Source organism: Pecten maximus, chromosome 6, assembly GCF_902652985.1.
Source record: "Pecten maximus chromosome 6, xPecMax1.1, whole genome shotgun sequence".
Taxonomy (NCBI): domain Eukaryota; kingdom Metazoa; phylum Mollusca; class Bivalvia; order Pectinida; family Pectinidae; genus Pecten; species Pecten maximus.
Window position 1 is genome coordinate 19,045,957 of NC_047020.1, and position 57,320 is coordinate 19,103,276.

General features: G+C 36.2%; 1 protein-coding gene and 3 pseudogenes across 1 annotated transcript; all 4 read right to left on the reverse strand.

The window, feature by feature from the left end:
• Window positions 1–272: 272 nt before the first annotated feature.
• On the reverse strand, window positions 273–8,491 carry LOC117329149 (annotated as a pseudogene).
• A 2,983-nt stretch (window positions 8,492–11,474) lies between these two features.
• LOC117329150 lies at window positions 11,475–16,643 on the reverse strand (annotated as a pseudogene).
• A 12,537-nt stretch (window positions 16,644–29,180) lies between these two features.
• Window positions 29,181–45,057, reverse strand: LOC117329152 (annotated as a pseudogene).
• A 4,114-nt stretch (window positions 45,058–49,171) lies between these two features.
• LOC117329153 (heat shock 70 kDa protein 12A-like) lies at window positions 49,172–57,320 on the reverse strand (the record flags this gene model as incomplete). Its single annotated transcript, XM_033886902.1, is given in 5 exon segments — window positions 49,172–49,807; window positions 50,291–51,344; window positions 52,110–52,257; window positions 55,935–56,153; window positions 56,926–57,320. Coding segments are annotated over 5 exon segments (1,773 nt in total). The 3' UTR covers window positions 49,172–49,791.

Consider the following 57,320-nt stretch of genomic DNA (forward strand, 5'->3'; position numbering starts at 1 on the left):
CTAGATTTAACTTTGATTCGAAAGCGAAATAAAATATAAAAAAATCTCAGTTCAGCAAGCATCCATACGTATCTGACAACACAGATAAATATTATATGGATTTGTCATGTAAACGGTCAAAAGATCTACATGTATATTAAATTATGTATTATGTCAAATTGGTATCGTTGTCCGGTCATAGAACGAGCACACGGACATATGATTCTTGTGGCATTTTCTGCTATGCCATGAACTCTCCTTTCCAAAAATGGTAATGAGAAAATAAAAATTAATACAGGATTTTTCGACATCGCAGTGGTGTACATCTTTAATCGTTTTCCAAGTTTGAAGAAAATCCGTTTACATTTCTTACAGTTTTTGCACGGCAAAAAAGGCGTGGAAGACGGCCGGACGAACCTAAATTAATATCCCCCGCTTCGATGAAACAGGTTTTAATAAAGTACCTTAAATACAAATATTTCTTATTGTGACTCTCTGCTATGATTTTTATTATATATAGAACATATTACTACCTGAGAATTAGAATCCATCAGTATGTTACAATAACATATATATTGTAATACAATGTTGTAGTAATTATCAAGTACTCCATGCTGCAACAATCCAAAATAAATTATGATGAAAAATATTTCAAATATCATTTTTCAAGTTTGAATAGTACCATCATATTTATGATTAATGTTAACATCTACAGTGAAGATAATGGTTAATGTTTAAAAATGTATTGGTATCCCCAAATCACTGCAGATATATCAAAGTTACACACATGTTTTGCAATTATATCTAGTCAATATAATTATAGATTGTACGGCATAACAATCTTCTGATCTTAAGGTATCAGTTATATTGACACGTCAAGTTAGAGCAGATCGAACTGGGCCTGGTACTTGGCACCAGTCTTGATGTTCTTCGCCCTAACAAAAAGTTCTGTCTCCCCAAACACCAGTGTCTCCTCGATCTCGGCTGGTCCTTTACTTGACTGATCAAGTGGGAACCGTTAAGACACCTAGCAGCTGGCAACCAGGATCGTCAACATACTTCGGATTTTTTTGGTCCGAAATGTAAACAGCGCATTGGAGAGAATCCTCATCTGATTTCAGTGCTCGGAAAACCTGTGATTCTGAATGTCCTGGGGTTAATTGTTGGCCCTTCTCGACATATATCAAAAAGACATCCTTACAGCGAGCAATTCCATCGATCACGACCCGTTTTTCTGGTAGGTAGTAATCGTTGTAGGCCGGCCAGCTTTGAACACCGTACGTGTGTCTAGCGACCCTACAGCGAATTGTTCGTGGCTTGTAACCATATAGTACAGCCCCCTTTAACACAGCCAGGCCGGGTTCATCAGGAACAATGATCTTTTTCAGGGTGAACCTGTTTTGAATGTAGTCTTGTACAAGTTTACACTCGGAAAACCCACCAACCATCACTATAGTGTCAACATGTTGGAATTTACTATCGTAGAATATTTTCTCCATATGTTTTATAATTCCATCTATGGTAGGTTGAAAAAGTTTAATAAAGGCTTCTTTAGAAATCTGTAATTTGTGTCGAGCAAACCCTATTTGCTCTGCGTAGGGGCTTTGTTTGATGGCATTGTCCATTCCTTTAAGAGTTTTATCTGCTTTCACCAAACTTTCCAGCGCGACAGGAACAGAAAGGTATTCCTTTTTCCCCACTTCAGTTTTTGATCCGGCGGAACTACTTTCGCTGATAACTTCAGTTACGGCGGCGAAGCTGCGTTTTTTGCCTTCAAATTGGCGGAAAATATCTATGAAATCTTCCATAGATTCATCCCGCAATTTTTCGAGTTTTCTTTTTCCAACAATGTCGCACAGGAAGTTTTCAAATGCATCGTCTACGGATTTCCCTCCATATGCACCGCCTGTTGCCTGATGTAACTCCTTGAGCTCACTTTGCCCTCCAAGGACACTCCTCTGATGTACCGTAATGTCGGCAGTGCCTCCTACAAATAATTGCGATATACACATCAGGATATCGACAATAACATATTTTTGATGTACGAATATTTACCATGGATATATGATTATAGAGTTGTTTTGAAATTTTACACCTTCGAGTTACATCTTTAACAAACATCTGCATGTTGAAAAAAGGGAATTGCATGCAACCACTCTGTGTTAATATACAGTTGTACAAAGTCCTAAACAACCTGGCTCCAGATTATATGGACAATTTTACATTGGCATTCAATATCTAATGAGCTACCCGGTGATTAACACAGTTCGGTATCTGCCAGTTAGTAACATGATATATAAACAACACTTTCCTTAACCAACTTTAAGCTTTTTAATTCCAAACGTTTGACATTTGGACTTCGAAAAAAATAGCATGGAAGCAAAATATATATAGATGTACTATGCTGAGACCCTTGTTTTCTTCTACATCCATATTTGCTGTGCAAGTATAATATTCATATGTTAGCTATAACTTTATTTAATTAGACCCTAATTACCTCCCTCACTGACAGATACGATCATTCTCAGAGATATATATTGTCAATGACCTTGGGACCCAAATGAACCAGAAGCCTTGATCTTTCCCCAGGTAACTCCTTGTTTAATTCTTATCAACGCGTAACAAAATATTCAACAGTAAAAATATACAAATTTGACATTGACCTTTTGACCTAAAGCCTTGGACATTAATTTTGATGACAGCTTGTATTTTTTGAGCTGAATATCTTAACTTATTTTCAATAAAATCGGTCAATAAAAAAAAAAAAATTGTGGATGGACAGACAAACTGACGGACAGAGAGACGTGATAGATAAAGCGTACCCATATCTCTGATATGGGGATCCAATTAAAGAAAAATATTGCCATTCATGGGAAAAAAATGGTTAACTAAATTTATCTTATTGGCCCCATCCCTCAGGCTCCAGTAGACCATGATTTTCTTTAGTTCAGTGATGATTCAACCACATCTAGACACAATCCTATCACGGAATCAAATCCAAAGAAGGATTTTAAAGAATTTGTAAAGTTTTCGCTATTAGGACCTTCTCCTAAGACCCTTGGGGGTCCAGCCTCACAGCTTATACAAAATGGGTTCCCCTTCACCAAAGCATGCTTCAGATCAAAATTGGACTAAATCCTTTCATTCCTATAAAAGGATTTAAAAGTTTTGCAATGTTTCACTTTCCAGTCTTGTCCCTTAGTGATCTGGGGATGTCACCATGCGTAAACTTTTGAATTGCCACCACCAAGGGATGCTTCCAGTCAAATATCAATGTTGTCTAGAAGTTGTAGAATAGATGTCGTTTATACCAGAATAGCAAAATTGCCAACTTTTGGGACCGCCCCTCAGTTCCCATATTATTCACAATCTATTGGGTATATATTATAAGCTTTTTTTAACTGTACAACATCGGGTAGCAGACTACAGTAGGACAGCCTGGCCATGGGCGATTTTTTTGTTAAGTAAATAACTCCTGTATTATGATATGCATAAAAAATGAAAAAAATAAATAAATGTACACTACAATTGGTATATTCAGTGTGAAGTGGTACATACAGGCTTCACATTTGTTAAAACAAAATTAATAAATTGATTCCGGATTTTAAATTTCCGGATTTTTTCGAAGGTGTGTTTACACAGGAAATTTAGTTTTGCCTACAGCGAAAAATGGAAGCCCACAGAAAAGGTAAGATAGCAGGAAAACTTAATTTACAACATATGTCTGAACTTTTCTGTCTTTAAGATAGAGATATCTAATTTTAAATAAGTTTCATAAAAAAAAATGTGTAGAGAATTGTGTCATTTTGGGTGAAATATCATAATATTTTGCAATTTTTGAGCACTTTGTAAGTTATCATGGTATTCACAGCTCTAAAAATCACAGAAAAATTAAGTTTACTTATCCTTCAGAGCTGTATTAAAATTGCAAATGTTAGAGGTTATATGTAGGGTTAACTCGCAATGTTCACATATCTAAAACATGTGCCATATTTTTCAGAATTTGGCATTTTTACTGTACACTGCTACCCCGAAAGAACTTGATAAAATGTAAATAACACTTCCTATGTGAATTCAGTAAGAGATATATTATATGCCGAATGTTCAATAATAAATACATGTATATAATTGCACCATACAACTATTTTGACATTCCGTCGTTATGGTAAAAAAACTTCAGTTGATTGTCGGGCGACGCATTGGTGATACAGTGGTACACTTGTCTTTCACCTAGGCTGCCAGAGTCAATTACCAAATAGAACATAAACAGGTAGCGAGCCACCCAACCCACCAAGGTGGTTTTCTCCGGGTAGAGCCCTTCCGTATTTACAGTCGGGCTTACCACATGTTTTGTAATTGTTGATACAGTTTATAAAGGAATTAATTGTTGACGTCCAGAAGCGACAGTCAGGAAAATCAAAAGAAGCAAGAGCAAATGTTAGAGGATATAACGGAGGTCAGTAACCCAATAATGACAAACAATTGTATCCAATTTCATATTCTGTGGACACACAATAGGAAACGTCGGATTGATACAGTCAAACGTGATAATTGTCAATGGGATTAGACATTGTAGATATTCCATTGTTTGAGTTTTAATAACTACATCATCCTACCTCCTAGATCTACCACCATATATGTCACGTCCCATTCTCCGCCTCCCATGGGAATATACTGGCAGTGAATTGATGCAGCCTCCGGTTCCAGGGCAATCATCAGCTGGTCTCCTTCTATTCCACCCTGCATTCCACAATTTATCATGAGTGTTGGTACGGAAGGTTTGTCGAGTTTTATTGTGTATTTATTCTTGCTTTTTCTTTCTTTATGTTTGTTTGTTGAAGAATATTTTTTTCATGTCTTATTCTTTCAGATTTCATATACCTCGAACAAACACTCGAGGTCTTATTTCTTATTACAAGAAACTCGCGTTTACACATGTATACATAGAATGTATCTGTATAAATGGATTTTTGAAAAGAAGTTCACAATAACAGTTATAACAAAATCCAAATCTAAGTGGACATATTGAGGCCAATCGTTCTTTCAAAATCATAATAAAAAAGAGATACATACTTGCCTGGCTGCCTCCCTCATAAACTGTTTGGCCTTATCGTCCCAAATAGCTGGGACGGTCAACACATACTGGATGTCCTCTTCCTGCAACTCGCCACCGATCTGGTTGTTTATTGTACTAAACAAATGCTCCTTAAGAAACTTGATGGAGTGGGAAAATACGTCAATAGCGGGAACATCTTTTCCGGTGTTGTCCTTCACCAAAGTATTCTTTCGTAGGTTCTGCAAATATATATCACCAGTGATTAGTAACACCCTTAAAACATTTAAACAATTACATATGTCAAAGCAATGTATTATTCTTTTCAAATAAGATATTTACGTGTACTTTTCATTTTTGCAGAGGCAGAAAACAAATACGTATTCCAAAATCGGTAGCACGTTTTGCATGAAACTAACGATCATAAGAAATCCGAACGAGTTTGTCTTAAAAGCAGTAGATTTTGTTAGAAAAACAAAAAATGACCAGCTCTTTGATCATAAAGTCTTTTACATATTTCCGTCTTTATCTAATCATTTTTTTTTATTAAATCAATGCATATTACAACACCTTATCGTACTCTAGTTTTCGTCTAGTAGAAAGTGGTTCTGTTTAAAATGACACCTCTATAAATGTTACTACCATAGAAGGGACATAACTCTGATTAAAGATGGTCCTTACTCATGAGTATGTTTTGATAAATTTCCAATTTCCATCTCCGGGAGCTTTATTCTATTTTTGTTATGTTTCCAACTGTATTAAAAAAGAACCTGACAAACAGGACATGCTGGAAATGTTGACCTTGTTTATGTGGTCATGCATCGTATGTTCTGACATTTGTCAGTCTTATTGATGTTATTACACTTGAGAATCCGTAATCAGATCCTTTTTATAACCAATTTATTAAATACATCTTCTTCACATATTCTGATATTACAGCTACAGATTATATTAGAATTTTACTATATATAATACTTTGTATACATAGTTAGAATTACCGGGTTATTATGAAGAATCATCTTAAATCTGTGAAAATAGTAATATTCTTTGTAAGAGGGTCCGTCGTCATCTTCCTCCGCTCCTGCTAGATGCGAGTAGTCATCCTCGGCTTGGTATCCGAACGATTTGAAGGTTTTATCCGGGTTCAGCAGCAGCGCAGTCGGAGCCTTACTGGATAAAAGAGACCTTGACCCGGCGTTCCACACATTCGTTTTGATAGCTACCTCCCCGTTTTCATTCTTTTTGTCTAAATCTGCTGTGGCGGCAAAGGCGTACCCGGAATACGTAGTTCCAAAATCTATTGCAGCCACGAACAGGTACTTTGATACCCCACCTGTCGCCATCTTAAGCAGTCAAAAACTATTGTAATTCCATCCAAGAATAGTTACCTGCAAATTACCAGACTTATAATAAAAGTTATGAAAAGAAAATGATGGAAAGAATGCTGTATATGGTCAAATAAAGAATATGAATGATTATTAATACATAAGATACATCGGAGTTCAATTAAATGCGGTTTATTTCTTTTGAATATTGATCCAAACGTTGTTATTATGTGATATTAACCTATAGTGCGGTGTGGATATAAACAGCTGTTTTATACCTGCATGTATTATTGATTACTGATGTTCCTGATTCAAATGCAGTTTTATTATCACCAAAAATGACTCAAACTGATATAATTTTGTTATCCCTGCTGAAACACATTTAATTTAGTTCGTTAATTATTTCACCAGCAGTTTTACATTATAACCACCAGCATTAAATTTGCTGTTTATCTTTTTAAAGATATTTCTTGTTTATTAATAAGATACTCTATTAAGAAAATTAGCATCACATTTGGGTCTTACAATCTAAAATCTGAAAATGAAAAGCCTCGTGCTGGCCAGCCAAACTCTAACACGAGGGTTGAGATATCCTTGTTCGCGGAACAGGCCCATGTTTGATTATTTTTCTCACATACGCAAGCAAATGTTAGTTTTTATGTTTCACTTTCAGATTTTAGATTGTAAGACCCAAATACAATGTTAATTATCTTTATACAGTATATAATAAAAAAAAACAAAAACAAAAACAAAAACGAAGACAGTAGAAACTCCATTCTTGGGTTATTCCTCTAGTTGACTGCTTTGTTCCGTCATTTAATGTACATGTATGAGATGGCGGCAAGCCTCGTGCTGACTGGCCAAACTCTTACGCTCGTGATGAGATATCCCTGTCCACGGAACAGACCGTGTTAGATTATATCAATCCCAAGCCTCGTGCTGACCAGCCAAACTCCAACACTTACATTGTAAGTTAAGATATCTCTGTCTGAGGAACAGTTCCATGTAATATTCTCTTAATCTTTGCAGGTTTCCTGGTTGACCTACATTATTGTTGATTTTGAATCGATAACTGACAACTACATATTACAGGACTAAAGCTTGTATTGATTAGATAAGTCGTTATCAACCTTGGTTTACGTGACTGATACACTATAGGCATTCGTTTCATCGTCAACATTTATATTTAAGTACATGAACATATTGACAATGTACCTCTCTAAGGTATCATGCTGAAATGCAAAGTAGATTAGCTTGTTTTAGAATATTACATTGTACAGCACTACCAGGTTTTAAACGTTAACTATACCGCATTGTCATCGGTTTAGTAAACATGTAGGTGGGTTACCTCGCTCTTACCGGGTTTGTTATCGTACGATCGTGTTGTGTATACATTTACACCAGTGTGGATATATATTAAATGTCATGTGTACCAGAGGTAGTCGTGTACATACTGTACGCATACATATGTAATTTTAATGTGCAATGTATAATTCTTCATTTTTTCTCATAGATTTTCAAAACCTAATATTTAGCAGCAAAGTATACTTATTATTGTTTGTGCCTTCTGCTTATTGGATAAAGGAGGTCATTATATGAAGCCAAGTTGCCGTAAGTAGCCTGTCTCGATCTTTGAGGCCGCTGGCCACTAGTAATATTAAGGAAGAAATCCAACTGGCGTTTGCTGGCAGACACTGTATATAAAAGTGTCTCATCAGTTTTGTCATTATGCTGAGTATTATATAGATACCATGGAATGATTATATAAAGCTGGTGTGATCATGAGACCTAACTGAACAACATACTTAATTATGAACCCTTTAGCATAACCCCAGTTCGCTAAAATAGAGTGTACATCAACATTATGACCGGCTGTCTATTCACGAGACTGAATTTTGGATTTGAGATTTAGCAAACAAGCATAACCCATGACCATATCCTAATTCTTCCTTGTAGGTTTTTCATACAGTGCCTCATGCCAGCTAAAAGTAGGTATACGCCGCCTCTTTATATACTATGAGCTGTTCCTTAGAACTAAACGTGATAAATAGTACACAACCGTAATCTTTTTTTGCAAAACGTCTAATTTACACACCTTTACCTTTCATATCATATCAGCATCCGGTATCCAAACCGAAAGTTAAGGTTGCGCATGTCAGATACTATGTCCCCAAAATGACGGAACGGAATGTGGAACGGTTGTTTAACTTCATAACTATACGGAGTTACGGACTCGATTGTGATAGTGGAAACTCACTCTATTGTTTGGTTCTTACTCCATATTAGGTCTGTTGGCATAACATATTAAATGTTTAATATTTGTTGTGGTAATGCAGTCATAAATGGACTACAAACAATAGAACATGAAGTATGTTTATATCATATTAAACAATCTTTTTCTAAGCCTATATATACAAGACTGTATATATACAAATGTATTTCGTAAAGATAAAACATTGTGTGGATTCTTGATTTGCTGTATGAATACAAAAAACACACATGCATAAAAAATATAATATAGTCATACAAACTGTCGATTATATTGAATGGTTTCCCGTTTAATATAACATATGTTTCACGAGGATGACAGAATATCGATATTTTCCCGAGTGCGAGGCACGAGTGAAAAATATCGAAATATTCTGTCATACAAGTCAACTTGACGGCGCTATTTTGAATGAACTGATCAGCGAAATTTAAGCGTTTTGAGTATTTTGTCAAAAACTAGTCAGAATATTTCAGAAATACGGCAAAATAACCAATTTATCTATCTCCCCTTCGACTGGAAAAAGCAGCAAGTTTTATTTAAACATATTTCATTGCCTTTTCATAGCAAGGGGATTGGGCAAAAGTTATTCAACTTATTCAGCGAGTTTCAACGAGGTGAATACAAAGGTTAGCTCTGATTGGTCAAAAACGAAAAACTTATTTCACTGCAAAACTTATATTTTCACTGCTCATAGCTTATATAAGTTTTATTAATATGATAAATTTCTATATTTCACTGGCAAAAATGCAATAAAAATATTGCATTTTTGCCAGACAAAAACAATATAAAATAAGTTATAAAAGTAATAAAACTTATATTTTCACTAAAGCGATGAGCAGTGAAAATAAAAGATTTTGCAGTTAAAATATAACTTGTTCGATTTTGACCAATCAGACCGAACCTTAAATTGTATTCACCTCCTTGAAACTTGCTGATTTTTCCAATGGAAGCGAAGATAGATAAAGTTGTTATTTTGCTGTATTTTGGAAATATTCAGACTAGTTTTTCATTAAATACTTAAAGTTAGCTATTCATGCAGAGATTCTCCGGAAAACGCTTAAATTGCGTTGATCAGTCCTTTCAAAATGTCGCCGTCAAGTTGACGTGGAGTAACGTCACAAAGAGATGACGTCTTGAATTATGTTACTGATTCCCGCACTTTTTGACACCATTAATGTTTCGATGTTTTAAATTTTGTTTTTAAGTATATAAAATGCAATAAAAAGAAAATGGAATGGTTTCCCGTTTAATAAGATATAAATTTCACTCTTATGACAGAATATTTCGGTATTTTTTACTCGTGCTTCGTACTCGTGAAAATATCGATATTCTGTCATACTTACGAAATATTAACGGGGAACCAATCAATATCCTCCATATATATATATATATTTTGCATTAGAATTACAACTATCAGCGTTCGCTGCTTGTCAAAATTATGAATACACACATTTGTTAAATTTCCAAACTGTATAAATAATGAATCATGGATCAATAGTATTATTGGAACCAAACATCAAAACCCAATAAGAAAGATTTTCATCAGTAGAGACAGGATGTCACTTGTTGATCATAATATATCATGTGGGGTTATCTCGTGAATCGTGGAATACTAGTACTCTCGAAATCAAGGAAATTAAAGCCGAATAAACAATCATGATTTCATATTATTTTTAGCATACTCGTAATAGGGAGATCTGTAGACCGGATATATATTATTTACCCGAATATGTTAAGATCATAAATAATTATTATCAGGACATGGTTTACGTATCGAAGAGAACATTTACAGTTTTGTTAAATTCTGCTACATGTGTAGATCACTCAACGAGTAGTGGTGCAAGTGGCTGTAGCACTACAATACGTTTTATATAAATGTTACACATGTATATTATAATGTGTCGACAAAAATTGGTTGGTACCTTTTCCTCGGTAACCAACCATCAAGGATTTCCATATTGTTGTCAATGTTTTAGTATACCGTACATATTACTTTTCTTTGATTTCAATTTTCTACTGTTGATGTTCTTACCTTAACTATCAGAGAAATAAAAAAAAAAAAAAACGAAATGGCCATTTTGTTTGTTTTTCGTAGAAGCATGCAGATTAAGTTCTCCAAATATTTATGATGTAATTAGATGTATGAATTCTATACAACAGTGAAAGTCCCTATGGTGTTATCAGATATTTAAAAACAAATCGATACGTATAAGTCATCTCAACAAGCAATGGAGATGTTAGACAAAATGCTTTTACCTTGGAGTAAAACAAGTGTATCTTATATTGTTAACAAAGTATTTTGAATTTAGACTAGGCCATGACCTGCCAGCGACAAATACGATATAATCCAAAGCACGTGGTGGAACATATTAAAAAAATGACCATATATAATTATTCCTGTGGTCTATGTATCAGAATCCATAGTTATGGATATAGTCAAGTTTATGACTGAAGTATTTGTTCCACAATGGGTTGAATCGAAACTATATTTTTCTTTGATTTGCCAGTTTTACTGCCTAACCAGTAGTCAGAATGTCAGAAAATATTCGTGTTATATCATTGCAAAGAGAGTAGTAAATATATAGTTACGGTCGAATGGCTGACCTTGAACAAAAGAAGGATATATGCGAGGCCATGAGCTTTTCAAACGAACAAACAATTTATTTCTTTAGAACACAACTGTGTATGTAACCATTGGAGTATCGATGATAATAATAAGATACTTAAAAGTGAACTTCACGTATGCTCACATATCCCCTCAGTTCTTTCTTTCAGAACAAAATAAAACAAATGACAACATAATAGAAAAAAAAAGATAAAAGTAAAAGAGAAAAGCTAACACAGCAGGATCAATCTGGCAACACTTGTGTTATTATTTATCACACTTGTTTTGCTCCCTCAATACAATGTATAATGATTTTCCTTGTTGCACATGTGACTGGTTGAAATGTATTCTTAAATGATACTGTCATGTTCTTCAGGACAAATCTAGAGTATAATCATTCACTTTAATGTTTTATTTTGATGAGTGAGAATCGATTCAGGTTTGATCGTACTTTTTGTCCTCAATGTCCTGAATTTTGAAAGTTCCATTTCCATGTGATGATTGATGATTTGGAAATCTACATATGTAGTCAGGTGGTACAGTGGTAGAACATTTCCTTTTTACCTTGGTCAACGTGGGTTTAATCCGGGTACTTCGGTTTTATCCCACAGTAAGACCTCTTGCGCGCTTCTATCCGGGCCAACAGGAGTGATTAAAATAAGTTGATAAAACTTGTTAATATTTGTAAAATAGGGAAAAATACTAATCTTAATTCTACACATCGTATTACAAATGCGTCTATCCACCTATTTCACAATGTAGTCCCCGGGACCTGCCTCCAGTGCATACAGCATACTACGTTCCCTCCTTCCTGTAATACAATACAACTATTACTCAGCAACATTACATACTATACTGATACACTGCTAAACATCTTAAATTGCCACACGATATGCAATGAAACTCTCTCTAATCAATCATGACAGTTTTTGTCGTGTTAACAATCCTAGAGAAACCGATTTATATATAGATCGATAAATCAAAACGGAACGAGGCAAATCACTTTTGGATAAATAGGATATCTTTCATAGTTTTTTTTATGATTTTGAAAATTTTAAATGCTAACTAAAGTCCTAATTAATACATAGCCGGACAGTAATTAGATGTGTTTGTCATTAATATATTTAACACTTGAACATCGTTTCTAAAAAAAATCTGAAGTGTACCAGACTTGGATTATGGTCCATTATAGCTAGAACAGACATATGTATACATCTATATAAAATCGTTGTAAAATTAAAGAACATTACTTCATCATTTGATAGTTTTTATTCCTTATCACTTACAGAAGGTTGAATTGTGCCTCGTAGAGTTCCCCAGACTTTATATCCTTTGCTTGTACACCAAGTTCTGTCTCTCCGAATATGAGAGTTTCTTCTATTTTCACATTCTTGTTTTGGGGGTTTAAAGGCACTTTCAGGACTCCTAAGATGATACAATCCTCTTCATCGGTAAACATGGGATCGCCATTTGGTGAGGCATACACAGTGCATTCCAGCAATTTCTCTTTTGTATTGAGTGGTTGGAACACTTGTGATTCTCGGTGTCCCGGAACCAGATCTTGGTTGACCTCAACAAATTTAAAAAAATACATCCTTGCATCGCCATACCCCGTTTATGAAGACTTTCTTACTTTCTGGGTATACATTTGGATTGAAAACCGGCCAACATTGGGTGCCGTACGTATATCGGGCAACCCTGCCGCTGATAGCCTTCGGGGTGTGTCCAAACAATACCGCCCCTTTCAGGACTGAAAGGCCAGCCTCATAAGGAACGATTATTTTCTTCTCGGTAAACCTGCGTCTGATTGCGCTTTGTAAGAGATCACACTCTGAAAATCCTCCAACCATTAGAATGTGTTGGATGTGTTTGAACTTTTGTTTATATAGGATAGCTTCCATGTGCGATAAGATGTTTTCTACAGTTTTTGTAAAAAGTTCACGGAATTGTGCGCTACTTATGGACAACTTATTCCTTTTCCATTCTACAGTGCCAGCGAATGGGCTTATTTGAATGGCCTTTTCAATATTCTGTCGTTGTTTATCCTTTTTTATTATATCTAGTAATGTCACTGGCAGTGTTAATGACACGTTTCTGTCTCTTTCACAAGTTAATTCACGTTTCGCTGTTTCAAATTGTCTGCTTAGGTCTATGTAGTCTTCCATGCTTTCTTTTTTCATCAATGTCAAATTTTTGTCTCCAACAAGTTGCCCTAAAAACTTCCAGAATTCATCGTCCACACTTTTCCCGCCAAAAGCCCCACCCGTTGCTGGAAGTAGCTCCTTAAGGGTTCTGTCACCTTGTCGTTGGTGAACTGTGATGTCAGCAGTCCCTCCTGCAAATATGTCAATTAACATGCAATTACAATGCTAAAAAACATAAAACACTATTTTAATATTCACAAATAAACCCAGATGGGAAATATTTTCTGAAGACAAATGCTTAAACATCCGTTTTTAAACGCACTGAACACTAGTTTGACATTAAACGGCAGGATGTCATGTATCCAGTAATTTGTTTTTCAAATGAAAAATAAGATTTTACATAATCACGTGAAAAGGGGATGAAATCTATTACTTAGTAGTTTATCATCTAGCCTGAATATGGTAAATTAGTCATATGTAAATATTGTTGACAGAGTAGAGTCCTACCTCCCAAGTCCACAACCATGTATGCAAACCCGGATTTGGCAGCTTCCAGGAAAGCCTGGTTTCCCACCGTCTCTACTGGAAGGCTTTGGCAATAGATGGACGCTGCTTCCGGTTCTAATGCGATCATCAACTGGGTTCCCTTAATGCCAGCCTATGATACAAGATAATATGTTATCAAATGGGTCCCCTCAATGCTAGCCTATGGTACAGTGAACTATTTTATCAGCTGCCCCCCCCCCCCCCCCCCCCCCCCTCCTTCCTCAAGGTACAGGGCAATGTTTTATCAACTTGCCCCCTCAATGCTAGAGCCTATGGTACAAGGCAATATTAGATCAATAGGGCCCCCTCCATGCCTGTATATGATACAGGGCACTATTTAATCAATAGGCCCCCCTCAATGCCTGTCTATGATACATACATTATCTTTCATTTTCATTCTATGAAGTATGATTATCTCTAAACATTTTAGGATTTCATAACAAGTATACTTGAAAAACAGAAACAACGGTGAACACTTATAGAATTCTAACTAATGCTGATTTTCGTATACTTACTATCAAGTTTGTGTGCTTTGAGACACAATCAAAGCATATCATAATCCATACCAAAAACATATGCATGTAGGTCCTACGATGTTTCCACACATTAATATCATCGGTTTTAATTGATTTTACTTTACATTAAAGGTGTAACGGCAAATCGTATTAATGTTTCTTTTTACCTTGAATATTACGCAAAATTGCGATTTTTGCATGTTGAGAATCTGAAAGTAATCTTGATGAGAAACAATCGTCAATATATAATTACGATTATGACTGCGAGATCAATATCATGTAAGATACATTTTAAAATCAGTTTAATCATCTTAAGAGTGGTTTTACTTTAAACTGAACATATACGCCGCAGCTACGAGGTCTAACTCAACTATGCGGTCACGTGATTCCGCCCATGTGGCGAATGCTATGATGGGAAAATACAATGACGTCATTTGAACAAAGTCATGGAAGGGATAGAGGTATAGCAAAAAATAACTCCGAGAAATGCACAACAATACAGCTGGAAGATACCTATGGTAACCACCACCATTGTGGGAGGGAGGCAGCTTATATATACGTCGACTGAGGAACACTTACCTCCCCTGCAGCTTCTCGCATGAACTGCTTTGCATTGTCGTCCCAAATGGCAGGAACTGTTAGTACATACTTCATGTCCTTTTCTAAGAGTTCTGTGAAGCTGTTTCTGATGACGTCGAACACGTGGTCTTTGAGATATCGTATCGAATGAACAAATACATTAAAGGCTGGAAACCACTTGCCAGTCTCATCTTTTATTTTAGTTTTCTTTCCGAGATTCTGTGAATGACGGAAATCAATTAAGCATAAATAATGTCAATATCAGTCAACTTATTTGTATAAATTCTAATAAAAACATCGATATTAAGACATCTTCCTGTTTGCTTTGGTGATTGTACACTTTGCAGCCTAGTTGTAATGGAGGGAATATAATCTTTTAACGAATTCGATTTCCCTAATAATCAGTGCACAACACATCACATGCAATTGATACTTAATGTTAACGTTTTAATTAGTGTTGGTCATTTATTGATAAATCATGAAGAAACAGATCTTATATTCTGTATAGGATCAATATTTTGCCGATTTGGAACAACAGACAATTTCCTAGGAAGGAAGATCAATAATACAGGTACTTATGGAGACAAACAGACCCTTTAAAATTTTACAAGAGGCCCATGGGCCTTAACGGTCACCTGGCATATAATTCACAATTTTAGTTGACCTTGAGCCATAGAAGCTCCCTGCCAAATTTCATTGAATTTGGTCCAGTGGTTTTGGAGAAGAAGTTGAAAATGCAAATTGTTTACGGACGGACGACAGACGACGCACGGCGACGGACAAAAGGCGACTAGAATAGGTCACTTCGTCTCAGGTGACCTAATAAAAATTTAGAATTGTTTTATAAAGATATTGTGAAAAATGGCATCTTTCTTAACGCATTCAACAATTTGGTGACGAAACATATACACGAGTGGACCAATACCTTGAATATGATAAGGATAATAACACACCTTGTTGTTGTGTAGTAGCATCTTGAAGCGATGAAAGTAGTAATACTTGTTGAGATCTTCTCCATCTTCTGCCATCTGAGTATAGTCTGTTTCGGCAGTATAGCCAAATGAACGGAACGTTTTATCTGGGTTCAGTAACAAAGCTGTCGGAGCTTTATGTGATAAAATCAAACCAGCGTTCCATACATTCGCATTTATTTTCAGTGGCTCCTTCTCATATTGATCCTTGCTGGAAAATGCATATCCGGAATATGTCGTCCCGAAGTCTATCGCTGCCACGAAAAGATACTTGTCCTTCGAGGTAGCTGCCATGTTTACTATCAATCTACGAGCAACACGGAACAAATGTAGAGATACATAATACTGTATTTTGATTTCTGTTGATATGGAAGATTTTAATATTTCAAAAACTAACAAGTGTGCTGATTAACTTCAATGTCAGATTTATATGGGAAATGACCCTTTAATGCTTTTCAAAATCTTCAATGAGAGTGTTACTACAAACAATTTTGCTCTCTCGACTCGCGCCTTTAGACATGTAAGAATACTGGTTATAAGCAGAAGGACCGGACGACCTATAAAAATAATATAAACACAAGACAATTTACAGATCATCATACCCACCTCAAGAGCTGTCAGAAAGACGCATGGTTAACAAACCGAAAGTACGCAGTGGGCATGTCCCAGGAACACAACCGAGTGTCTATAAGAGTTACTTCCCTTCGCTTTCCTCTAGCTTGGCTTGGTATTAAAAAATAACAAGTATTTTTTTTATCTATTTTTAATAGATTTTTATTTCAAGAATTCGAATTATTGATATAAAAAAAATCCAATTATAGATACCCAAATATAATTCTTGATACAAAAAATAGCAAATAAATAGCGAAAACTGTGATCATATACACTCTGTAGTATTATACAATTGTAGCTGTATGCTTTTTTTCTGCCATATGTTCTCTTTTTATACACTTTTTAAAAAATCAACATGGCAATTTTGAGATGTCAACCACTAGAGATTTTGTTAATTATTGTCCGTTCACGGTAACAAAGGCACTATTTGACAGAGTTTCTCCATATTTGGTCGACTTTTCCTTCATGTTTCTGACAAGTTTTGGATACTCGCTCTAGGGATGTTGTGTTTAAAATTGTTTATGATATTCTACCGGTTAATTACCGGTGTCATAAATTTGGAGTTGATTTATATAAAAACTGTATGTTTTTTTTTATGGTATTTATTACACTTGTTTTATGTATGTTCTTTCATTTAACTCTCAGTATCGTTAGTAAACTCATTGGATAAACAATATCTCGCATAAAAAAGTCCCGTTTGGCGTTTCCATGTCCCTACTAGTCTAACCCCAAAAGTAAAATCCCATGTCCTATTTAGTGTCAGAATCCCTTTCGTCCATTTAACTTCTCCGTTGCTCCTGGAAATTATACAAAACGTCTCATTTCTTATTCACTTGTGTGCCATTTTCTTAATAATGATATTATGCGTTGGCAATCTGATTTTACCCGTTTCCCTCAGTTTTTCTCTGAGTATTGGTGTACTGCATGCATTTTTTACTCAGTCCAGAAGGATAAACTGGTAACTACAGACTTCATTTGAAATGTCCTGTGTAATCTTATGATATTGTACTTTCTTGCAATACTTTTCTTCTTAATCGTTTACTTCTTTTGGTGATATATTAAGTTAAACTGGTATTCTCTTTGTATTTTGAATTGCTTGTAAATATGTAAATAATTTTTTATCAAATTTAAAATATAGTAAAAATTGTTATCACACTTAGAATAAAACAGGAGGCGTAACAAATTGTACCTTTATGTATATGAAAACTTTAAAACAAAATGTACGTACATTTGTACATGTATTATCAAACTTAAAACAAGTAAGAATTGTACCTGCTGTCCCCATTACATGATCGTAAGTGGCGATTAAATTCTTGATCTTATCTTTTTTCGTCTTTCTTAACAAGTTTCTTTTTCCTAATGTCTCACTTTTGACTTTTAGTTGGTCGTTCGATATCGCCCCTGTACGTTGGGTTCTGTCTCCTGGCCGAGAGTTGCCAACCCTGCTTATATGCGCGCTCAGCAATTTGGGAGTTGGACGACTGCTTCGCCCGTAACCGGGTTAAAGTTCACGCCAGATCGACGTCCTGCTGTATGTTTTTGGAAGTAAACTTCAGTGAGGCATAGTTCTACATCACTTAGCGCCATCACAAGGAGACAATAACCAACAAGAGGCCCACGGGCCTTAATGGTCATCTGAAAAACACCTACAGCAGGGACACACCCCTCAATCCAGCATCATTATCATGAATTGTCTGTCGCAGACAGTTATGTTTCAGATCAAAGTTTTTTTTATCCATTTTGCCTTAAACGAAGTGCAGCATCTTAAAGTAAAATTTCAGCCAAGTTCCCATTTTTGGGCCATGCCCCTTTGTCCCAATACGTCAGACAAGACTCATTTATATCAATTAGGATTGCCCGTTCCCAATGATGTTTCATACTAAATATAGTCGTAATCAATTAAGGCATTAATTAAGGAGGAGTAGCGTTTTAAAGCAATATCTAACGGAAGTGCTCCTTTTGGGGGCCCGCCATTAATTCTTTCCCCAGAGGTGGGACCTGTCTCATTTATATAAATTATGATTGCGGTCCCCTTAATTTGGTTGTAATCAATTTAGTCATTAAGAAAGAGTAGCATTTAAAAGCAAAATTTGGGCTAAGTTCCCCTTTCGGGGCCTCGCCCCTCTGTCCCCAGGGCCCCACAAGCCTCATTTATATAAAATATTATTTTATAATCCATCTTTAATTTATGTAAAATATGATTGGTCTCCCCCAATGATGTTTCACAACCGAATTAGATGTAATCCACCCAAGAATTAAGGTAATTGAGTAGGGGTTTAAAGCAAAATTTCTGGGCCCCGCATCTCTGTCCCTAGGGATTACACCAGGCTCATTTATATAAAATATGATGATTCACACCGGTCGTAATCCGCTTTGGGGTTAAGGAGAAGTAGCGTTTTGAAAGTTGAAGTCTAACGGCGGACGGCGGACGGACGGAGCACGATGAATATACATGTAGGTCATCCTGGCCATTTGAGTCAGATGACCTAAAAATATAGCGTAGCTTCCGAAAACGACGAAACCAGATAGCTGATCGAGCTGTGTCCTTCACTGGCCAGGGACGGAGTTGACTTGGGCCGGAGGTGGTGGGGACCGCAAAATCTTAAAAATAGATAAAAGCGATGCATATTGTCGATGCGGAACTAACTAGGAAAGTTAGATAAATAAGTGGTATGATTGTGATCTATAACGGGTAAACTACAGTAGAAACGGGAGTACAATTATGTAATCTCGAATATTTTACTGGGACGGTCCTGCTGGAAGAATAAGAAATAAAATAAAGTTATATCTATTACTCAGTTATTTACAGTCCTATATATCTGCGACAGTATCATCACAGAAATGATTACATCATCCTAGAGTGATAAAAATTATTGTGAAATATTCTACGTTGACGATCCTGGTGGGGACGGCCAGGACCAGGAAATGTAATATTATATATTGTCGATGTTATCAACGGCATCATCCCAAATCATCATTATTTCCTAGAACTTGCTCACAACATTTCACGGAAACACTTTTAAAAACGACAAAATACACAGGGGTCTTGTTCAGCGCCGATCCCAGTCAGACCTGGTCCTGCATGTGTACAATTCTGTATCAACATAAGACTAAAATTTGGGACACGAGAGGGAATATACCTAATCCCCAAATAACGTGTCGAATGTTATAAAGTTGAGATGTTAGAACAGTAGTCCACGACCCCTTTAGTAAATTTCAGGTGTTGAATTCAAAATTCCAATCTGTTTTCAGTTTTACGGTAACTTTTACTGACGATCAGTTCCGCATTAGAGGCAGTACTAGTATGTCTCCTCTCAAATCTTACCCCCACTATGACTTAAATTGTCATCCAGGAGAACGGTGTCCTTAAACTTCGCCAAGGCATAACCCATCTTAGGCCTGAGGCCCTGACAACATGAAACTCATGATCCTGAAAGAGCTAGCCACAAAAATAGTCCAATCCTTACTCTAATACATAACAAATCTTTGCACCAGTTTATAAAAAAGAGCCCCAAATTAAATCCAGAAATTTACAGGCCTACTTCCTTTACTTGTATCTAGATCTGTTCGAAGGCCAAAGGGAAACTTTTGTAGGTGTGCCACTATATGTAATTCGCCTTACGTGGATATGATGCTCGATACAGTGGTCTTTACTGGTTGTATATAAGGCTGACCTTTTTCTTCTATTTTCCCCCCTTTTCCTCTACCAGTCTACTGGTCATCAATTGATAAGAAACTACAAATGCAATCTATTAACAAGAGATCTCAGAGGGATCTTGGCGCCCACCATTGAATGATCTTTATAGGTTCTACGCAGATTGATCTCTATTTTTCCCTTCCTTTTACTAATCTGTGCAAATTGAGAAACATCCCTCCAGCACTTTTCAAACAAGGGAATCCTAGCTATATATGAAATTTGAGATTTAGCAATAATGGCTTTTTGTTGGCCAGGTTGTTTTCAGAACAGATCGGTCACAAAATGCAATACAAGGGACCAAGGAGAACCTACATACGAAATTTGAGAAAGATCCCTTCAGTACTTTCTGAGGAATAGCGATAACAAACTTCAATTGTCAAAATCCAAGATGGCTGTCTGTCGCCCATGTTGTATTCTAACTGGTCCCAAAATGCAACATGCAAAACAAGGGACCAAGGGGAACATACATATGAAATTTGAGAAAGATCCCTTTAGTACTTTCTGAGAAATAGCGATAACAAACTTCAATTGTCAATATCCAAGATGGCTGTCTGTCGCCCATGTTGTTTTCCGATTGGTCTCAAAATGCAATATGCATAACTAGGCACCAATGGAAACCTACATATGAAATTTGAGAAAGATCCCTTCAGTACTTTCTGAGAAATAGCGATAACAAACTTCAATTGTCAAAATCCAAGATGGCTGTCTGTCGGCCATGTTGTTTTCCGATTGGTCTCAAAATGCAATATGCATAACTAGGCACCAAGGGGAACATACATATGAAATTTGAGAAAGATCCCTTCAGTACTTTCTGAGAAATAGCGATAACAAACTTCAATTGTCAAAATCCAAGATGGTTGCCTGTCGGCCATGTTGTTTTCCGATTGGTCTCAAAATGCAATATGCATAACTAGGCACCAAGGGGAACATACATATGAAATTTGAGAAAGATCCGGTCAGTACTTTCTGAGAAATAGCGATAACAAACTTCAATTGTCAAAATCCAAGATGGCTGCCTGTCGGCCATGTTGTTTTCCGATTGGTCTCAAAATGCAATATGCATAACTAGGCACCAAGGGGAACATACATATGAAATTTGAGAAAGATCCCTTCAGTACTTTCTGAAGAATAGCGATAACAAACTTCAATTGTCAAAATCCAAGATGGCTGTCTGTCGCCCATGTTGTATTCTAACTGGTCCCAAAATGCAACATGCAAAACAAGGGACCAAGGGGAACATACATATGAAATTTGAGAAAGATCCCTTTAGTACTTTCTGAGAAATAGCGATAACAAACTTCAATTGTCAATATCCAAGATGGCTGTCTGTCGCCCATGTTGTTTTCCGATTGGTCTCAAAATACAATATGCATAACTAGGCACCAAGGGGAACCTACATATGAAATTTGAGAAAGATCCCTTCAGTACTTTCTGAGAAATAGCGATAACAAACTTCAATTGTCAAAATCCAAGATGGCTGTCTGTCGGCCATGTTGTTTTCCGATTGGTCTCAAAATGCAATATGCATAACTAGGCACCAAGGGGAACATACATATGAAATTTGAGAAAGATCCCTTCAGTACTTTCTGAGAAATAGCGATAACAAACTTCAATTGTCAAAATCCAAGATGGTTGCCTGTCGGCCATGTTGTTTTCCGATTGGTCTCAAAATGCAATATGCATAACTAGGCACCAAGGGGAACCTACATATGAAATTTGAGAAAGATCCGGTCAGTACTTTCTGAGAAATAGCGATAACAAACTTCAATTGTCAAAATCCAAGATGGCTGCCTGTCGGCTATGTTGTTTTCCGATTGGTCTCAAAATGCAATATGCATAGCTAGGCACCAGGGGGAACATACAGATGAAATTTGAAAAAGATCAATTCAGTACTTTCTGAGAAATAGCGATAACAAACTTCAATTGTCAAAATCCAAGATGGCTGCCTGTCGGCCATGTTGTTATCCGATTGGTCTCAAAATGTAATATTCATAACTAGGCACCATGGGGAACATACAGATGAAATTTGAAAAAGATCCCTTCAGTACTTTCTGAGAAATAGCGATAACAAACTTAAATTGTCAAAATCCAAGATGGCTGCCTGTCGGCTATGTTGTTTTCCGATTGGTCTCAAAATGCAATATGCATATCTAGGCACCAAGGGGAACATACAGATGAAATTTGAAAAAGATCCCTTCAGTACTTTATGAGAAATAGCAATAACAAACTTCAATTGTCAAAATCCAAGATGGCTGCCTGTCGGCCATGTTGTTTTCCGATTGGTCTGAAAATGCAATATGCATAACTAGGCACCAAGGGGTACCTATATATGAAATTTGAAAAAATCCCTTTAGTACTTTCTGAGAAATAGCGATAACAAGAATTGTTTACGGACGGACGGACGGACCACAGACCACGGACGCAGGGCGATTTGAATAGCCCACCATCTGATGATGGAAATGATGATGGTGGGCTAAAATCTACGAAGAACATTCCGAAAAATACAAATTACAAACGTTAACGGTCAAATTCCAAGATGTAAACGGCCACCAATCGCCTTGGTTGTTCCCGGTCCGACTCAAAATTGATGTTATCGATATAACAATATAAATACTCAGTAGTAGTTAAGCACTTTATTCTGTTTCCAAATTGTGGGATAACAAATTTACATTCACAAATCATATCTCTTCATGAATCACATGGAAATCTTGCTCCTTAAATTTTGATACATGTGTGTCGTAACTATAGCGTACTGTGTGATTTTATTGATAGAGTACCACCCTATAGCTCTCGTTTCAGCTTAAGAGATTAACATTCAGTATGTATTCATTTTGGATTTGTATTATGTTTAGCTGAGGTGAGTGGAAACTAAGTTTCAATATCAAGATGTGATAGATATCATTGACCACTAGAGGCTACTTAAGTACAGTCTGTCCATTCAGTAGTGGTTGATTTCAAACCTGTTACAGATGTATGTCTGTAGGTTTATGGCATTATACGATTATTTTCACGATTATGATGAAACCTTCATAGGTCTAAACTACAGGCAGCCCTCTAATATGTTTTACACCTTAAACAACCGATGTAATACATGGACCTAATTTGCTAGTCTTACCTTGTGGTACCACCTTATTTCTTATTTTTAAGATGTATCTTAACTCTGTTTATTTCATTGACAGAGCAGGTGTCCTTGGTGAAGCCGACGACGCTTATCTTCCGGAACGTCTGGTCTTAGTCCCCTACTACTTTCCAGCGGCCGCCATTTCTGCCATCTTTTTATGGATTTTTAGATCAGATTATTATTTGGTTTTTAAGTCGGTAGTCTCGGCTGCTTTCCTACTTATATACATGTGTTAGCTGTGTGTGCTGAATTAAGGCATGCTGTAGTGTTCGCTTTACAATATTTTAAAACAGGAACATGTTTTACTATATTGGTCACGTCAGGTGAATTCAAGTTTTTTTAAAGCAAAACCTACCCTGAATGCCATGTTATACTCCATATTATTACATGGAGTTGTATATAAAGGAAAAAAACACTTCCTCTGAAATTTAATTCCAAGTCTCTGTCTGGAAGGTGTTATGTAGTTGACCATTATGCAAGATACCATTACATGTTAAACGAAAAGGTAGTTTGGTTAACACTTAATTGAGATACACTGAGGGATAGCACTATTTGTGCTGAATTGTGTAAGTCAAAAAATGGAATCAGAGAGTCAAAGTTTATCAATTGAAGACTAGAACAATTCAATATTTTAAGAAAACTTTATACAAATATTAATGATCAAGTGCATAATTATCATGATTAACATTCATAGACATTCTGCGTAGTACAAAGTATGACATTATTCATTATCATTGGAAGTAGAATGTATAACACTTCACAATACAGCTTAAAGTGTATCGGGAATGATTTACAATAATAAATAATATATCTTAACACAACAACTCTATTTGGCAGCAGCAATATACACTTTATAATACAACATTTCCCACAATGGCATGTTCTCATTTCTTAAAGTCCAATTAACTTTCAACTGTAGAGGACATATGGATTCTCAGAAATGTGTAAATTCTAGGGTTGATTATGACAATAGGTAGCACACCACAGTAAGACAGCCTGGCCATGGGCAATTTTTTTGTTAAGCAAATAACTCCTGTATTATGATATGTATAAAAAATGAAAAAATAAATGTACACTATAATTGGTATATCCAGTATGAAGTAGTACATACAGGCTTCACATTTATTAAAACAAAAATCAATATATTGGTTCCGGATTTTAAATATCCGGATTTTCCGAACGTGTGTTTACACAGGAAATTTAGTTTCGCCTACAGCGCAAAATGGAAGCCCACAGAAAAGGTAAGATAGCGGAAAAACTTAATTTACAACATATGTCCAAACAAGATTAATTCTGTCTTTGGGATAGAGATATTTAATTTTAAATAGGTTTCAGAAAAAAAAATTGTGTAGAGAATTGTGCCATTTTGGGTCAAATATCATAACATTTTGCAATTTTTGAGAATTTTTTAAGCTGTTACCATGGTATTCACAGCTCTAAAAATCACAGAAAATATCAGTTTACTTATCCTTCAGAGCTCTATTAAAATTGCAAATGTTGTACAGATTTCAAATATATATACTTTATTAGAGGTTATATGTAAGGTTAACTGGCAATGTTTACATATCTAAAGCATGTGCCATATTTTTCAGAATTTGGCATTTTTACTGTACACTGCTACCTTATAAGGGCTGAAAAATGTTATTTTTTGGAAATTGTGCTTAATTATGCTTGATTAAGCTTCATATTAGTTCATTATTGCTCAAAAATGCATAAAAAACAATTTAAAACTTGTTTATTATCTGGCTTGTCATATTAGAGGAATCAAGGGAGGTAACTCGCATATTTACCCATTTTAAGGGTGGGTTAATTAAGCATAATGTTAATGAGTCAGTGTAAATTGAAAAGATATTCTATGTTTTATAACAAACCCAAAATAACTTATTGGGTATCTAACAAACCATATAGACTGAATTCTGGTTTGTTTTACCTGATTTATTACCCCGTATCCATGGAAACTATTACAGTAAGTGTTATTTTTTGAAATATTTGGTGAAACCATTATTTTCAATTTATTTATACATTGGTAAGCATGTAATTTCAATTGATGGAGTGTACGGTTGATACAATATTGTCAATTATTGTCACTTCCTTCGGTAAAGCAGAAAAAATAGCATTTTCCGCATAAAATGGGATCAGCGGACACTTTCATATGATCATTGGTACATATCTGAATTACCGGGGTGGAAACAGATGACTGTGATGTCATAGGCATGACATTTTGAAATCTTGGATGTCATGTCATGATTTATCAGTTAGAATTTTGCATGTGTTGCTAAGCTGAGGTTTGGAAAGGAATTTGGTTATTTATTATGACACCATTGAGTATTTATGACGTCATAGATACCATCTGATGACGTCATGGTAACTATGACGTCATATTACAAGGCTAAATTTGATAGTTGTATAGTATTTTTTGCTTGATTACATGCACAGAGACTCAAAGTACCACATTCAACTCAAAACACAACTTTATTCAAGAGATATACAGAATTATGGGAGTTTTCATCTTTAAAATTACCTCCCCTTATTACTGGATTGGGAGAAAAAGTTGTCATAATACACCACTCAGGGAAATCAGCAATACTCCTCGACTATTAAAGATACACAGTAACCCGATATGTCATTTTGTTCGTCGGAACATATTCTAGACATTCATGGGGTTTTTAGTAAAATTAGAATTAACAAAAGTGATGTATAAGGTAGCACACCACAGTAAGACAGCCTGGCCATGGGCAATTTTTTTGTTAAGCAAATAACTCCTGTATTATGATATGTATAAAAAATGAAAAAATAAATGTACACTATAATTGGTATATCCAGTATGAAGTAGTACATACAGGCTTCACATTTATTAAAACAAAAATCAATATATTGGTTCCGGATTTTAAATATCCGGATTTTCCGAACGTGTGTTTACACAGGAAATTTAGTTTCGCCTACAGCGCAAAATGGAAGCCCACAGAAAAGGTAAGATAGCGGAATAACTTAATTTACAACATATGTCCAAACAAGATTAATTCTGTCTTTGGGATAGAGATATTTAATTTTAAATAGGTTTCAGAAAAAAAATTGTGTAGAGAATTGTGCCATTTTGGGTCAAATATCATAACATTTTGCAATTTTTGAGAATTTTTTAAGCTGTTACCATGGTATTCACAGCTCTAAAAATCACAGAAAATATCAGTTTACTTATCCTTCAGAGCTCTATTAAAATTGCAAATGTTGTACAGATTTCAAATATATATACTTTATTAGAGGTTATATGTAAGGTTAACTGGCAATGTTTACATATCTAAAGCATGTGCCATATTTTTCAGAATTTGGCATTTTTCCTGTACACTGCTACCATACATTTACAATGTACTTAGAAATTAAGCTCAAACCCCAGCTAAACGAAAAACTTAAACATTGATTTGTTAATTAACTAAGCCCAATTAACTGTCAATTAATTTTTAGGCTAAAATCAAAACAGAAATAATGTACTAAGATACTCCTGCTTATTCTTAAATATATGATAAGTTTGGTGATAACAGCACTTTAAAAATATGTAGTAATTAATTTCACACATCAAACAATTAAAACCTATGAGTTACTCTGTGGCGATGGTGTTATGTAATACTAGGCCTAAACGCTCACCTGATCATGTAATAGAATTTTGCAATATGTAATATTGACATGCCTTGATCATCTTAGATGTCCATTTCTGTTGCCCTAATATAATTGTAGAAAAATTAGGTTACAGTGACCTAATTTTGCAATATTTGTTATCGGCATGCCTTCCTCATCCTAGATGTCACTGATGCCCTAACATGATTACTCAAAAAGTAGGTCACAGTGACATAATTTTGCAATATTTGCTATCGGCATGAATTTGTCATCCTAGATGGCCATTTCTGTTGCCCTAATATAATCATTGAAAAAGTAGGTCACAGTGACCTAATTTTGCAATATTTGTTATCGGCATGCCTTTCTCATCCTAGATGTCCATGTCTGTTTCCCTAACATAATTATTGAAAACGTAGGTCACAGTGACCTAATTTTGCAATATTTGTTATCGGCATGCCTTTCTCATCCTAGATGTCCATGTCTGTTTCCCTACCATAATTATTGAAAACGTAGGTCACAGTGACCTAATTTTGCAATGTGAAGTGATATATTAGTCACCAAAGGTCAAAGTTCGAATTGGTCAGAAATAGTATCAATGTGACATGTTTTCCACTTGCACATTATCACTACATAATATATATGTATACAACTAATGAATTAGAAACCTATAGTCTCTCTCCAAAATTTAAATTATGAGAAGTTTTCTGATATTTACCATATTTACACAAGGTACACTTACAATGTAATACCCAAAACACACTTGTCAACAGCTAGTCCTAGTTATCAGTGATTTAAAGCTATACACTGGGCAACTGGGCAGATTTAATTACTAAGTAATAGCTCTGGAGATAGGGCTCCATTCCAAGACCTCTGCTGCCCTTCATTCCAAGACCTCTGCTGCCCTTTATCTAATTAATTTTATTGTTTTCCTGTGTGACCCTAAACCAGCAATACCATGGTTTCATGCAGAGATTAAGCTAACAGGTTTTCGCAACAAAACTAACTGGTATCAGATAGTAGACAATCCAAAAGCCTAGTTATCTTACACAAACAAATGTTCTACAGAACTGAGTACTATATCATTCAAGAAAAGACATAATGTAGTTATCCATTACATAGTTTTTTACAAAAACCTGATCCTGGTCCTTTTTTTAAAATCAAAATTCCATGTGGGTGTGGGTGCTGCTAGCAGCCAAGCTAGTCCGCTTCCAGTTCCCCCATTTGGGACCCCTAGCAGCAATGTTCACACTGAAGATATATACAGTGTATACAGACAGGTACAAACCATACAATTAAATTAATTAAAAATCAACCACTCATTATACTTACACCAAATTAAACTCGTCTCTTTATCATCACTATCTGGACATTGTTATTGAAAATCAACTCTAAACGATGTACCAGTCATTAGCTATCCTGTTCACAAACAAAAAATTAAGTACTTTTCCATAGCTCATCAGGTGATAATTGCTATGGTGGCTATCTTGTAAATTCAATGAATTTTTGAAACAACACCTCTTGTTCAGAAATGTCACTAGAACATTCCTTGAAAGTCTTTTTACTACAAAGCAAATAATATTGGAGTTATAAGGAAAAACTTTATTTCAAAGATGGCGATCATGGCAGCGGACAATACCCCACAGGCGCCGGACAATACCCCATAGCAAAAGCTCACATGAACCTTCAGCTCAGGTGGAAAGAACACAGAAGAGCAAAACTTTCTAAACATCCGGAGACGAATGCGCCTGCGCAATAGTTGTTTACATAAATATATTGACCTGGACCGGAGTTATTCGCAAAGTTCAGGTTCATTTAGTCTTTTCATTTCGCTAGAGTTATGCATTTCTCAAATCGTATGCATCTTGAAAACACCTACTGAATACATTTCAACCTTTTCGGTAAAACTACTATATAAAACGAAGATGTTTTTGCAAGTAAATTATTTGAAGCGTAAGGCAATGGGGGCAGCCATATTTCATTGAAACAGACAGTAGATGGCGTATTGGTGAATGTGGCTACCATATATGGTTATATTTCTCAGTCCAGTTCTTGATCACAATAACCGAACATTAATGTTCGTTTAAAAATGCACTGGCTTATAATTAGCCACCAAGTGCAAGGTACCACAGAGGATGTCATTTTCAAACATTTTATATTTGATGTTCTATTTCATGTAGGTAGTAGCTTTACAGTCTTTCAATCAGTTGTTTATAAGGATCCACAACATGCTTTTCCTGTCAATGTTAATATAATTATATATATAAATGTACAGTGAATCCTAACTTAAACGACATCCTGTAACGTCAAACCATTGGCACAGCGATATGTTCCCTGGTCATTGTCGACACTGACTTAACCGATATATACTGTCATATCCGACACATTGACTCTGTCCCACTGCAGTGTGTCGGTATAATTCAGGTTTCACTGTAATATGTAGACTTACATATCCAGTCACTATCAGATCCTCCTGGGATGTTCAGGATAAATCAGGTATTAGGATCAATCTGACTGATATCCATTGTATGTCAGAACAGTTCACTGGAATATTGAAATTCAAAAACAGTCAACAGAAAAGTCATTACCAGGTACTTGCTCCAAATTACTAGATATGCATATCTAAGAATATAGGTCCATACAAGTCTAAGAGGAGTTGAAATGAAGCATGAAGAAACTTCTAACCAATGGCTGTCTCCAGGTATCAGGTTGTAATCAGATTTGGTTCCCACTGCAAAATTGAAATTAGAAAAAAATATGAAAATCAACAGTATAAGAAAAATTAATAGAAGAAATAAACAAATTGTAGGACTGGCACAACTAGGATGTGAGGAGAAATTATATGAAATGAAAAATATCTTTCAAGTACTTTTCAAGTGATAAAAAAACCTTCAGTACTCTGAAGTGATAACAAAATTAAACTAATGATATCAAAGTTGACCATCTGGCTGTTGACCATCTGTTTTCCATATCGGTAAACATATAGTGTACATATGAAGACTGAGAAATATCCTGACAATTCTTCTTAAGAAATAGGATTAACTCTCAAAATCAAAGATGGTCACCTAAAGACATAAAAAGGCAGATATCAAAAATTAATATAACAAGAGACCCATAAGGCCTGTATCTTTTAACTGGATATTGCAGTAACACTGCAAATCATTTCACATTTCTAAAGAAGAAGGATTTCAATGATTTCGCTGCATTCCCCCTTTCCAGCACTGTCCCTCAAGCCCCTATGGGGCAGAGTCCTTTCATTCTTAGAAAAGGAGAAGGATTTGAAATAATTACCTACACGGTGTATATATGTTCTCTATATGACCCAACATTTTCGGCTCCTGAGGGAACACATACACACTATATATACATGTACATGTTACAAAGTGGTTTTCTTTACCCAAGAATTACTTCAGACCAACTATGACTAAAACCTTTCATTTAATCTGCCATATAATTCCCATTTTTTTTTTTTTGCCATTTCAGGCTTCAGTGGATCAGACCAACCTACCATTTTTACATTTAAATTGGTTTCCCTTCAACCATGGAATATCCTTTGGACAAAATAAAGATCAAATTCTTACAGAAGGATTTAAAAAAAACAATGCTAGATTTTCTCTATGAGGCCTTACCCTCAAGATCCCTGGGGGTCTGACTCGCCATTTATACAATTCTTTAGACCAAATATGGACTTAAACCCTTCAATGCTACAGAAAAGGTTTTTACAAGATTTTGCTTATAGTTTCCCCCTTTTCGGCCACGCCCTTAAGGCTACAAGGCTACGGCCACCATTCATACAAAACTAATCTTTCCCTTCACTCAAGGACTCTTCTGGACAAATATGGACCCAATCCTTTTATTGTTACAAAAGAAGAAAGATCGTAATGAATTTGTTATATTTCCTTTTTTAAGCCTCAACACCCCATGGGCCCCTTGGGTCAAACACATAGTTTTATTCAGAAACAAATATCAGCTTAAAGAACACATGACCACAGCTGTGACCTTGAAAATATATCAAGGTCATTCCTTCAATAAATGTGATTCCAGATTGCCACTTAACCATGGATAAGTTGACAATGTACTGATATAGACACTGAATCAATAGCATCAATGAATTCGCCCCTGAAAGTGATTTATTTATCCAACCATCATCATGCGCTAAAATGACAATCAGTTATGTATGTGTGATGGGGATGGGGAATTGTTTATTATCTATATCAGCTGATAATAGGGTATCATGACAAAAAGAGCCTTTGCTTTATTAGCTACTTACAGAAGATTCAGACTGGCTTCATACTCCTGGCCAGTTGCCAAGTCCTTAGCCTTTACCCTTAGCTCTGTCTCTCCAAATATCAGTGACTCTTCGATCTCCACAGCTTGTCTACTGTTGGTAGGTCTGGAGAATGGCACAGTCAGTACCCCAAGCTGACTGCAACTGGCATCATCCACAAACTGTGGGTCCCGTTCAGTTGAAGCAAATACAGTACATTCCAGGGTATTGTCTGTGGGATTTAACACCTGAAACACTTGTGCTTCCCGATGACCTGGAGTCACCTGCTGTCCAATCTCAATGAATTTGAAAAATACATCTCTACAACGAATCGATGATCCTATAGTCACTCTCTTGGCATCAGGATGGTACCTATCATTAAACATCGGCCAGCTCTGTATGCCGTATGTGTACCTTGCCACACGACCTGATATTGCACGTGGAATGTGGCCACAGAGTACAGCCCCTTTGAGGACAGCCAGACCAGCATCCTCCGGTATGATGATCCGTTTTTGGGTGAGTCTGTTTTTTATTGCAGTTTGCAGGATTTCACATTCTGAGAACCCACCAACCATCAGAATCTTTACCACATGGGAAAAGTGACTTTGGTATAAAATACCTTCCATGTGTTTGATTATACCAGAAATAGTTGGTTCAAAGAATTTCAAGAATTGTGAGTGTGAAATGTGTAGTTTTTGTCTGGAAAAAGTAACCTCTTTGCTATATGCTGAATTTTCTACCATTTCTTTTAAAGGTAATTTTGTCCCTTTCGGCGAGCTTCTTTTCACCAAATCTGTTAAGGCAACTGGAATGGTAATGGCGACCTTGCTGGTTTTCTCATTGGTTACAGACCTTTTCTTTGTTTCAAATTCCCTAAAAATGTCAATGAAATCTTCCATACAGAGGAGTTTGAACTTTTTCATTATTTCTTTTCCCACAATGTCCTCCAGAAATGATTTGAATGCATCATCCACATTTTTACCTCCAAACGCACCACCTGTGGCAGCAAGCAACTCTTTCAGAGAACCATCAATTTGTTTCTCATGAACTGTGATGTCGGCAGTTCCTCCTGGAAAAAGTAGAGAAGTTGAAATTAATTGCAGGAGCTAGAATGCATCATTTAACACTGCAGATTGTGAAAATAAATTCTTGATATTGTAAAAATAAGGCTACATGGAAATCTGTTTATATTGACTCAAGTTATTGCATTCACAAGGGAAAGTTTATGCTTAATGCATAATGACGGACAAAGGGCAATTATAATAGGCCTTCAGCTCAGGTGACCTAAGAACCCAGAGAAGCCTTGATGCAGCATAAAGTGACCTCTGTATATCATATGCTAACAATTTGATTTTATATTTTGTCTTTAATAAGTATATGTTGTATTGACAAAATATGAGTGAACCTAAATTGCACTTATCATAAATCCAAAATTAAACTTGCTGTATTGAACAACTTTATCAGGAAACGAGAAATACACACATGGAAGTTGAAAAAGATCTATTATAACAAATTACTTTCTGAAAAACAGTATTTAAACTGAATGACAAATTTCAACTTTTACATGAGGGCCATGGACCAAAACGGTCATCTGACAAACACAGCAGGACATGCCCCTCAATCCAAAGGGCTCAAACCAGCATCATTACCATAAATTGTCTGTTTGAAGCCAGTTATGTTTCAGATCAAATTTGGTTGTTATCCATTTTGGCTTTAATGAGGAGTAGCATCTTAAAGCAAAATTTCAGCCAAGTTACCATTTTGGGACCTCACCCCTTTGTCCCAAGGGGTCGGACCATGCAGTCTCAATGATATAAAATATGACTGCCCTCCCCCCATGATATTTCATATTAAATTTGGTTGTAATCCACTCAGAAAGAGTAGGGATTTAAAGCAAAATTTCAACAAAGTTCCCCTTTTGAAGCCCTGCCCTCTGTCCCCTGGGGTCAGACCAGACTGATCGATTTATATTAAATATGATTGCCCTCCCCCAATGATATTTTACACCGAATGTGGATGTAATCCACCTAAGGGTTAAGAATGAGTACGGCTTTAAAGCAAAAATTCAGCAAACTTCCCCTTTTTGGATTCCGCCCCTCTTTCCCAAGAGGTCAGACTATATAAGCCTCATTTATAAAACAAGATATCCCAGAGGGATCTTGGCGCCCACCATTGAATGATCTTCATAGGTTCCATGTCAGATTGATCTTTTCTCTACTTTTCCCTTCATTTTACTAATCTGTGCAAATTGAGACATCCCTCCAGTACTTTTCAAACAAGGGAATCCTAGCTATATAAGAAATTTGAGATTTAACGATAATGGCTGTTTGTTTGCCAGGTTGTTTTCAGGACAGACTGGTCCAAAAATGCAATACAAGGGACCAAGGGGAACCTACTTATGAAATTTGAGAAAGATCCATTCAGTACTTTGAGAAATAGAGATAACAAACTTCAATTGTAAAAATCCAAGATGGCGGTCTGTCGGCCATATTGTTTTCCAATTGATCTCAAAATGCAATTAGCATAACGAGGCACCAAGGGGAACCTCCATATGAAATTTTAGAAAGATCCCTTCAGTACTTTCTGAGAAATAGCGATAACAAACTTTAATTGTCAAAATCCAAGATGGCTGCCTGTCGGCAATGTTGTTTTCAGATTGGTCTCAAAACGTAATATGCATAACTAGGCACCAAGAGAAACTTACATATGCAATTTGAGAAAGATCCCTTAAATACTTTCTCAGAAATAGTGATAACAAACTTCAATTGCCAATAAACCAAGATGGCTGCCTGTCGGCCATGTTGTTTTCAGATTGGTCTCAAAACGCAATATGCATAACTAGGCACCAAGGGAAACCTACATATGAAATTTCAGAAAGATCCATTCAGTACATTCTCAGAAATAGCGATAACAAACTTCAATTGTCAAAATCCAAGATGGCTGCCTGTTGGCCATGTTGTTTTCAGATTGGTCTCAAAACGCAATATGCATAACTAGGCACCAGGGGAACCTACATATGAAATTTCAGGAAAGATCCCTTCAGTACTTTCTCAGAAATAGCGATAACAAACTTCAATTGTCAAAATCCAAGATGGCTGCCTGTCGGCCATGTTGTTTTCTGATTGGTCTCAAAATGCAATATGCATAACTAAGCACCAAGGGGAACCTACATATGAAATTTGAGAAAGATCCCTTCAGTGCTTTCTCAGAAATAGCGATAACAAACTTCAATTGTCAAAATCCAAGATGGCTGCCTGTCGGCCATGTTGTTTTCAGATTGGTCTCAAAATGCAATATGCATAACTAGGCACCAAGGGAAACCTACATATGAAATTTCAGAAAGATCCCTTCATTGCTTTCTAGAAATAGCGATAACAAACTTCAATTGTCAAAATCCAAGATGGCTGCCTGTCGGCCATGTTGTTTTCCGATTAGTCTCAAAATGCAATATGCATAACTAGGCACCAAGGGAACCTTCATATGAAATTTGAGAAAGATCCCTTCAGTTACTTTCTCAGAAATAGCGATAACAAACTTCAATTGTAAAAATTCCAAGATGGCTGCCTGTCGGCCATGTTGTTTTCCGATTGGTCTCAAAACGCAATATGCATAACTAGGCACCAAGGGGAACCTACATATGAAATTTGAGAAAGATCCCTTCAGTACTTTCTGAGAAATAGCGATAACAAGAATTGTTTACGGACCGAGGGACAGAGGGACGGACGGACGGACGGACGGACGGACGGACCACGGACACAGGGCGATTTGAATAGCCCACCATCTGATGATGGTGGGCTAAAAATATGGTCATCCTCCCCTAATGATATTTCCCGCCAAATTTGGTAGTAATCCACCTCGGGGTTAAGGAGAAGTAGCATTTTGAAAGTAAAAGTTTGACAGCGCAAGGCCACGGCAGACGACGACAGACAGACCATGATGGCTATGTCATCCTGATCAGATGACCTAAAAAGAAACATTTTTCAAGCTGTAACAAAAAGTCTTAAATGACAATGTTTTACAGCGTCATGCCTCTGAAACATTCAGATGATATCCTATTAAGATATTTTATCTGAAACCCTGGTTTTCATAATTTGTATATATTTATTTAGTTTAGTTGAGTTAAACAATATAAAAATTGTAAAAGAATTTTGAATTATGACCGGATCAGATTTTGAACAGAACTTAAGGGATGTTTCTCAAACTTCACATGTAGGTTCCACCCCAGACTTCTTCTTGTTATAAGATAATTAAGAGAAAAGAATAAGCAAGGGAAGACAAGAGAGAAATCTAAATCAACAAGCACTCTGTGAGTATTGCTAAACCAATACATGTCCCCTACCGGTGCCCCCAAGTTAAACCTTTAGCCAAATTTGAGTAAAAAAGTTTAGCCAAAACTGAAACATGATCATTTTATGAAAATAAGTTCTCTCCAAACAATGTGTAAATTCAACTTTATTGGGTTAAATAAACAATTTTTTCCTGCCCCTAAAAGATATTCAGGTACTAAGTCTACTGTATACAGAGTAAAAGAATCTGAAGTGAATTAATTTAATTTAAATTGAAATGTGTAATAACAGCCTTAGATTGAAATATAAACATGATTCTGCATAGCACAGCATAGTAGTACACTAATATTATTCCAAAAGAATCATATATCAGTGAAGCATTCAATACAGAGAAAAAAGTTAAGTTCATAATATGCCAAAATTTTCAAAAAATGAAAATAATGTTTTCAATTTTAATCATACAAAAGTAATGCCATACACCCAAAAGAACCTCTATGCAAAGAATCAGCATCCTAATACCATTATTAAGTGAATGGTGTGCCATTATAAAACTTTAACTGGACAGACGGACTGACGGACGGACAAACAGACTGACGCAGGCAAAACCTTTAGTCCCTCCGGTTTCACCGGTAGGGGACTAATAAAGATCATGATAAAACAGTAACCAGCCTGTATTCTGGTGAATACAATAATTTATCAACATTCAAAAGTAAAATATCATTTTCTCATGTTGATATTCATCATCGTATTCTCCTACAAGCAGGTCAGGTCTTGAATAACGTCAGCACAAGATACATATACATGTATGTGCCATTGTATGTACTTTGAGCATGACCTCATTTGATATATTTTTAGCTAGATTACTAACAGTGAGGGCCCCACAATGTGTCTGTGTTGTCTATATACCTGAACTTAACCAAAGTCATATATACACTGGCATATAATTACTATAACTTATATGCTGCAAATCTACTAATTACACTATGACCCGGAGCTCAGCATAAGAAACTTTTTAAATTCCTATTACACATCTATATTTCACAGAGTAACATGATCATGTATGTGATATTGCAGAACATTTTACCTCTGTAAGAGGTTATATGATGTACTTTAAAGTATGTTCCTAGTTTTATTTTTAGTAAGAGTGACCTTGACCTTGACCATAAGCAAGTTTTCAAACCCATATGTGTACATCAGTATTTCACATAATAATACAAGTTTGAACTGCTGTACAGGACCTGAGATGATATTTTTGACAGTTTATTTTGGGGTGCTTTTTTAGTAACCTTGACCTCAGTTTTTATATCCCTATTGCATATCTGCCCATCAGAGTATAACACCATGTCACATTTCAATGAAAATAACACAAAAAAAAACTTTTAAAATCGAAAGTCTGGAAAGCGGGGCAGACTGCCAGATTACTGGCAAACAAACCTTAAGTAAACTCTGTCATAAAAGTCAACAAAACAGAAAATAATTAACACATTTTTAACAGTAGAATATGGAGCTAATACCTTCATTTCCATCTGAAAAAAATGTGACTTTGACATTTAACCTTCAAAGCTGAAAAGTAACGGCAAGTGAGCACTTTAAGAAAGAAGTATTGTATGAAGTATTACTTTGATTGGCAAAGTTACTGCATTGAAACTGATTTCCAATATTTAGCAACAGTGACCTTGACCTTTAATAAGAAAGCAATGTTTGAAGTCTGATTTCAATCGGTCCAGGGAACTAATGTTCTTGCATGGAAACATTTTTTTTCTATTTATAGTAACAGTGATCTTGACCTTTAACCTTTAAAATTTAAAATAAATTCCTATAAAGTAAACACTTTAAGGATGGAAGAATTAAAAGAAGTTTGAGTTAGACTGGCCAAAATAAGCTCTAGGTTTTGCATGGAATGCGATTTATTTCATTTTTCCATTTGCATTGAAACTGATCTTCTATATTAAGAAACAATGACCTTGACCTTTGACCCTTAACACAAAAAAAAGCAATCCAAAGTAAGCACTTTCAATAAGAAAGCACTGTATGAGGTTTGAGTTCGGCCCAAGGAAACTTAATTATTGCACGGAAATTTTAGTGCTGTTGAACAGATGGACAGACTGACGAACAGACAAATGGACAGACAGAAAAAGTGCTTACTATAGGACACCTGCACTTTTGTGCAGGGTCCAAAAGTGCTGGGTCCTAAGTACAATTCTGTTATTAAAATGGTAGTATTCTCTGTTGATTTTGCAAGTAGCTATGCACTGTGGTGATAGTACACTTAGAGAACATCCTAAGCTTTTGGTGAAAGCTAAGGTTTGGTGACTGAATATCCATTGAGTTGATATTAATTATTTTATAAACCTAAGTCAGTAATAATTATACAATTGCATGTTATTCTTAATCTCACTCCTAGTCAATCGACCTACCTCCAAGATCAACCACCATGTAGCAATCACCAGATTTAGCAGTCTTCCGGAAGGAATCCTTGCCACTATTTTCACCATTCTCAGAGTGGTGTTGGCAATAGAGAGAGGCAGCCTCAGGCTCCAGAGCAATAGACAAGTTGTCAGCTGATATCCCCGCCTAGCAAATACAATCAAACTAGTGACAATCCTGTAGGATTTTATTATAACTTCCATCATATTTATTATAACAAGAGGCCCAAAGGTCCTGTATCACTCATCTTCAAAATGAAAGGATTATGTTATGGATTCATATTATCAGATACTACTGTACGTGAACACAAGCCCTAGAATTTCTACTTATTATAAATGGCTGTGTATCACTCAGATGAAAATCTATTAAAGCAATACTCATTATGGTAAAACATGAACAAGAGAACTGTAGGCCTTAACGTCACCTGATCCAGTTTTGAAATATTTCAGTCAATTTGACCCTTTTTGGCCCCACCCATAAGGCCCTGGGGGTCAGTGACAGGCCAACATTTTTATACCATCAAACTGCTATCCAAAACTGCATGAAATTCACAACTTTTGTAAAGCACCTTAAGAACCCATCACCTATGAAAAGTATTTGATATAATATAATTCACAATTTAGGTTGACCTTAATCTTTTGGCCATGGAAGGTTTCTGAAAAATTTCATTGAAAATGTTTCAGCTAGGGGGTTTCAAAAAAGAAGTTGAATTGTTTACCGATGGAGAATGAACGACTCAAGAAAGGCAATTAGAATGAATAAGTCACTTGAGATTTTGTCTTGCGTGACCTAAAAGCTAGACTCCATGGATTTTCAGATAAAAGTGAATTTAAACCTTTGGTATACATAGAGTGAACAAGAGGCTGTTTTTTGGCTTAACAGTCATCTGACTTAATTAAATTAGATGAACCCTAGTACTTTTGTAGTATAAATACTTAATACCAAGTACATTGGTTCTGTTGACCATGTGATCATCTTTAATTTCTGAGCAACTGATCAAGTAACAAATTATCAAGAGGCTCAGAGGGCCTGTATCGCTCACCTGGTTGATTTGATCAAACTTCAAAATAATTAATGTTCATGTTCAATTTGTTAACAGCTTTATTTGTTGATGTCTTACAATGCTCTATATGGTTATGGGGTGAAAATCTCAATGGTTTCAAAGATATATAACAAAGAATCCAAGTCCCTAGGGGTGAGGAAAGACCCTAGGGCCTATTTTTATAAATGATTGTGTTTATGTCTTCATGCCCAACAATGCTATATATGGTTATAGGGTGGGGATATCAATGGCTTCAAAGATATAACAAAAGAACTAGGTCCCTAGGGGTGGGGGAAGACCCCAGGGCCTATTTTTCCATCATTATTCTGTTTATCTCTTGATGCCCAGGAATGCTATATATGGTTATGGGGTGGGGATCTCAACGGTTTCTAAAATACAAGAGGTCGTTTTTAGCAATACAGCCAAATTGCTCCCTTGGAGGGTCAGCCCCATCATTTGTATAAATTTTGAATCTCATCTGCACCCTATAGTGATGCTACCAAGCAAATATAAGCAATATTCATTGCTCCATTGCAGAGGAGAAGTCGCTTATATTAATCTAGCCATATTGAACACTTTTGGCCCCGCCCCTCAGGCCCCCGAGGGTCAGCCAAAGTATTTGTACAATTTTTAATCCCCATTTCATAGTGATGCTACCAGGCAAAAATGACCAATATTAACTGCTTGGTTTCAGAAGTCGTTTATATCAATAGACAAATTAACCCCTTTTGGCCCCGCCCCTCTGGCCCCCAGGGGGTTAGGTCCCCACCATTTGCACAATTTTTAATACTATCCCCATAGTGATGTTATCATGGAAATATAAGTGATATCCATTGCTCAGTTTCAGAGAAGAAGTCATTTAAATCAGTACAGCTATATTGACCCATTTTGATCCCGCCCCTCTGGCCCCCAGGGGGTTAGGTCCCCACCATTTGTAAAATTTTGAATACTATCACAATAGTGATGCTATCATGGAAATATGATGGAAATATGAGTGATATTCATTGCTAGGTTTCAGAGAAGAAGTCGTTTATAACAATATAGCTAAATTGACCACATTTGGCACAACCCCTCAGGCCCCTGGGGGGTCAGCCCAATCATTTGTACAATTTTGAATCCCCAACCCATAGTGATACTACCAGGCAAATATGAGCGATATCCATTGCTTGGTTCCAGAGTAGAAGTCCTTTATATCAATATATTTACATTTGGTGTGGCAATGCCCTTATATATTACTAGTAAATCCCTACCAAAAGCAGCTTCATCTATGAGAGTATAACTGAAGTTGCCCTGAGGGCGTATGAATATCTCACTTGCAAAAATCCTTTTTTTGCGATTCATTAATAGAACGTAAATATAAGCGATAAACTGCCTAGATGAGGCAGACCTACTGGTATAACTGCCACATGTGTCACAGACAAACAATCATGGTGCGCTAGCGCGCACCATTCAGTTTGTCTGTGACACATGTGGCAGTTATACCAGTAGGTCTGCCGCATCTAGGCAGTTTATTGCTTAAATAGCTAAATTGACCACATTTGGCCCCACCCCTCAGGCCCCTGGGGGGTCAGCCCCATCATTTGTACAATTATGAATCCCCACCCAATAGTGATGTTACCAGACAAATATGAGCGATATCCATTACTTGGTTTCAGAGAAGAAGCCGATTATATCAATATAGCCAAATTGACCCCTTTTGGCCCCACCCCAGTGGCCCCCAGGGGGTCAGCCCCATCATTTGTACAATTTTGAGTCCCCTGCCTATAGGGATGCTTCTGACCAAATTTGTTTAAATTCCGATCAGCGGTTATGAAGAAGAAGTCAAATAAGTCAATTGTTGATGGATGGACGGACGGACGACGGACGCCACAGTACGGCATAAGCTTAAGCTCACCTTGGTCCTTCAGACCAGGTGAGCTAAAAAATCAGAACCATCCACAGGTCATTTCAGGCAAGTTTTAGCTGAATCCCACAGGTGGAACTTAAGAAGTTTGAAATTTGAAAAGTTACGTATGAAGGATGGCAACTGATAAACACGATTGCTACAGGTCATCCTGACCCTTTCCTAACAAGAGGCCCAAAAGGACTGCATCACTCATATGGCATTAATCTGAGAAGTGGGGTTTTGAAGGTACGGTACATGATCTTTGATCTTCAAGAATTTTAAGAAATTTAATTTTTGTTTACTTCAATACAAAATGGAAGAAAGCAAATTGCACTGCTAGCTGGCATAACAGATCTTCACACAATGTAAAGTGATCTTTTTGTATGGAGTTTGCCCCTGTGACTTTAAAGGCACAGTGACGGTGGTTTGTATGAGGAAACTACCACAGATTTCTACTGGTTATTTATATCATAACCAAGTTGTCTAGAAGCTGGTTAATTGATGAAAAATGAGTCACCAGCTGACAGCAAATCTATTTCCCCTGCATTTCATGTCATGGTAGCTAAAAAAAGTTAATACTAGTTATTTTTTTTACAATACCAGTAAAATTTCAAACTGTACCTGTGTAGCCGCTAAGCGCATGAATTGCTTAGCATTGTCATTCCAGATAGCTGGCACTGTCAACACATACTTGATGTCTCCCTGTGCAATTCCACTGAAGGAATCGGACAATGACTTGAAAAGATGGTCCTTCAGGTACCGAACAGCATGTGTGAATATCTCTATAGCAGGCAGCTTCTTACCAGTCTCGTCCTCAACTTCAGTACTTCTGCTTAAGTCCTTGTAATCAATTAAATGATTTCATGAATTTTAGATATAACGCTTGATCTTCAAGAATTATTTGTATGTTATGCAAATATGCTTCTATCAAGGATATATAAAAACAAAGTTCATCTTACTTTTATCTGTTTCGAAATTTTTAGAAGAGACAAATTATTTGCAGTTTTTCCCCCCATTTTCACGGAAACAGTGTAATGGCAGATGAGAAGAGAAGTCTTGCAATGGTGTAATATGTCAGGAAAGTGGGGGTATATAAATTCCACAAATTTGTTTGTTTGCTACAAGTCTTTATTTTACATTATTCATACACCAGAAAATCAGTGTTACACAGGGAGGGATCTCCAAATTGTAGACAGATCATGTCTTCCTTTATTAGGTTCCTACCAGTTGTACAGATGTTGAATCAATAGCTGAATAGTTGTGTCAACATTGACATATACATGTATTGACATCCTGAACTCATCGGGATTTATAGTAGAAATAAGCAACATTTTGATTCCCCAAAGAGTTCCGCATGAATTTGTTCTTGCCAAAAACAAAGTCTGCAATGATAATTATAGGTGTCTGTACCACAGTACTTAAAAATAACACAATTTCGGGTGAGTTAACATATGTAATTGGAGAAGTAACAACCAGACTGGGACTTCAACCCAGGAATTCTAGACTCTAGACAGACACTCTAACTATTGGAGCTACCTGGCTACCAGCGTTCAGCCCACACTAGTTTCTCCTAAACATACATGTACATTTGTTAATTCCTCTTATGAATATCATTGATAATTAACTCTCTAGCATTCACTATACTAATGATTATAAACATGTTACATCGGTTTACAGTTTTACAGGAAAAAATCCAAGAATGCATGTTTCAAATATCTCCCTGCATGATTTAATCCTATTTAGAAACAATTCATAGCTTACACCTAATTTTTCAATCATAAACAATGAAATAAACAAACCTTGTTGTTGTGTAGCACCATCTTAAAAGCGATTAAAATAGTAGTATTTACTGAAATCTTCCTTTTCCGTCTCTTCATCACTGTCATCGTCGCTTTTCTGTGAAAGTGTGGTGAAATCATTTTCTGCTTCATATCCAAAGGACAGGAAGGTTTTATCTGGCTTCAGCAGTAGACATGTTGGTGCTTTATGAGATATAAGAGACTTTGCACCAGCATTCCAGTGATTAGCACTGATTTTTAAAGGATCCTTTTCAAAGTCATCTTTGCCAGAAAATGCATAGCCTGAATATGTTGTTCCAAAGTCCACAGCAGCAACAAACAGGTTAGGACAGTCACTTTTTTTCATAGCTTGTGCCATCATAGAGATATGACTTTTTCATCTGTACAAAAACAAAACATTGTGAAAAATGTGTTTCATCTCTGCTACAGGACCAGACTCCTACAATGAATCTGAATTTAAATAACAATTCATTTAAAAAACCAGCATCGTAGTATAGTTTAATTATGATAAACTTCTATAATTAAGTCTTTTTTGTGTCTAATAACTATATCAATTTTAAGTCATAATCAGCATATACTCATGCACACACATACATGCACAGTTGAGTGTAAGCTAACCTTTACACCCTAGTGCACTGCTAGTGCACTACATTTAAACTAGTAGTGCACTACATTTAAGCTACAGGTAAAATAGTAGTGCACTACGTCCAGTCAGGTGACCACAAATCCCCCTATACAGGTATAATGGGACAGTGCCACTGGACACCTGTGTTAGATACCTATAGTTGTTACATGCCTTATATCTGTCATCCTGACATTGATTTTAAATGTTACATGTAACTCATATTAACTCAAAATAAAATTGGCTGCGGTTCTTATATATATGTGTATTGCACAATAGGAATTAAAACTCTATCAATTGGATTTAAAGTGGGATTTTTTATCATTAATTTTTTTTTAAAGATTTCATTATAGTGTAAAATTAAGGTTTTATCTTCCTGATTTCAAAATTTTGATGCTTTTCATTTGTTTTTTTAGATGTAATTAGTATACATTTTATATTAATGATTAATTCCTACCTTAGGCCTTGATGACTGTTTGTAGATTTTTTTCTCAAGTAAGCTGTATATGTACATATATTTTAATATTTATTTTATCAGACAAAAATATTTTTAAATTCAATGTATTGTTACTTCACTAATATCTGTTAATTCAACCATGAAATCATTTCATATTACATAATCAGAAATCAAGAATCAGAAGTTTCGCATATTCTCATCTATGTTCTGTAAGAGACATATAATATCTACACATCAAGTTATGTACATGTACCTGTATATATAATTGGTACTCTCAGGACATGCCTGTTGTCATGGCCACCTGGGCCCCAGCTCCCAAACCCCACCTCACCACCACCACCTTATGGACCTCCATAACACCTTACTTTAAATATATATGTATCAGATGAGGATCAGTCTTAACTTAAGGTGTGCCTATTTTAACACCAGGCTATATAGTTTTGTCAAGTCCCCAATTACCCCCCCCCCCCCCCCCCCCCCCCCCCCCAATTTACCAGGCTCCTCTGGTGAGCTAACAAGAATAGAAGGGTTGAAATATAACATCAAACTAAACTTTAAAAAAAACCTTTTTAATAACTCTTTGAATATAACTGCTAGATAGCCATATATACAGTACAGGTAAAAATCACAGATAAACTTGGGTACTGCCCATTACTTGTATGGAGGTTTTGCCGTTCGTCACCTCTTAGGTTGTAGTGCACTACTATAGTTTACCTGTTGTTTAAATGTGCATGCCAGCATGGTCTTACCACAGGGGCATGTCTAGTTTTATATTACAAAAAATAGTCAGAAATACCTATATATATTGACATATATAGGTATTTCTGACTATTTTTTGTAATATAAAACTAGACATGCCCCTGTGGTCTTACCATACACGTTCAGACATGATTGCATACCGATAATCTCTAAATTTCAGCTAGCTAAAGGCATCTAATTAATTATCTGCTTTAAGGCGACTGCCTTACGTTTCTCGTCGCGTAAATCTCAAACATTGTTGGAGTAAATATGTACTTTCGATATCGATATATTACTTCCTGCTTGAATTTTTACAGTTTTGTCACTACTGAATCTACATTGTTTCCAAAAAACATAACATTTAAAAACACACCAAGACGTCAAGACACAATGACAAATGTAATACTTACCTAAACATTTACAGACAACGACGAAATAGATAGAAATGTCATCAATAGTCAGTGTATGTGTATACAATGTTACCGGATATATACATGTGTAGTGACCTCCCCGCAATGTGCGCATGCCTACGTATACTCTTTAGACTTTCTCAAGTCCTCTAAGCAGGTAACTTACAAGTTGACATACATGTACTTTGATAAGAATACAATGTACACCGTTGGAAAACATTGTAGTGTACATGCTTTAATTTACAATGTATTATCTTACATTATATAGCACTTACTGATTGAAGTATCTATATTAATTTGTATGTAATTTACATGTACATTAAACTTGCATGATAGTTTATATTCACCTGTAATTAATTTACACCCTAACATTATCTGCCCGTTTCTGAATACACCAGCACCTTTGATGTGGAATTACGTATGTGTAGATTTTTTAGTCGCCTAATAAATTCACAGATATGGAAGTTATTTCTACAATATTTGAATTATTGACATGCATACATATATCGATCATTGATTCAATAACGAAAAAATCAAAACAATCAAAACAAAACAAAAATCGGATGAGTTCTTTTGGAGAAAACTTGCTGAAAAATAATCTATATTTGATGCTAATTTTTAATAATTTTATGAACAAAATATATTTCAAAAACTAAATCAGTGCACGTGGAATTTATTCAGCTTTTTACTAATCCAAAAATTAAAAAAAATTGGACTAGTATGTTTGGAGAAAAGTGGTTCACAATAAGATATTTTATTTCGATATATTTGATATTTACTACGAACAGTAAGTGGCCATTATGTAAAATCTTTGATTATTGATGCAAGATTTGAGCAATTTGCTCAAAATCATTTGCTAGAAAATTTTATAAGAAAACTTAATACATAAGTAATATCTTAAAGGTCGGTTCCTGCCCATAAACCGCCCGATGCTGTCCGATCCTGCAAGTCGTCTTTTGGTTCTGTTCGCTTGATGCGTTTATGTGAAAAAAGGTAATATTTTGTATAATTTTTGTAAAATAAGGTAATAATGTGTTAAATATGACCATATATAAAATCAAACTAAATTCATAAGCATAGCTGAAACAGTCGGATTCGGTGTTAAAATTCGGTAAAAAAAAAAAATTCTAGCCCCTAAAACGTCTGAAAATGTGCTATGTACGCTAGGGAAGGTCCAAATACATGTAGGCTGTAATATAACCAATTCTCAAGTCCCTGTGACAACTACAGTTTCATTGTGTCCGTTTCGTTACATACATGTACTTACGTGCATTCCGACGACGGTACTTCTTCTTTAATAGATCGTGCGATGTCAAAGCTCGATCTCATTTCGAACTGCTACATTCACTGGTGGTCAAGCTTATACTTAGATGTCTCTAATCACAGACCCATCTTCTGTGATCTGTCAATTCCATCCGCGTTCTCTATAAAGTGTTCTCAGATTGAACGTAACACATTTTAATTGATACCGGAGAGCACTTCTGTGGGTGTGGTGAACTACAAGTTCATCGAAAATTGACAGGTATACCGGTGTCTTACTTAAGGTATTCAGGACGTCTTCTCGATTCCCTCAAACAGCGGAAGTTTAAGAATGTATGAGAATCTTACATGTGATTCATTATATGTGTGTCTATATACTTTATTTAATGCACCAGTTATAATTAAATGTCCCCTTTTGACGAGATTAGAGGCGTCAAATCCTTTTCATGTCAATCTTTAACATTCCAAAACGAAGTAAGTATTATCTATGATTTCACATATATGCAAGAAACAAATGAGTACGGAGATGAACACAGCAGGCATTTGTTCACTTGTTTTTATATGCTTCAAAAGCCTTTGATAGGTGTATGGCTTGTTTTTGATTGGTGCATGGCTTGCATTTGATTGGTGTATGTTTTGCCTTTAATTGGTGTATGGTTGGTCTTTGATTGGTGCATGGCTTGTCTTTGATTGGTACATGGCTTGCCTTTGATTGGTGCATGGCTTGCCTTTTATTGGTGTATATGGCTTGTCTTTGATTGGTGCATGGCTTGCCTTTGATTGGTGTATGTTTTGCCTTTAATTGGTGTATGGCTTGCCTTTGATTGGTGCATAGCTTGTCTTTGATTGGTGCATGGCTTGCCTTTGATTGGTGCATGGCTTGCCTTTGATTGGTGCATAGCTTGCCTTTGATAAGTATATGGCTTGCCTTTGATTGGTGTATGGCTTGTCTTTGATTGGTGTATGGTTTGTCTTTGATTGGTGCATGGTTTGTCTTTGATTGGTGCATGGCTTGTCTTTGATTGGTGCATGGCTTGCCTTTGATTGGTGCATAGCTTGTCTTTGATTGGTGTAATGCTTGCCTTTGATTGGTGCATAGCTTGTCTTTGATTTGTGTATGGCTTGCCTTTGATTGGTGCATAGCTTGCCTTTGATTGGTGTATGGCTTGACGGGTTGTTTTTCAAACCTGCGTTTGGGTTTTGATAAGTATACAGCGTAATCATGTCCTCAAATGAAGATGATACGTTTAGTGTTGTTCATGATGTATCAAAACTTTGTGTACCCGTTAGGGTGGTATTAACGCCCCTTGGTTTTATTCTGATTATTTCTGATATTAATGTTACATGCCCCACGCAATTGGATGAGATTTGTCTTTTCTCGTTTTTTTAACGAAATTTGGACATGATTATGGACGTATGCTATAACTATAGCTGTCAATAGTGATTCAGATACAATATGCCTCTAAATTAGTTTTGAAAAAAAACTTTGCTATGGGGAAATGATACTTACTAAAAACAGAAAAATGATCAAATATTCTTGACAGTACAGAATTATATTAAGCTAAGTAAACGTTTTAGCTAATATTTTTGAACCAATTTTTAAGTCATCTATCGAATGTATAATGATATACATTTATACGTAACCCTATAAGGTAATTTTATTTACAGGCTTCACTGTCGTTTACTTCTACTACTAATTCTATTAACCACATGTATATATGTCTAGATCTATTGGTATTGCAAATGTAATTGTAACCTATAAATATTATTATTTTATTTCATATTGATGTAAGGTGTTCCAGTTCCGAAGATTTATGCTTGCCTTTGTATGCACATGAGAAAGGAAATAATATAAGCTCTAAGCTTGTTTTCCCATCTCTGTATATGTATTGACTATTTTGAGTAATGAATAAATATTGTTTAAACTAAACTAAATCAGTTACTGTTGATTTTAACGATAGAAGTAATGGCCGGACACAATCTTATCATAAGTGGCATTTAGGTGTCAGAGTTGTAACCGAGTGAACACGTGTCAAAAAAAATGGAATAAACTTACATAAGATAAATCAAGATCGACCTAACGTCGACTAAATTCTCCACAAACTGGTAGATACCAAGATATCCCTAGAGCACAAAGACTTTGTGTATGAAATAGAAGACCTCTTTTCATTATTCAAACTAGCCAGTGTAAGGTACAATTTAGCTTCATGAAATGATATGCAGTTTATACTAAAATTTGAAAGTAAATAGTTATTTGAATATTCAAAGGATCATGTTCAGCATAAGACATTCTACGTAATCATAGCTTGGACTCTGGCATTTTTTAAGTGTTCAACCACCATATCAAACGTGTACTAGGTATGTGTTCGCTGTTGGTTTTATCGCCCCGTGAACAGCCAAGGTCATATTCAGCCGGGGTCTCCTTTAAGTAGTTGATGGCTACTTCAATAAACACGCGGGGGCCCGTCGCATGCCATCCAGAGAAATTCAGATAAATACTATTGCCCAAGGACAAACCAAGCACAGCACAGACTGGACCGTTCATCAGCTTCATGAAAAACACAAACTGACACGGTAGGGAGTGTTGAATCACGCACCGATCTCAACCGATATCAACCCGATATTAATGCATGTACTGGGTACAATTATAATCTGTCACAGGTTTCCCTCGGTACATTAGCATGGCGTCGCCATGTAGTCCGGAAACTTTTCTGAATCCAAAATGGATTCATGTCATGTAAATATCTTCTTGTTAAAATACATTTAGTTAAAACTTCAAACGGGATTCTGTATTTTGCCAAAAATATCGAGTCGTGATATGTTTATAAGTTTTCAAACACTTACAACCAAATTACATTTTCTTGCAATAAAGGACACAGAATGGTGATTTTTTTAACGTCTAGATAATGATCAATTTTATTTGTGACGTCAACTTGTGCGAAATGGAGTCATTCAATTCAATTCAATTCAATTCAATTTATTTCTTTTACTACTTAAACAGCATGCCTTACATAGTATACAAAAAGCAAGATACGTATGCTTTGTGTTATTCAATATTGACAGTGATTAATTTTAATTGGTTTGCTAAGAAAATTATGTTCACCGTAGAATGATGATGATGATGATGATGATGATGATGAGACTAGATTATCAAACAATAACGATATGGAACAAAAACAGTGTAGAACAATATAATCCTGACGACACTGACAACATTATTATATATAAATCATCAGTATTTTCAATTTAACTGCTTTCAAAATCATTCACCAATAACAAAAAAAAGTAATGGGAATAAAATAATTTCCCCTTGCATTAGTCCGACATTGTGAAATAATCTACCATTAAAGGACTGCGATGGCCTGTGCACAATATCACGATTCCTTTCAGCATTTTGAATATACTTTAATGTAGTACACTAGCTTTTTCAGCAAGATACGCCTCCTGTGTTGTACTTCTGTATTTGGTTAGGACTATTCAGATCATATATGTATCATAACTTTAGTCTCAAATATTCCTCAGTGTCTAGAGGAACTACCGCATGGAAATTTGGCACTTCTTCAGTTAAAATGCACACTAGAAACCTTCGCCCCTGAAATGAAGAATGAAAACGATTATACATTTTTTTGTGTAAACTTTCGTTTGTGTATTGATAATTGTTTCATTGAAAGGCGATTGAGTTGTAGCGGGATAAAATGGAAGAATGTGATTCTTGGGAGAAGGCGTTTCTAAGTTGTGATACATGTAACTTGTGCAAAAAATTATTTGTTGGACTGGAAAAAAAAAAAGATATGTTTAAATCGAATCAATTAATCAAGGTCTGGAAAGAAAACGTTAGGTCCAACCAAGGTGTAGGCCATCTTACTATGCACAATGGATTCTTTCCACCAATGCTTTATTTAGAGACACTTGGAATTTTGTAAAGACGTGTTTGTAGGTTACAATCCCAACATATTGTAAATGACATTAACAGTCATATATTTGCAGAGCAATTCGCGCTGTCAAATTCCTCTAGTCTGTTAGACAGGATTTGTACAACATTTAAGTAGATGACGGATGTAAAGCTAACACTTACAGAAGGTCAAAGCTTGCCTCGTACATTTTCCCGGTAGATCTGTTCCTTGCACGCACGTGGAGCTCAGTCTCCCCAAATATCAGGGTCTCCTCAACCTCAGCTGGTCCCCTCCTTCTACTGGAACCCAAAGGCACTTTGAGTACACCTAGTTCCCGACACCCTTCCTCGTCTACAAACAAAGGATCTCTTTTCGAAGATACATACACAGAACATTCTAAACTCTCTTCGTCTGGTTTCAAAGCCTGGAAAACCTGAGATTCCGCATGGCCAGGTGTAACTTGTTGCCCTATTTCTATGTACTTAAAGAAAACGTCCTGACATCGTGCAACGCCATCGATAACGATCTTCTTGTCCGCTGGATGGTTACGTGGATCGAATGCAGGCCAGCTCTGGATGCCGTACGTGAAACGTGCCACTCTGCTGCTAATAGACCTTGGTTGATGTCCGTACAGAACGGCACCTTTCAACACGGCTAATCCGGCATCATCTGGGACTATGACCACTTTCTCTGTAAATCTATGACGGATAGCATTCTGTACAAGTACACAGTCTGAAAAACCACCTACCATTAAAATATATTTCACATCCATGAACTTTTCATCGTAAAGTATATCTTCCATGTGCTTGATGATACCGTCAATTGTTGGTTGAAAAAACTTTCTAAATTCTGTGTTCTGTATTTGTAGTTTTTGACGTGCACTCGTTACATTTGAGGAAAACTTTGAGTTCTTAACAGCGTTGTCGATGCCTTTTCTTTTTTTGTCTTTCTGCAGAAGTTCCACGAGTGCGAAAGGTACTGACATCGATACTTTTTCAGGTTTGATTTCAGTAATCTGTCGTTTCTTCATTTCAAATTCTCGAAGAAGATGAACATAATCATCCATACTGGTTTCCTTTAGCTGTTGGATATTTTCTTGTCCTACTATTTCTTCTACAAATTTTTCAAACGCGTCATCAACCGATTTCCCCCCTAAAGCTCCTCCTGTGGCTTCGTGAAGTTCCTTCAGCGTCTTGTCCGGTTGTCGTTGATGGATTGTGATGTCTAATGTGCCACCTTTAAAAAAAAACAACTAAACTTGTATCTATACATGTAAACAAAGGTACATTGATTGAAAAATAAAAAGAGGATATTGTAGAATATGTCATTAAAATGTTGAGATCCAGGTGGTTATCACGACATAATACGTCGATAACAAAAGGGATGTGTCGAAATAAAAGTGACGTTTATTTAAGTGGATGAATTTAATATTGTGATTTTAATCAAATTGTTGTCAGCACTTTATCATAAAGGAAGTGGAAATAAAATATATCCTAAGAATATTGTATGTAACGTTATTTAAACTCAAAGACAAGAAAACTCGCGGTAATCAATGGTTTTCTTCATACTTTCTTTTCCCGGTATTTAATCACCACATTTCTACCTCTTCACATAGCACTTTTATCTTATTCTCGATCTGACGTATGTCGATCTTTCAGAAAGAAAATAGCAATAAAATAGATAGTACATTTTGTAGAATAACATTGTTTTGCAGCAGAAGGTAACTGAACAGCTTAATACCTTACTTGGCGTAATTCGTCATTTATATGCCAAAATAAAAAAAAAACCATTTTATTTGCAATTTATCAAACACATAATTAACATGGGGCGGTAGGATAATTCTTTGAAAATAGAAATAAATATATAAGTAAGGTAAAATAAATAAATAAGGAAAGGTTAAGCATCTTTTGCGATATGTCCTGCCAAAATGTCCAGAGTATTTTGATGATGATCGAATATTGTATTTATATCCACATATAACGCAGAGATTTATGACGGTACCTCCCAAATCGACGACCATGTAGGCAAGGCCTGCTCTGGCGCTCTCTAAGAAGCTATTTGATGCCCTTTCCACTGGTATGTGTTGGCAATAGATTGAAGCTGCCTCCGGCTCTAAGGCTATCATCAGATGCTCTTCTAGTATACCAGCCTAAATTAAAAAAGTCAGTACTCTTTGAATATTGTCATATTTACATGCCTTTTACCTACCTACCACATAAACGCCGTTTAACTGGCTTACGTTTATTTATGATTGACCAATTGCATAGTTACTAAATGTTATCTTATGTCCCTCCCTTTGTTGACTCAGAATAATTTCATGGCCAGCTTCTATTATCTAAAGCAGTAAATACATAAACCAGTAATCCCGGGAACAATATATTTAGAGGCATTGAGAGACATACACTATTCTACAAAGATTCGAATGCAACAATGTACCTGCAATTCGTTTTACAATTCTAGTAGTATTAATTTTCATTACTGAACACAGTTGGGATTTTCATTGAATTTTAATTTCTCATAGGGGTCGGCCTGAAGATTCTTTACCCTTGAAGACCACTTCCCAATCATTGCGATGTTCCATCCAAGTTGGTTTTCTTGGCTATACGTTTAACCCAAATTAGTAGATGATGTATTTGCTAAATTAACTAATTACGTAACTAAATTACTTAATTAAGGACGCAGATTGTCACAAAAAAAAAGATAAAAATAATTACTTTTTGAATAATAAATTAAATACCAAAATTAGAATACAATAGCATACCATCGATAATATTCAATTTGTGAAAACATATTTTGAATGTCTTACATTATCATTCAGTCCATTCAAAATTATTTAGCTTATATAGAGTTTTATCGTTTGCTGTAACCCTGCTCAAAGATAAAAACGTTACTATTTCTGCAAAGTATTGATTGTTATGTGTGTCACTCGAGTACAAACCACCCTGTTAACTCAAACTAGACTGGACCCGGTCACTGAGTATGAAAGAGCGTGAAACTTGTTTAAAACAGCTTGTTCCTCGTGTTCCACATATTGTCAAGTCAACTAATGCCTTTTCTCAGGTTACAGGCTATCGCCAAATAGCAATTCCGAGCAGTGTGTCCACTCCTAATATAGTGACACTTCAAAATACCCCAGGTTCGTGCGTGGTCAGTTTCCACATCTAAACCACAGGGGCTTGGCACGATTTTCCAAATGATAGTCTATATATATATGTATATAGTATCAAGGGTAGTAACTACAAAGAGGGGGAAGACGAACGTATTTAAAAAAAATATAATTTGTCGTATTCTGCGGGTCAAAAATCTTAGTGACACATACATTACCTTAAAGAGAAATGTTTTATCTTTCCAATGAGTGTTCGATGAACAAAATTGGCCAAGTATTATCCAAGTTATGACCTGACGAATTCGGAAATAGATGCCGAAATGGCTAGGTCGGAATCTCCCTGTCCGGTTGAATAGTCGCCTCGCCTCTAATGGGTACCTCAATAACCATTCAGAAATCGAAAAATCGACGCTTGCAGCGGTATACAGTAACCATAACTATGTCAATATAGGATGTTGGTTGGTTATGTTATCCGTCATGTGCCGTAGCCAATTCCATATTACATCACCGAGCTTACCGTCTTCAAAAACACCGCCATCTTTCCCTAACCTTTCGTGATTTTGTTTATGCCGTTACAGTGGTCGTACAGCCAAGAAGCGTTCCGAATGAAGGGAAAGATGGTGGTGTTTTTGAAGACGGTAAGCTCGGTGATGTAATATGGAATTGGCTACGGCACATGACGGATAACATAACCAACCAACATCCTATATTGACATAGTTATGGTTACTGTATACCGCTGCAAGCGTCGATTTTTCGATTTCTGAATGGTTATTGAGGTACCCATTAGAGGCGAGGCGACTATTCAACCGGACAGGGAGATTCCGACCTAGCCATTTCGGCATCTATTTCCGAATTCGTCAGGTCATAACTTGGATAATACTTGGCCAATTTTGTTCATCGAACACTCATTGGAAAGATAAAACATTTCTCTTTAAGGTAATGTATGTGTCACTAAGATTTTTGACCCGCAGAATACGACAAATTATATTTTTTTTAAATACGTTCGTCTTCCCCCTCTTTGTAGTTACTACCCTTGATACTATATACATATATATATAGACTATCATTTGGAAAATCGTGCCAAGCCCCTGTGATCTAAACATCGCGGCCGACTGCATCACTTATGCTTTTCGCGAATATTGTCACGTGACATTTGAAAAAAATAGACGGTAATTTGTTTGTTGGTTTAGTTTTCAAAATTGACGAAAATGGTTAGGCAATGCGAATGTAATTATTGTACAGTGGGTTTGATGTTGTTCTGTAGGCTTCCTTTTCATTGTGCGAATGTTTATTATATGAGAATATACTGATGCTGAGTGGATGGGTTGTTTTTCTTTGTTGATTGTCTCCCCTTTCTACATCAGGTGTTCGTAAATGGATTAGGTTTCGTTTAGGAATGAAATAATTCTTAAAATTTCCAATTATTTTGTCATATTTCCCTCGTCATCCGCGAAATTGAAACACTAATGTCTTAAAATCATTTTCAGCTTGAATGTCCATTGCGTATATCAATGCACTTATCGATCTGTACTGCATCCTTATCCGTATTGGTTACGACCCTACAGAGCAAACACGACAGTTATACATATGTATTATAACTTCCTTCCTTGGTTCCTGGAACTTTGTCATCTGGCATGATCGGTGTTGTTGTTCATCTATACTATCAGGAAGTCACTGCACTTATCCCACTTCTGACACCATGTTGCGATTTATGCTCGAAATCAAACAACAAGTGCTGTCGTTGAGAATACATTTTATTTAGCTAAACACATGTGAAGGTAATTCCGGTACTTTACAAAGGTATACGTACATTACTCAGTACAAGTAGGGACGTCGAGCCAATAATATAACTTTGAGGCAATGTTTTATTCCTCCATAATCAAATAAATTGTTGCATTTTTCATCCTTATTTAGAAATTATTGCTTGTCCGTTTACAAAAAGACTAAGTTAGATATCGAGAATATTAGCATGGAAAGACATAGTATTGTTTTGCGACAAGGCATGTGGTGATGTAAAGATCATTCATGTCAATATCCATTACAATCGGTTTATTATTTCCTGGCCGTGTCGCATCCCCTTTGATTTAAATTAAACAAACAATTTGTAACTTCTTTAACGGAGCCTTCCTTTGAGAAAACATAAGCATCTCTGCTATCCGATTACCAAAAGCAACGTAAATCGGTTTATTGCTAGGACTGATAAAATAAATAATTCAGTCAATATGAAAGGTTGTTTCAAACAAGATGATAGTGAACTATGGCTACAAGTACATAATATAATATTATTATATAGTAACTCTAAAAATCACCGCTCACATTACAGATCGGGGCCCACAGGTATGTACAGATCGGGACCCATCGGTACGTACATTTCGGGACACATCGGTACGCACAGATCGGGACCCACAGGTACGTACAGTTCGGGACCCACAGGTAAGTACAGAGCAGGACCCACAGGTACGTACATGTACAGTTTGGGACCCACAGGTACGTACAGTTCGGGACCCACGGGTCCGTACAGATCGGGACCCACAGGTACGTACAGTTCGGGACCCACAGGTACGTACAGTCGGGACCAACAGATACGTACAGTCGGGACCAACAGATACGTACAGTTCGGGACCCACGGGTACGTACAGTTCGGGACCCACAGGTACGTACAGTCGGGACCCACAGGTACGTGCAGTTCGGGATCTTGATCACCAGCTTCAAACCTTACCTTGAGTGCTGCTTCCCTCATAAACTGCTTGGAGTTATCGTCCCAGATCGCGGGTACCGTTAGTACGTATTTGATGTCACCATCCATTATGTTGCCAAACTGTTTCTTGATTGCGTCCGTCAGGTGGCCATTCAGGAAGGCAATCGAGTGTCCGAATACGTCTAGGGCTGGCAGAGATTTTCCTGTTTCGTCCTTAATCTTCGTGTTGCGTTGTAGGCCCTACAAATCCTCATATTGGATAGATAAATATTTAGAAGGGAGCATGCAGTACCTTCTCATAGATTTAATGAATAAATTTAACCTGTAAATTGCAGCAGCTGAGAGAATAAAAATATATCATATATCAAAATGAAAGTATACCCATGTAACTACATGTACAATCTTCCCTGTTCGAGTCCCGGTCAGGAAACCAGTAATAAAATTGTCCTCCTTTGTCATTTGTGTTACTATGTTACTATATATTACAGCCATAATGTAACTAGTTCCGTCTTCACGTAGCTGGTACCATGTAAACAAAACTGTAACATTTCTCATGTAACTAAAACTTTCCTGATGTAACTATCACCTTGTTATTGTACCTAATCCTACAATTTATACCCGACACCAAGTCTACATTATAATCTGATTTGATTCAATTAAAAAATAACCTCACGGATATCTATAATTCGCGTTTGTACTACTAGTATCACTAAAACCCTTACTTTTAATGAATTACCCCTTGCAATGCTAATTTGTAACCAAAGATGCTTTAAAAGGCACCACTTATACATTGACATTTAAGATATTTATACAAAGAAATTATGAAAACTCCAATACACACGAGATGTTCCTGGAAGCAACTGTTGCAAACATTGTCACTGTTTAAGTTGGAAGGAAAGACAATGATTCATTATAAATACGTATTAGAATCGGTTGTACCGCAGGCTATCCCAATATGGTTGTCGAAATAAGTATATAAATATACACTGTACTTACCTTTTGTTCTATTTACCTTATTATTGTAGAGTACCATCTTAAACCTGTGGAAGTAAAAATGATCTTTGAGAGAAGTGCCATCCTCTGCCATCATAGTCTCGGCCTCGTAGCCGAAGGAGCAGATGGTCTGATCCGGTTTGAGGAGGAGTGCCGTTGGAGCCTTATACGACATCAAAGTTCCAGAGTTCCAAACGTTGCTCTTGATTTTCAGCGGTTCGTTATCGAAATCATCTTTACTAGAGAAAGCATACCCAGAGTAGGTGGTACCAAAGTCTATAGCTGCCACGAATAGGTATTTTCTTGCGGAAGCCATGATGCTGTAAGATCTAGGTAAAAATATACAAATCTTCATACGATTTACATCAGTTTGTACCTGGACAACGTAATTATTGATTTTCAGATTCTATCTGA